This window comes from Musca autumnalis, unplaced genomic scaffold (genome assembly GCF_047663935.1).
Source record: "Musca autumnalis isolate F117 unplaced genomic scaffold, ASM4766393v1 scaffold_3, whole genome shotgun sequence".
NCBI classification, from domain to species: domain Eukaryota; kingdom Metazoa; phylum Arthropoda; class Insecta; order Diptera; family Muscidae; genus Musca; species Musca autumnalis.
This window is the reverse complement of record NW_027411866.1, coordinates 237191489-237261411: the sequence shown is the minus strand read 5'-3', so window position 1 is coordinate 237261411 and position 69923 is coordinate 237191489. Positions and strand designations below refer to the sequence as shown.

The 69923-nt window shown below is 34.0% G+C and overlaps 2 protein-coding genes across 3 annotated transcripts; both read left to right on the top strand.

Moving 5' to 3' along the window:
- The first annotated feature begins 10015 nt into the window (after nucleotides 1-10015).
- LOC141397248 (uncharacterized) lies at nucleotides 10016-33444 on the top strand. 2 transcript variants are annotated; one of them, XM_073973347.1, is made up of 4 exons: nucleotides 10016-10235; nucleotides 30344-30922; nucleotides 31003-31269; nucleotides 32948-33444. In XM_073973347.1, the coding sequence occupies exons 2-4, from the start codon at nucleotides 30373-30375 to the stop codon at nucleotides 33442-33444; spliced, it is 1314 nt and encodes a 437-aa protein (XP_073829448.1). In that variant the 5' UTR covers nucleotides 10016-10235; nucleotides 30344-30372. The 2 variants fall into 2 exon arrangements, with proteins under 2 accessions (XP_073829448.1, XP_073829449.1); XM_073973348.1 differs by lacking the exon at nucleotides 10016-10235 and adding an exon at nucleotides 11083-11185.
- Nucleotides 33445-33509: 65 nt separating this feature from the next.
- LOC141398465 (uncharacterized) lies at nucleotides 33510-40015 on the top strand. Its single transcript, XM_073975750.1, has 5 exons — nucleotides 33510-33529; nucleotides 37457-37469; nucleotides 37517-38012; nucleotides 38093-38359; nucleotides 39519-40015. Exons 1-5 carry the CDS (start codon nucleotides 33510-33512, stop codon nucleotides 40013-40015), a joined length of 1293 nt encoding a protein of 430 aa, XP_073831851.1.
- Nucleotides 40016-69923: the final 29908 nt, after the last annotated feature.

Here is a 69923-nt window from a genome sequence, read left to right as displayed (position 1 = left end):
CGTTGAACTTATATTCGCTGATTACACTGGCAACTCAAAATGTCCGAAAATGTTCGGAAAATTTTTGCGTACGATAACTCTTGAAGGGAGTAACCGATTTGGTCCATACTTTGCACATTATAAAATTTCTACCAGACTTAGATGAGGTTCCAATATGGACTTAATCGGCCCACTGCTTCGGGTACCTCACACACAAATTTTCGGAAAAGTTCACTTTAGGACCTGCTCTCGAATCGCCTTGGTTTTTATTGTAACATCTTGTATTCACTATCCCCTATAGGAAGGTACAAGTTTCCTCAGGGGCAAGTCCATACTTTCTGAAAAAATAGCCCGAAAGTTGAAAAACAAACCCTCTTAAAACAATTTTAAATGGAAGGTGCTTACACCTTGAAAGTTTTTGCGGATTCTGAAACTACAATGTTCATAGATGAGAAAAATCCAAAAACAAAAAAAAATCGCCGGAGCGCTTTTTAAATAAATCGCGATTTAAGTTAACATTTTTAAGGGTTGTTTAGGTTTTCACGATTTTATTTAGAAACCGCAAGTCCTATCAAAATGGTACTAAAGAAAATATTGTAACTATGAAAATTCTCTACAAGATCGACCTTTATGGTATTTTCGTAGTTTTTACCATTTTTTGAGTTATAGAAGTTCAAATTGGGACAATGCACTGACTGTATCGCCCCCTTACAAAACAATGTCATGAAGGGTGCGCCTTAACTAACTTTTGATGAAAACCGCTTACACAGGGAAAGTTTTTGTGAATTCTAAAACAGCAATGTTCATAGATGAGAAAAATCCAAAAACAAGAAAAAATCGCTGTAGGGATTTTTTAATAAATCGCGGTCAAAATTCGCATTTTTAGGTGGTTTTTTGGTTTTCACGATTTTGCTTGGAAACCGCAGGTCCAATCGAAATGGAGCTAAAGAAAATGTTGTAGCTGTGAAAATTCTCTATAGGATTGACGTTTATCATTTGTTCCCAGCCTGTACCATTTTTGAGATAATGAAGCTCAGTTTACATTTTTAGGTTTTTTTGTTAGGGTTTCGCGATTTTGCTTGAATACGGTAAGTCTTATCGATATGGGATCTGAGAAAATCTTAAAGCTGTGAAAATTCTCTACAAGACTGGCTTAAGTAACTTATCCTAAGTTGTAACATGTTTTTAGATATATAAGTTTACGTTGGGAATTTGCAGTCATGACATTGTTTTATAAGGGGACGATACAGAATTTAATTGAATTTGAATTGTCCCAATTTGAACTACTATATCTCAAATACGGTAAAACCGTCGAGAATACCATAAAGGTCAATCTTGTAGAGAATTTTTATAGCTACAACATTTTCTTTAGTCCCCTTTTGATAGAACTTGCGGTTTCTAAGCAAAATCATGAAAACCTAAACAACCCCTAAAAATGTCAACTTAAATAGCGATTTATTTAAAAAGCGCTCCGGCGATTTTTTTTGTTTTTTGATTTTTCTCATCTATAAACATTGTAGTTTCAGAATCCGCAAAAACTTCCGAGGTGTAAGCACCTTCCATTTAAAATTGTTTCAAGAGCGCCGTGCACCATGTTTATGGGTGGAAGCGCTAGATAATTCTCGAACGGAAATGCCGATTCCTGTCAATATTTGGCCTTCGTAATATTGTTTCCAAACTTAGTTTAAGTTCGTAGATAAGCCATATCGGTCCACTCCTTCAGGTACCTACCCCACAAAAGTTGAAAAATATTCGGAAAAATTGTGCGCACGATAACTCTTGATGGGAGTGACCGATTTGGTCCATACTTTACACATTCTCATAATATCTACCAGATATAGATCAGGTTCGAATATGGACTGTATTTGGCCACTCCATCCCGTACCTCCCACACAAAATTTTGGATAAGTGTATTTTAAGACCTGCTATTGAATCACTTTGATTTTTGTTGAAGCAACTTACATTCGCTGCCTCAATTACAATGTTAAAGTTGTTTCAGGGGCAAGTCCATACTTCTTGAGAAAACAGCCCGAAGGGTGTAAAAACCCCCTATGGCACCCCCATAGTCTATGTCGTTCCATTCCTTTAAGTACCTTTTCCGCAAAAAAGTGTTTCAATTTGCACATGCTGAGGGTATATCTCTGTCGGCAAAGCCGACTGATACTTTTTTACTTGTTTCTCTGTCAATTTGAAATGACTGATCAAAAATGCAGCGAAGTTGCGTCTAAAAATAAATGACAAATAGGCCAAGCTATTGAGAGTAATGGGTCTATCTTGTATTGTCACTAAGCTTGAGTTGCGTTGTCAGTTGTCTGCGCGACTGAGACGAAATGTTGTACCATTAATGTCAACTCAACTGGGTGGTCGATAAATATGTTATTGATCAGTGTTTTTTCAAACATGAGACCTCTATTCGCCAAAAAAAAAAAAAACATTTTAAAAATAATTGCGCTTTGGATAACTCTTTTGTGTATTCTGGACAATATTTTGGCAGAGTTTTCGAGCAAATTTGGAAAATAACCCAAGATTGGAATCGTTGCTGTCCTAAAAAATGATGAGTTCGGTGGAATTATTTTTTGATGATGAAGAAAATGTACAGGACATTGCATCTATTAGAAGAAATTTGAGGGACAAGTCGAATCCATTGGAATTGCCATCTGCCCTGCAAGCTGATGATCATGTTTAAGGCGTATTTTCGATTGCCAAAGGATGCCGTAGTTTACGTTGTGGAAACGTTAAAGGATGGCTTCTAAGTAAGTTTCAGATTAACAGCAATACCCCCAATTTTAAAAGTGTGCGCAGCGTTGCGATTCTTTGAGGACGGAAGTTTCCAAAAGTCCCATGGCAATGATTTCAACAATTGCATGGCTCAATCTACATTGTCGAGAGTATTGAAGGAAGTTGTCCCCTTGTTAGAGGACAAATTGTGTGTTTCGAAGTTGACAGAGCAGGAAAAAAAGGCAAAATAAAAACCATTTTTATTCAAAAACGAAATTCCCTGGTGTAGTTGGCTATATAGATGGAGCACATGCGCACATTATGGGGGTCCAATGGAGCATGTTCGTCATTTGTACTTAAACTGAACCTACTGTATTTCTCACCAAATTCATTTGGAAAAGATTTGCTGCTGTCCGCTCCAAAGGCGATAAATTCACTTATTGTGATGGACCACCACCAGTGTCGTTGCAGTTTATTTTATTTTGAGGCATTTTCTTTTTCAACTTTGCTTTAAAGTGAATCCAGACTCTGCCACTCTTCAGGTGTTCGTGTTGGAGGTTCATGGCTGTTTAAACTGTCCGAAATGGACCTCCACGCTTCATCCGCTGTGGCTTTGATTTCACCTAGACTCCCGAACTCCTCGGGCTAAGTTTGGATTTTCACTCAGTTTATCAATTAATATTTCGAACTGTTGCTTTGTCGTTATTTTCAATAAGAAAGAATCAATAATTGTTAACAAAATGTTTATTTTTCCTTCTATTTTACTTCTTGTTTCTTCGAAAATGTTCACTGCAACTGAAAATTGGTGGTTGCTGGAAAACAGCCGCTTCGTCAACTGAGATTCGCAACTTCAGTTGAGAGTTGCCATACGTGGATCAATTTTGACAACTGGCAACGCCACTCAACGATAATTGTTATCGATGATCGACCCCTAAGACCAATTATTTCCGTCCTCTTTTGTTATTATTTTCAATCTAACTTCGCCGTCAATGACTAGACCAGACAATTGGCATATGTATGAATGTATTGTTATAGAAGTTTGTATCATTGCTATTAGGTCTGTACGATGTAACCCAAAAATGTTTACAAATTCGTACAAATTTTTACTGAATGCTGTTCGATAACAAAATTATGCAGCAAAAGAGATCGAGTTGAGAGAGATTTTTTGACAGTTCTGTGACTGACAACTTGCAAATTTTTGCAGAGAAAATTTGTCCAGCAAAAATTTGAAAGTCTGATCAGCTGACTTTTAATCAGCTGCTCAATGTACACAACTAGAAATGTTAAACTTTTTGGCCAAGAAAATTTCACAATTTTAAGATTCTAAGGCGTTGTGGACATGATACAATAAGAAGGTAGCATCAACTGCCGTTTTTGGTAACATAAAATGTCAAAAATTGACATAAATTCAATGCAATTGACACATTAGCTTCGTTCCAGTACTTTTTTAATGGTAAAATGTTCTAAAGAGAAAACTATCAAAAATGAGTTCAACGCACACATTTTTTCGGAAGGCGGCAAACATGTTGCACATTTTTGCTCGCTCAAATTTGTCGTGTAAAAAGTTTCTAAAGAGAAAGCTATTCAGCGCCATTTTTGTTCAAAGAGAAGTGAACATTTTGCAACTTTTTTGGTGTACGGGAACGCATTTCGAGTAAAAATGTGCAAAATGTGTAAAAACTTTTTAGTTCTGGAACGAAGCTATTATGTTACCATCAGCTGGGCTTTAGCTGTTCTGATAATGCTACCTTCTTATTGTATCATGCTTGTGGATAGGCATGGTACAAATACACAGGTAGCCGCATCGGCAATTGTTGGCAACATAAGATGTCAAAATTTGACATCAATTCAATGCAATTGACACTATAGCTCTGTTCCAGAACTAAAAAGTTTTTACAATTTTTACCACTTTTCCACATTTTGCGTTCCCGTACACAAAATTTATATGAAAATCGTTTACGACTTTTACAACTTTTACGACTTTTACTACTTTATAAAGTACGGGAACAGGCCAATTATGTTACCATCAGCTGGCATGATAATGCTACCTGTATTATTGTACCATGTGGATAGGCATTCTGTAAGTCCCAATTTACATTAGGCGAGTTTACTTGCGGCAATTGTCAGTTTGTAGGTGAGAGAGGGTGCTGAGAGGCAAAGGGTTACCATATGCCTCACCTCTCTCTCATACAAAATGACAATTGCCGCAAGTAAACTCGCCCAATGTAAATTGGGACTAAACAACTTTTGACAACAAACATAAAAGATTTTACATTATTGTGATTTGAGTTTCTTTGTATTTTAAATCACAATAATGTTTTTGACAACAAACATAATAATCAGGTGGGCTTATTGGCCGACGTTGTATAGACCTTGGGATTATCGCTTTAAATAAGTAAAATGTAATTTTAAAATTTGTGTTTTTGTTCCATTTGGTTTAAAGTATAAAAAGAAACAAATGGCCTGTTCCCGTACTTTATAATGTGGTAATAATTGTAAAAGTCGTAAACGATTTTCATGTGTAAAAGTGGTAAAAATTGTAAAAACTTTTTAGTTCTGGAACAGACCTAAAAACAATGTTCATTTTCGGAAACAGCTGACTTTCTTGCAAGTTCTCTTGTGCCAGACACTGAAAATAATACATGAAAATATTTTAGCTTTTAGGAGAGAGCGGAGGTGAAGAAGCTCCCTTTCTCCCTTCTTACCCATAAACTCAAAATATTTTCATAGTCTGGCCCAAGACGTTCTTACAAAACGTTGTTCGATAACTTTCTGCAATTTTTTTTTGCTTGAGAGAGTTTGAGAGAGTAAAATTCATTGAGAGAGATTGCTGGAACTTGCTGAGTAACTGTTGCTGCGAAAGTTATCCTACACATCTATTGTCAGCTCGAAATTAGTTGTGTCTTTTTACTTTTTCAGTAATAATTATTCCGTAACTTCTTTTCTGAGAGTAAGAGAGATTTTACTCTTTGATACGAAAATAGAGAATAAAGTAAAAAGACAGCATTTAGTAAACTTTAGCAAGATAACAGTTGATAACCGAAGCAAAATCATTGGCGCCAATGCATGAACGAAAAAATTACTCCAAAGCAATGAAAAAGTTCTTCAATTTTAAGCAAAATAAATAAAAAATAATTAATATATTCATAAAATAATCAATAAATAAACCTAAATCGTAATATTTGTAGTGTTTTTCCACAAAAATAAGATAAACATTGAGCATCTGACCATTCGCAGATGATTAAAAAACAGCTGATCGAACTTGCTAAATGTTGCTGGGAAAAATTCTTTCAGCAACTTTTAGCAATTTCTCAGCAAACATCTGTCAAAATTGTTCTCTCACTTCGCTCTCTTTTACTGAACTTTTGTGTAAAAAGACAGCATTTAGTAACATTTCGTAATAATTATTACAAATTATCACGTAAAAAGACACACCTAATTTCTTTTTGTAAACGCCTGGTTATGATGCTACTTATACTTTAAAAAATGCGATATTTTTAATCGACTTGGTGTCGAGATACAATCATTCCGCCAGTTAGTATTACGACAATGAATGGTGATGCCTTCGCTAAAAAGATATATGGACTTGCTGTGGTTCACACAGAATGCGAACACCAAACCTCAGTTTGAAAAACCAGTTGGAAGATAGATGTACCAGAAGCCTTTAGCTGTGAGGTGAGTATTATCTTTTTTAGACGAGGGATATTTTTGTTAAAAAGGGATCTATGTTTAATATACTGTCTACCGAAATACATGCGATGAGCAGACATTCATCTTGTAATACTATGTTTACATTTACGAAATCCACTCGATTTCATCTGTCAATTCCTTTGTGTATACGTCAAATGAAAACTCATCTGAAATCGATTGGATTCCATTTGACGTTTGAGCAATGGAATTGACAGTTGAAATCGAGTGGATTTCGTAAATGTAAACATAGTATAAGCCGTTACAAAAAAATGCGATAAGATTGTCGATTGTCACAAGTTGTAAGTCTGAGTTAGTTTACGGCGGCAGACTGATAAGAATGTGCATTTAAATTCCCATATCGTACTTTTTTCTATTCACTTGCATAAAATACAATTCTTTATTTCCTATTTGAAGAAATTTCTATTACACGCACTACAATCTCCATAGTAACCACAACTACATTAATGGTACTTGGTCAGAAAGAACCCATTATCACGTAATCTGCTGCCTCCGTTGTTTTCTTCTCTTTCTTATGTTGCGCGCATAGCAGCGACATAATTGAAATGCAACAACATGGTGGTTGGTAGTCCAGTTCATTGGCATCGATAACAAACGACATAATTTACAAAGAAGTTTCTTGGCACTTTTTAAGGTAAACTGAACTCATTACCCATTAACTTTCGTTGCTCCTCTTTTAAACGCATAAGGCAGACAAAGTCGTTGCCGTTCGAGTAAAACTTTGTTTTAATGGTCCATGAAGAAAATTTCCCATTTTAAATTGTTTTTGGTCATTTCGCGTAATAAATCAAGAACTAAAGAATGCTACGTTTGGTCAAATCAGCCATAAGGAATAGAATAAAATTAAGGAGAGGGAGGTGGCAGAAAAATAACTTGTTTTATAACGTTAGAAAAGGTGAAAATGAACAAGGATATTTTAAAAGGACGAGTGGTCGTCAATCGCCACCGATTTTAGTTCTCTCAATAACAGAGGTTGTTCTTTGTCATAACGTAGGACAAAGTCAAGATCCTAGCCCGCGTAGCCTAATGTCGTGCAGATCGCTTTAGATAACCTGCGTCTTCTTTTTGACGAGGAGCCTCATTAAAGAATCCTACGTTTTATGGAAAGGGATTGAATACCCTAATATTGATCACCTGTATCAGCTGATTAACATCTGTAGTTTTAAGGATTGTTATTGTTTTGATTTAGAATATATTAAGTAAACAAAATCTAGGATTAAGTACCGTTATGTTTTATATTTGTAGGGGATATGATTATGCAGCTTTATTTGCGCTCATGCTCCCACTGAAGGCAAGGACGAACAGACCAAAGATATATTTTACGAGCGCTTAGAAGACCGTTGCCTTGCCCATGACACTACAATTATTCTAGGCGATTTTAATGCCAAAATTGGAAAGGAGAATATCTTGGGCCCAACAGTTGGGAAATTCAGTCTCCACAGTGGAACATCTGACAATGGTATGATGCTGATAGACTTTGCAGCTGCAAGGTATGTGGTAGTTAGCAGTACCAGAATTAAGCATCTCGATATTCATAAGGGCACCTGGCTGTCGCAAGATCAAAGCCAGATCAAAGAACAAGACATCAAAGTGATCACGCTGTGATAGATAAACGTAGCAAACAAAGTGCGAACAGACACAACACGGAAGTTGGACATCGGTAAGCTGCAAACACAACAGATAGCCACAGCATATTCCACTTAACTAGCCCACTTGCTTAATGAAAGCCCTCATCGTCCCTCTAACATATCAGCACAATGGCAAAACATTGCTCACTCCATGGAAAAAGCCGCAAAATCAGTACTTGGATACCAGAGACCTCCACCAAGGAATCCATGGCATGGCAAGGAGTGTCGTGCTGCTACCGGAGAGAAAAATGCGGCATATAGGGCTACTATACAATAAGTAGCAACGCGTAGCGCACGAGAGAGGTATCGGGAGAAAAGGAGAGAAGAGAAACGACTTTCCGCAGGAAAAAGAGAGAGATGGAAAAGCGGGAGTGTGAACAAATCGAGATGTACAGGAGACAGAATGAAGTCCGAAAATTCTACCAAAGAGTGAAACATCAAACTGATGGCTTTGGAACTGGCACATCCTTCTGTAGAGACCAGCAAGGTAATCTGGTAACTGATACAGATAGTGTGCTCAGGATATGGAAAGAGCATTTTTTAAACTGTTGGTATCCAATAGTAGCGAAGTCGACGAAGATACCACAGATCAATCCCAGAAGATGGTATTGAATGTATACCACCCGGCCAAGATGAGGTAAAGACAGCAATAAACCGGCTGAAGAATAATAAGGCAGCAGGAGCTGATGGCCTACCAGCCGAGCTGTTTAAAACCGGAGGCGACACGCTGATAAGGTGTATGCATCAGCTAGTTAGCTCCATCTGGCAGGAAGAACGCGTACCCGACGATTGGAACCTGAGCATCCTGTGTCCCGTCCATAAGAAAGGAGATAAGACTTTATGCTCCAACTATAGGGGTATAAGTGCCAGGGATATTGCGCGAACGACTAAAACCCATGGTCAACGAAATAATTGGACCATACCAATGCGGCTTTAGACCTGGCAAGTAAACCATTGACCAGAGATATGCAGATCGACACCTACCACCTTTTTGTCGATTATAAAGCAGCCTTCGGCAGCCCGTTACGTTAAAAGGTATTCCAAGCCATGTCTGAATTTGGTTTCCCCGCAAAGCTCATTCGCCTTTGTAAAATGACTCTAACTGACACAAGATCTTCAGTTAAAATAGGAAAGAACCTCTCCGAAGAGTTTTGTGCCAAAAGAGGTTTCAGGCAAGGAAACAGCCTTTCGTGTGATCTTTTCAACATCCTGCTAGAAAAGGTTATACGAGAGGCAAACGTCAAAAGAAGTGGCACAATCTGCACCAATAGCCACATTTTACTTGCTTATGCTGATGATATAGACATCATTGGACGATCAGTAAAGGAAGTAACCGATACCGTTATGAAGGTCGAAGGAGAATCTGCTAAAGTGGGTCTGGCGGTAAACGGCGAGAAGACCAAGCTGATGGTGTCGACGCGCAATGCGTCCATTGAGATCGGACCAACTGTTGAAGTTGGTTCCCATAACTTTGAGGTAGAAAAAGACTTCGTATACCTCGGCCCCGCCGTAAACGCAACAAACGACATCAGTTGTGAAATAAAAAGAATTGTGTTGGCCAACAGATCCTACTTTTGCTTAAGTAATCACTTTAAAAACAAAGCCGTGCTGATGTATGGTTCCGAAGCCTGGGTACTTTTGCAAGCAGATAAGGCAGTGCTTGGCGTGTTTGAGAGAAAAATTCTTCGAAAGGTCTACGGACCAATCTGCGTTGACGGTGAATATCGACGTCGTATGAACCACGAGCTGTATCTGCTATACAACGAAATCAATATAAGCTTTGTTCCAGAACTAAAAAGTTTTTACAACTTTTACGACTTTTACCCGAATAAACGTTCCCGTATACGAAAAAGTTGTAAAATATTCACTTCTCTTTAAACAAAAATGGCGTTCTCTTTTTTACGAATTTTACTATTAAAAGTACGGGAACGAAGCTATAGTTAAACGTGTCGAGATGCAGCGATTGCGTTGGCTAGGCCATATAATAAGAATGAGCGATGATGTACCCGCTAAAAAAGCATATATATACGAGCCACATGGCGGTGCACGCAGAATTGGCAGGCCAAAGAATAGATGGCGCAAACAAGTGGATGAGGAGATGACAAGGCGCGGTATTCCAGAAAGCGAAGCACTAAACAGAGAGAATTGGAGATATTTTCTTAGTTCGGTCTATGGAATAAATGTTCTGTAATGGGCCAGTAAGTAAGTATTGTATTGATTGTTGACAACACTTGCTTCTATCTGTTAATTATTGTACCATGCATTGACTCCATCAAACCACCTTGCCATGGATTCCTATTTCGGGTAGAAAATATTTCAATGGAATCTGGCAACTCTTTAAGTACCATTTAACGTCCGCATGTTCCGTTTACAAATTGTTATGCGACTTTAATGGAGTTATGCATTGAATATGTATTGTCTTTTGTGCGCACCTTTGTTTGCTTGCTCATCGGCTTCTGGCATAGCCTCCGCATGCATAGCAGGTAAGACGGTCAAGTTCCAAATTAAAGACTGATGAGGCATAGACGCACCACCTGTTGGAACGTGCCTATACGACAACCGTTACTGGGGAATGTTAATGTTGGTCTAATCTGCAGGGTAGCTATGACTAAAACAAAAAAGAAAGAAAAGAAATTCAACATCAAGCTAGCTGTCAAACATGTTGGCAGAGAAAACTTGCTATAGAGATCAAGGTAATTCCCATTGCGCATGTGTGACCATAGTGAAATACACTTTTGGTTGGTTTGATGGTAGGGTATTGTATGTTGCGTTTGTCTTACAACTTGCGGTGGCTTCTGCTTCTTCTTGTCAGGTGGAAACCTCTGCAACCGCAACCACTTCTTTTTGGCCCACAAAATGTCTTTGACCATCAATATCAGCATTTGATCGCCACAATTCGATTTAGTTTTAATTCTTGACGCGAAGCGTCTTAACGTGTCTTCGCTCACTCGCTCGCCTGCAAATTGAACGCCAAATACAAGAAATCCAATTCCAAAAGTGACTAATAAAGCTAACAAGCTACAAAAAAAGTGAAATTCCCATTTCAAAGTCAACGGTTATTTAGTTCATATAACGCTGATCTTTGGCTTTTTTTAACAAAGGCTAAGCGAGCCGTGTGTGTGTTCGTTTGTACGTACGTGCGTGTGTTTTAGGTAAAGAAAATTAACAAATCTTAAATCTCAAAATGAAAAAAAAAAACAAATAAAAAGAAAAGATGACTCTATGAATGGATAAATGAAAAACAATAACAACAAATAACTTACATAATAGCTGACTTTCTTTTACCACAAAAAAAAAAAAAAACAAAGATCTTGTAAAACCAATTTTGAAGACTGCATTTACACGAGATACGTGATGTGGGTATCATCTCACTTATCTCATATCAACGGATCATCCTGATGTTCACTTGAAATGTTCACAAATGCCAATTGTTGTATGGAATGATGATGACAAGTTCCGGTTTCTAAGAAAATTTTATTGTTACATAAAAAGAATGTGGGTCGTCTCTATGTTAAGTGAAGACCTTCTCAAGTTTGTCTTGATTGTATCCATCCACTTGGTCCAGTCATGATAACCGGTTGCGATTAAGTGAAAATTTTTGTTTTGTTTGCATTTCATTTTTTTGTGGAATTATTGTGGTTAGATGGATGACCAGTTAGTTGGTCATTGACTGAAGGCCACCACTTTGTTATGAGTGTGTAATATTTTTTTTTTTTTGTGAAATTGTGTCACTTTGTTTGGAAACATTTGAGAAACTTCGAGACCTTCATGGCATGAACCTTTTTTGGAGGTAGCGAAATAATGAAAGTTTTAGTTTCTACATTAAAGAAAATAGCTTTGAAGGTGATATTCTTTTTTTATGATTGTGGTATTTGTCATAAAGAAAAACAAGACCGGATACAGATTGACTATGGAAATGAAAATATTTCAGAGAGCAGCAATATATACCTTTAAACAGGATCTCTGAGTTCTGTTCAGAAAATCAAGTCGCTATTTCCATATGAAACCTACAGAGCCTCTTTAGATCGTTAAGAGTTATTTGGATAATAGTTGTGGTAATTTGAAGGAGGATACACAAAGGTTGGCGGGAGGAGAATAAGGAATTGGCTAGTCAAAATTCGAATTGGATTTCTCACTGCCTTATATTCTTTCATGAGAAGGGACTTGAGTAAGAATGCTGTGTGGCTTATGTATCTCCGCCTTAAAAGCCTCGGTATATACACAGCAAAATAGTGAACGATTGTCTTTTACCAGAAATAATTTAAGGGATTTTTGGCAAAAGAATAAAGATTTTCCCTGCTCAAGTCGAACTCGATTGTCTTTCTTCTTTTAGTTTTTTACCATGTAAAAACGCCAATTGTGGGTATTTTCACAAGTAATGAAGAGCGGTTGGTTTCTTGCTACCAGCCTCGAAATATTTCAATAGTGGGAATATTTCCCTCAAGATTCATCCACAAGGAATAATGGAATGGAAGAAGAGGAAAGAAAATGCGATGTATTAGAGGTTTGCTTACCAAGGACAAGCGTATTGGTTGATGCTCAGTTAATAAGTGTTTATTAAAAGAAAAGGTATAATGTAACGGAGAGAGAATGAGAGCATACAAAACACAATTCTGAGCAGAATTAGGGATGCCCAATGCAAATATTTCGGAACATAGAAAAATATAAATAGGGCTGCCAGTTGGGGAAATCCGGCTTGAACACAGTGAAAGACTTATTAGGGCGAAACCTATAACTTTGCGTGTTGCGTGTGCGTTCAAAAATACAAAAGCAAAATACATGTATTTTAAATTTAAATACAAGCATTAAATTTAGTCGTTTATGTACCCAAGTCTATATAGCTTGACAACTAAAAATTTTAAGGCCTGGCTTAAGTTATTTCTGGCAAAATAATAAAGAACGGCCGAGACAAATTCGAACTTGTTTGCCGTTTTCCATTTAGTCTTCTTCCAGAATTAACGTAAGCAAGATAGCCACCCGCTTATGTACCTAGGCCATTATTGTCATAGGATTTTCAATAAAAACTCCTGGTGAAGTTGGAAAAACCCCCGAAACGTTGAGTAAAAAAATAAATAAATTAGTTATTACACCCTCAGCATTTAAGGCCTGGGTACAAAAGTTACCTCGCCTGATTGCCTTGCTTGCTGCTGATAAAAGAATAAAAAGGAAAAAGGCAACCCAGTTCGAAATTTGTTCGGCCTTCTTTATTCTTTTATTTTTATTATATCAGAAATGAAGCATGAAAGCAAGGCAATCAGGCGAGGCAGCTTATGTACCCAGGCCTTTATGCTAACGAGGGTATATACACTTTCATACGGGCAAAATGTGCTTCATCGAAATAATGGTTTTAGACCCCAAGTATGTTTGGACGAAATGTGTTTCAGACAATTTGGAGTTGATTTAGCTCCTTCCTTCCGTCCGTTCGTCTGTCTGGCTGGCTGGAGCACACGATAACACTCGAACGGACTAACCGATTAGGACCAATATTTGGTTTTCGTTCTATTTTGTCCAAACTTAGTTTAAGTTCGAAGATGGGTTATATCGGTCCACTCCTTCGGATTCCCCCCCCCACTCCCCATTCGAAAATGTTCGGAAAATTTGTACGCACTATAACTCTTGAAGGGAGTAACCGGTTTGGTCCTTTGCACATAGTGAAATTTATACCAGACTTAGATGAGGTTCCAATATGGACTCAATCGGTCCATTCCATCGGGTACCTTCCAAACAAAATTTCGGAAAAGTTCAGTTTAGGACTTGTTCTTGAATCGCTTTGATTTTTGTTGTAAAAACTTGTCTTCACTGCCCCCTTAAAAATTAAAAAAATTAAAAATATAATTTTCACATTGAGAGTTAATGACTTGAAGCTCCTCCTTGAAATTCAATCATCACTTTTAACTTTAAGTTAACCGGAACGCTATAAATCTGTTCGGTAAATCCAAACTATAACACAAATTTTCTACAAAAGTGGTGTCTTAGACATGCCGTTCGAACTCGGCGATAAACTGTAGGTCACATATCATTGAGCTAATATGAATCGGGGTGCACTCATTGATATGAGAGAAGTCTCCCTTCTCCCTTATGGGATGTTTGTGGAACAATTATATATACATCAGGTTCAAATATGGACTATATTTGTCCACTGCTTCGGGTACCTATTACACACAATTTCGAATAAGTTTACTTTAAGACCTGCTCTCGAATCACTTTGGTTTTTGTTGAAGCAACATGCATTCGCTGCCTTTCAGGGGCAAGTCTAACTTCTTGAGAAACACCCCGAAAGGTGTAAAAAACCCCTATGGCACCATATGTAGTGGCTGGAGAGCACGATAAGTCTCGAACTGATTTGGTTCAAAATTTGGCCTTCGTCATCTTTTGTCTAAACTTAGTTTCAATTCGAAGATGGGAAATACCGGTCCACAACTTTCGGTACTTCCCCGACCGCCCCTCCCCCAATATTTAAAAAAAGTCACATAATTGGTATGTACGATATCTCTAGAACGGGGCAATCAATTTGGTCCAAACTTTGGATCTCCTAATATTTTGTCCAAATTTCGTTTAAATTCTAAAATGACCCATATCGGTCCTCTCCTTAGGATACTTCCCCCACAAAAGTTCAACATTTGTGTCCAAGTGCATTTTAGGGTCTGTTCGAAAATCCTTTGAAAATGCATACCGATGCGATACAGCAATATTATGTTTTCCGTGGACAAGTCCATGATTCCTGGCATACGGGTCCAAAAGTTATACGATGATCCACTGAAATGACTAGTGGGCGCAATATCTATCGAAAACATATGACTTCCAAAATAACATCCAATTCGATAATGGACTATGTCGGTCATTCCTTTAAGTACCTCCTCCGCAACACTTTTGAACTTTTATCCTAATCTACATTTTTGTCGGCAAGTTCAAATGTAAAAAAAGTGTTTTTATTCACATGGGCTGAGGATATATCTCTTTTTATATGTTAAATGACCTTCAAGTTGTCTTATGTACGTAGACATGTTAAGGGCCTTCTTTGTATTTTATAACTTCGCTTGTCTACAGAAAACCTGGACAATATCCTTTATCGAAAGAAGACCTCGAAAATGTCTATTATTGACATAAAAGGTATTACTTGGTATTTACACAAGATAGACTGTCTGTAAATACAACTCTGATTTACTAATACATACAAACATTTGGCTAGTTGCCTCGACACTGTCTGGTAATATTCGTAGACAGTAAACATGGACATTTTTTAATAAATGAAACCAAAACTATTTTAAATATAAAAAAAAACAAAAAAAAAAAACAACAACAACAGGACTGGGATAAAACAAAACAAAAAAAAAAAATATGTAATCGGAAAACAAATAGAAATCGATGATTTTCATTCATAATTTTACAACTGTTTTTACAGTTGTCGGGACGCCTACGTCACACAGGCAAGTTTGGGGTTTTTGATAACCAATACATGAAGTCAACTGCCCTGTCATGTGTAAACGTGGGTTCGGCTCTAGCAAATTGGCAGATCCTATTTTCTTTTACCCTCGACAGCTCGACATATGTTGGATCCATCATCGTATGACAGCAGTAGACTAGGATATCATGGTTGCAACGAGTAACTGGGAATCAAGGTTCGATTTCGCAAAAGAAGCCTGTTAATCGAGTTACTTCCTAAGCAAAATTCTTGTTTATAGATACCTATAAGAAAATAGGATTAGCTCAGTACCTTTTAAATTGTCTTCAGGTTATGTAAGATCTTGAGAAGGTCTTTTGTCTTTGGGTTTCCTTCCTTTCCGTGGTTTGTTGCTTTCAGAAAACATTGGAAAGGATTGCTTTGTAAGATTAACCTTCAAAAGATATTTTATAGGAGAAAGTTTCATTAGTCTAAAACCAAATTATATTTGAGCGTTAATATGATTATACTCCAGATATGACTAAGCCCTTGATCACATACAGATCCTATAGTCTTTTATCTACGACAGATCTTTCTCATGCCAGTAGTGCGATTCTCTGACTCTTTTTGAGTTCCGAAAAATCGGGTACTTTTTATTGGTCGCTAACTTACCGAATAATATCGTTAAGTACCGAAATGATTAGCCTTTTTATTTTACCGATTTTTGTCGGTAACTCAAAAAATGTGCTAGAGAATCGCACTACAGACCTGTCAACGTTTGATAGTAGTACCTAGGGTACCATGGTTGCAACGAGTAACTGCGAATCAAGATTCGATTTCGCAAAAGAAGCCCGAAAAGTGACTTCTGTCCCAAGCAGGATTCTTGTTTATACGTACCTATGAAAATAAGCCAATAGATTCAGCAGATCACCTTTAAAATATCTTAAGTCTATGTAAGACCTTGATAAAGTCTATATGTCTCCTTTTTTGCTTATAGAAAACATTCTAAATGGCGTCTTTCTGAGGATAACCTTACTTGTTGGTGAGAGAGGGTGTTGAAAGGCAAAGGGTTACCATATGCCTCACCTCTCTTACCATCAAACTGACAATTGCTGCAAGGAAAATTGCCTAATGTAAATATGGACAAAGGGGATGTGGATACCATTGCATCACGGTGGCAATTGTGTTAAAACCAATCTATATTTGATCGTTTATATTATTGTACTCTAGATAACTTGCAGTTCGTATGTGTCTTGTATGAACTGACTGTAGCAGTATTTAGGACATCAGGGTTGCAGCGCAAAAGGGTCTTCCGTCTTCAAAGGTCGTCTGTGTATAGAAGACCTTTAAGAGGTCTTCTGTGTATAGATGATCTTCAATAGGTCTTCTTTCTATAGCAGACCTTCAAAATGTCATTTGTCTATAGAACCCTTTAAAAGGTCTTTTGGAACGTCTTCTCTACAAAGAAAACCTTTGGAAGGTCTTCTGCCCGTAAAAAGACCTTTAAAAGGTGTTCTGTATATAGAAGGAAAGGAAACAGTCCTCTATGGACAGAACACATTTTAAAGGTATAATGTGTTATAATCATCTCTTCGATAGTCGTGCTACTATGACACATACAACCTTAAAAATGTCTTATGTGCATAGAGGACTATTTGAAAGTGGTCTGTGTATATAAGGCTCCTAAGAGGTCTTCTGTCCAAAGGAGACCTTGGGAACATAGAACACCTTTAAAAAGTTATCTATCTACAGAAGATCTTTAAATGGTATTTTGTCTATAGAAGGCCTTTTAAAAGGTCTACCGTCTATAACAGACTTTCAAAAGGTCTTCTGACCATATAACAGCGTTGGAAGGCCATCTGCCTATAGAAGACCTTTAAAAAGTCATCGGTCTATAGTTTATAGTAGACCTTCAAAAGGCCTTCAAAACGACTTCTAACAATAGAAGACCTTGTGAGGTTTGTCTATAGGAGCCCTTTACGAGGTCTTCTTTCTATAGGAGACCTGTAAAAGGTCATCTGTCTGTAGAAGGCATTTAAAGGGTCATCTGTCTATAGAAGGCCTTTAAAAGGTCTTCTGTCTATAGAAGAAGGTACTCTGTCCATAGAAAACCGTTATAAAGTGACTGTCTATAGAAGACCTTTAATAGGTCTTTTGTTTATGGAAGACCTTCAATGCGACTTCTATCTATAAAAGACCTTGTAAGCGCTCCCGTCCAAAAAATACATAGAACTTCGACGGTTTGTTATTTCCCTCATAGAACGATATCGTCGGATTTTCGGCATTTTCTAAACGTAAGAAGCACTTCGATTTGATATTTAGGTTCCGTTTTGGGTATAAAACATTACTGGAAAGAAGAATTGTGGGTATAGGTCCACGTTTTCTTATAGCCCCCCTATAGAAAGGTTCCTACCGATTTTGGGAATTTTGAAGGTGTTAGCCAAATCACTCACTCCACGACTTTATATAGCCCCCATAGAACTTACCTACAGATTTTCGGTGTTTTTACGGTTGTGGCCTCAATATTTTCCAGAAATGGCAGGAATGGTACCTCCTGATTTTCGGTATTTTAAAGGTTGTGACCTAAATATCCCACCGAAATGACTGAAATTTGGTAGTTAGTTTCCGTTGAGGGTATACAACTTTCCACCTGAAGTTTGTCGGTATAGGTCCACGCCCTAGGACGATATCTTCCAATATACGGTGTTTTCGGAATTCACTTCAATATAGTTCGCGGTGGAGGGTATAAAAAGTTCATGCTTTTCCTACTTGTTTAAGTTTCAGCCACCTCATCCCACCGAAATGTTTGAAATATTTTATGGTAGAGGGTATAAAAAGTTCGGTCGAACTTAACTCTTTTATTTGTTATTTATTGCTTTTACTCTAAATCGTGGCTTCATAATGCCAAGCTTTTGGTCTACAGAAGATCTGAAAAATGTCTTCGGTCTAAAGATAACCATGAGTCCTTAAACTTCTTCCTTTTAAATTACCTTCAGATGATCCTCCCTTTATAGAAGAACTTTAAATGATGTTCTGCCAACTCCCGTCAAGTATTTTTCTAGCCCGCTTTCACCGGTATCCTTTTTATGTAGGCTGTATTTTTTGGGACAGGAGTGGTTTTGTTTTTGAACTGGTTTCCCAATCTAAAACTAAGGACGTACCAATTTGGTTCAAAGTTTTCACTTTGTTAGAGTTTTTCCAAATTTACAGCGAAGGTGGAGGGGTAGAGTTCAAATATTTCTCAAATATTTCCACCAGCTTGGAAAATCACGTTACTGAAAAATATTTTTTTTTAAATCCACGTTCTTGAACATTATTTTTTTAAAATCCACGTTGTTGAACATTATTTTTTTTAAATCAACGTTCTTGAACATTATTTTTTTAAAATCCACGTTGTTGAACACTATTTTTTTAAAATCCACGTTCTCAAAAAATATTTTTTTAAAATCCACGTTTTTGAAAAATATTTTTTAAAATCCACGTTTTTGAAAAATATTTTTTTTTTAAAAATCCATGTTCTTGAAAAATGTTTTTTTAAAATCAACGTTTTTGAAAAATATTTTTTTTTTTAAAAATCCAGGTTCTTGAAAAATGTTTTTTTAAAAATCCACGTTCTTGAAAAATATGTTTTAAAAAATCCACGTGCTTAAAAAATATTTGTTAAAAATCCATGCGCTTAAAAATAGTTCTTAAAAAATGCACGTGTCTGAATTTGTTTTAAATGCACAAACTTGAAAAATATGTTTTAAAAAATCCACGTGCTTGAAAAATATTTTTTTAAAAATGCAAGGGCTTGAAAAATATGTTTAAAAAATACAAAGCTTGAAAAATATTTTTTTTTTTTTAAATGCAAGGTCTTGAAAATATTTTTCAAAAAAATACAAAGGCTTTACAAATATTTTTGTAAAAATCCACGTGATTTTCCAAATTTACAGCGAAGGTGGAGGGGTCGATATCACTCCAACGTGAGTTCAAATATTTTGGAATATCTAAGTTTAGATCTCCTCACGGATAAAATTTTATGAATAACTGTTTCTTGTGGGTCTTATCAAAAATTGGCATAGGTCAATATTTGTGGTATAGTCCCGGTACAATTTATTTAGCCGTGTCCGTTCGTCTGTCTGTCCGGCTGGCTGGAGGGCACTATAACGGAAAAACCTATTTGGTCCATAAATTGGATCTGGTAATATTTGTCTAAACTTAGTTTAAGTTCGAAGATGGACCATATCAGTCCATTTCTTCTAGTACCTCCCTCACAATAGTTCAAAATTTTTCGCCAAAATTATGGTCACGTCAACTCTCGAACGCAGTAACCGATTGGATCTAAATTTTGCATGTCGTAATATTTTCTCTCTCTTCTAATTTTTGTCTACTCCTTCTACTGTACATTTTTTTTTTGCGGACAAGTCCATATTTCCTGAGATAATGCCCCATGAGCTCTAATTAATTCTGCCGGAACACAATGGTTCAGGAATCGATTTTCCTGGCCAAAAATCACAATTTTTTTTGTCAAAGATATTTAATTTCTACATGGGATTCGATAGTTCCCCATTTTTGGGAAATACGTAATTTTTGCAAATTTCTGGAGAAAGACGTAGCTATTTCTCGGAAACTATAGCAGATGGCTGAAATTTGTTATTAAGTCTTCTTTCAGTAGCGGACAGGCGTGTATTACATAATATTTAGCAACTAATTTAAAAGGAATTCCATTTTTACCCTGGGCATAATATCACATAATCGAAATGATTATTGATGACAAACATTCAATATCATATTTCAATATTTCACATAATGCCTTAGGTTATCATAATTACAGCAGCATGTTTGCCTTAGGATTAAATTCCACACTTATGTAACAAACTAACAAAATGACATAATTTATACAAAGTTATGAATGTGTATGTGTGTGGGATTGTTACAAATGATGTTGAAAATGTGCTGCAGATAATCTTGAAAACGAAACAATAATTAAGAGTTAAAACATTTATCATTTCATCTTTGAAATCAATTTAAAAAAATACCGGTAAATTTAAATAATTTATTACGGAAATATGCATGAACTTCGTACACAATTAATTGTTACAACGCAATTTAAAATATTTCATTTGGTTTTGGAATTTCTTAGTTTTGTCATCCAACCCCCAATCTCATTTACCGGCATCAGCATCACTCGCCGCCATGGCCATCACCACGTGAATGAAAGAAACACTTTCTATTTTCTTTAACTATTATTTATTAATGAATGCTAATTTTTGTGAAATCGTTATAACAATTTTAACAATATCGGAAATATGCATTTGTTTAAATAATATTCACACATAATAAAAAAAATATTTTGTTTAATAAAACCGACCGACAATCTGTTTCGTAATAATCTCTCGTGGGCCATAATGAATGCTAAATAGAAGGAGAGATTTATGTTTTGTTTATTTTTGTTTTGAAATATTTTTTTATTTTTAAATTCGTTATTTAACCATTTTTAAAAAGGTGATTTATTTGACTGTTATTAATTAATTTTAGGGGGAAATATTGAATAAAATAAATTGCTTAATTTTTGATTTAATTTTAAATTTATTTTTAACATGAATTTTATCATTTTTAATTTATAACTAAAAATGATAAAATTGATGTTAAAAATAAATTTAAAATTAAATCAAAAATTAAGTAATTATTTTCTTCAATATTTTTCCAAAAATTAATTAATAATTTATTTTGAGCTGCACCAATTTTGAAAGTTAATTTTTTTAGGACAAATTACAAAAAAAAAAGCTTTGAGAAAAATGGCTTTACATTTTTGTATTACTTAAAAAATAAAAAATCCATAAGCAGCATAGACTCCACCAATCATGAGAACGATAAACTCTTATCTTAGGTCTGGACTCTTTAATATTAGGGACGTTCCTGCCGTTTGTTCTTTTAGCGATTTTTTGTGGAGAATTTCTTATTTATCCAATTTTTAAACACATAACTTTTGACACCTGTAACATGCTTCTCAATATGACCCAATTTTCTTTTAAATTGTATTTTCTTTTTGTCGCTTTAACACCTATTAATGTAGACGTTTTTTGTCCTATGAATTTCATGAAAACTCTTCCCACCCATTTTTTTCTAACAAAATATGATAGCAATATTCATTTTTATTGCCTTTTAGCAAATCAACAAATAACAAGAACAACAAAAAGGTAAACTCAAACCAGTCAATAACATTTAAATTGTCTTCTTTATGTTGCTACCAGCTGTCATCAATCGCCTTTAATGTTTGTTTGCCTAAGAGGCATATCTGTCTGTCAATTATTGCTTTTTTTTGTATGGAGCCCAGAAAACACAGTTACAAAGAAAAAAGAACATGACAATGGCAGCACACTGTGGTAATAGAAACTGTATCCATACAGTAAAATTGAAATAAATGCACCAAATAAAAAAGTCTGTTATGCCAAAGACAAAACCTCAGCCTGTGACGTAAAGCATAGAAACAACCAGATTTTTTAGTCCTGGCGTGTAAAAAATTTATAGAATTTAAATGAAGGATTTCTGATAATACCATGATTTCTATATTCTTCAGAAAAAATAAACGTTTAAAAAATCCATGTTATTAGCACTTGAGATGCTTGAAAAAATATTCTTTAATGGTTCTTGTTAGAGTTGTGCCAATGAACTATATTGAACGGCCTAGTTCACTATCTAATTCAATGGACACTGGTCGTTTGTATGAACAAACTTCGTGTACTTAATATCACACGTTAGTTTGTATGACGTTACTCATACGTTTTTGAACTAGGACAGTGATCTAGGTCGTTGAATTGCCCAACTCCAGTTCTTCTGCTTGCAAAGTATTCTTTTAAAATCCCGGTTTATGCTCTGGGGTTCTTAAAAAATCCACGATTATGGATCTTAGGCTGCTTGAAAAATATTTTTTAAAAAATCCACGGGCTTGAAAAATATTTTTTTAAAAAAATCCAGGGGCTTGAAAAATATTTAAAAAAAATCCACGGGCTTGAAAAATATTTTTTAAAAAATCCACGCTTATGGATCTTGGGGTGCTTGAAAAATATTTTTTAAAAAATCCATGCTTATGGATCCTGGGGTGCTTGAAAAATATTTTTTAAAAAATCCACGCTTATGGATCTTGGGGTGCTTGAAAAATATTTTTTAAAAAATCCACGCTTATGGATCTTGGGGTGCTTGAAAAATATTTTTTTAAAAAATCCACGCTTATGGATCTTGGGGTGCTTGAAAAATATTTTTTAAAAAATCCACGCTTATGGATCTTGGGGTGCTTGAAAAATATTTTTTAAAAAATCCACGCTTATGGATCTTGGGGTGCTTGAAAAATATTTTTTAAAAAATCCACGCTTATGGATCTTGGGGTGCTTGAAAAATATTTTTTAAAAAATCCACGCTTATGGATCTTGGGGTGCTTGAAAAATATTTTTTTAAAAATCCACGTTTATGGATCTTGGGGTGCTTGAAAAATATTTTTTAAAAAATCCAGGTTTATGGATCTTGGGGTGCTTAAAAAATATTTTTTAAAAAATCCACGTTTATGGATCTTGGGGTGCTTGAAAAATATTTTTTAAAAAATCCACGTTTATGAATCTTGGGGTGCTTGAAAAACATTTTTTAAAAAATCCACGTTTATGGATCTTGGGGTGCTTGAAAAATATTTTTTAAAAAATCCACGTTTATGAATCTTGGGGTGCTTGAAAAATATTTTTTAAAAAATCCACGCTTATGGATCTTGGGGTGCTTGAAAAACATTTTTTAAAAAATCCACGCTTATGGATCTTGGGGTGCTTGAAAAACATTTTTTAAAAAATCCACGTTTATGGATCTTGGGGTGCTTGAAAAATATTTTTTAAAAAATCCACGTTTATGAATCTTGGGGTGCTTGAAAAATATTTTTTAAAAAATCCACGCTTATGGATCTTGGGGTGCTTGAAAAATATTTTTTAAAAAATCCACGCTTATGGATCTTGGGGTGCTTGAAAAATATTTTTTAAAAAATCCACGCTTATGGATCTTGGGGTGCTTGAAAAATATTTTTTTAAAAATCCACGTTTATGGATCTTGGGGTGCTTGAAAAATATTTTTTAAAAAATCCAGGTTTATGGATCTTGGGGTGCTTAAAAAATATTTTTTAAAAAATCCACGTTTATGGATCTTGGGGTGCTTGAAAAATATTTTTTAAAAAATCCACGTTTATGAATCTTGGGGTGCTTGAAAAATATTTTTTAAAAAATCCACGTTTATGGATCTTGGGGTGCTTGAAAAATATTTTTTAAAAATTCCACGTTTATGGATCTTGGGGTGCTTGAAAAATATTTTTTAAAAAATCCACGTTTATGGATCTTGGGGTGCTTGAAAAACATTTTTTAAAAAATCCACGTTTATGGATCTTGGAGTGCTTAAAAAATATTTTTTTAAAAAATCAACGTTTATGGATCTTGGGCTTGATCCACGGGCTTGAAAAATATTTTTTAAAAAACCCACGGGGTTGAAAAATATTTTTTAAAAAATCCACGGGCTTGAAAAATATGTTTTAAAAAATCCACGGGCTTGAAAAATATTTTTTAAAAATGCAAGTGCTATAAAAATACTTTTTAAAAAATCCACGCGTTTAAAAAATATGTTTTAAAAATGTACGTGCTTGAAATATAATTTTTAAAAAATCCACGTTGTTGAAAAATATTTTTTAAAAAATCCACGTTGTTGAAAAATATTTTTTAAGAAATCCATTGCTTGAAAAATATTTTTTAAAAATTGTATTTGCTTGAAAAATGTTTTTTAAAAAATGTATGTGAATGAAAATTTTTTTTCTAAAAAATCCAAGTACACTAAAAATTTTTTGAAAAATATTTTTAAAAAAATCTACGGGCTTGAAAAATATTTTTTAAGAAATCCAAGGGCTTCTAAAATATTTTTTTAAAAAAATCCACGTGCTTGAAAAATATTTTTTAAAAAATCCACTTGCTTGAAAATATTTTTTTAAAAAATCCACGTGCTTGAAAAATATTTTTTAAAAAATCCACGTGCTTGAAAAATATTTTTTAAAAAACCCAAGAGCTCGAAAAATTATTTTTTAAAAAAATCCACGTGCTGGAAAAATATTTTTAAAAAAATCCACGTGCTGGAAAAATATTTTTTAAAAAACCCACGAGCTCGAAAAATTATTTTTTAAAAAATCCACTTGCTTGAAAAATATTTTTTTTAAAAAATCCACGTGCTTGAAAAATATTTTTTAAAAAATCCACGTGCGCGAAAATTTTTTTTTAAAAAATCCACGTGCTTGAAAAATATTTTTTAAAAAATCCACGTGTTTGAAAAATATTTTTTAAAAAAACACACGTGCTGGAAAAATATTTTTTAAAAAACCCACGAGCTCGAAAAATTATTTTTTAAAAAATCAACGTGCTTGAAAAATATTTTTTAAAAAATCCACGTGCTTGAAAACTATTTTTTAAAAAATCCAAGTACTTCAAAAATATTTTTTAAAAAATCCACGTGCTTGAAAAATATTTTTTAAAAAAATCCCAAGTGTAGAAAAATATTTTTTTTAAAAATCCACCTGCTTGAAAAAATGTTTTTTTTTAAAAAAACCATGCTCTTGAAAAATATTTTTTAAAAAATTCACGCGATTGAAAAATATTTTTTTTAAAAAATCCACGGGCTTGAAAAATATTTTTTAAAAAATCGACGAGCTTGAAAAATATTTTTTTAAAAGATACACTAGCTTGGAAAATATTTTTTAAAAGGTCCACGAGCTTGGAAAATATTTTTTTTAAAAAATCCACGAGCTTGGAAAATATTTTTTAAAAAATCCACGTGCTTGAAAAATATTTTTTAAAAAATCGACGTGCTTGAAAAATATTTTTTAAAAAATCCACGTGCTTGAAAAATATTTTTTAAAAAATCCACGTGCTTGAAAAATATTTTTTAAAAAATCCACGTGCTTGAAAAATATTTTTTAAAAATCCACTTGCTTGAAAAATATTTTTTAAAAAATCCACGTGCTTGAAAAATATTTTTTAAAAAATCCACGTGCTTGAAAAATGTTTTTTTTAATCCACGTGCTTGACAAATATTTTTTAAAAAATCCACGTGAAAAATATTTTTTAAAAACTGCACATGTTAATTTTTTAATTCTTACGTGATAGAGAATACATTGTGGAATTTTAAGCAACATTACACCTGAGACATCATAGATTTAAACAATACTTATTTATTATCACTTTCCTGTACGAATTGCTTTTATCCAATCCATTCCTAATTTTTCCTGCATTATGACATTATTTTATTTGTCTAGTCTTAGACAATAACGTTTGCCATACAAATTTTGTAATTGCACCCAACCTAGGTCTAGAAATTATTTATTATGCCATCGGCATACATAACCATGACCCACTGTAATAAGCCGACAAAAATAATAAAGTTGTGAAAATAATGGAACTCCAAACATGTTCGTCGTTCGCATGTCAACGTTTTTTGCTGTTGTTGTACCCCAACATTGTTGGGTGTCTGTTAACGTAATAACCGACTTACTTCTTTTTCGTTTCTTTGTGGGTTATAGACTTTCTTCCGTTAGTGCTGAAAGCAAAAGCCATGGGTGAAGTGGGAGGAGGGGTTGTGAATGAATGAGGTGCGAAGTATCACCAAAACAAACAAAAGTTAAATTTCACCAACAAAAATGTGTTTTTTTTTTCTTTTTTCGTTTAAAACCAAACATAAAAAACTTACGCATTCTTTGCTTAAACAAGTTTTGTTTTGGTGTGAAGAGATGAAGAGAGAAAAAGATAGGTCACATAGTAAAGGGTAGAGGCTTAGATACTGTCTTGTTGATAGTTGAAGTTTTCAACAAGTTCGGTAGAACATTTTTTGTTCAAGATTTGGGGATTGCATTGAAATGGGAGCTTAAAAAGTGAGTGAAAAAGTTCTGATGGAAAAACTGTTTCCCACCACATATCTTACTTCTTTGGTAACAACTTGGGTCCCCTTCCCCTTCATTTTTTCTGTTTGACGACTAACATGAATATTTAAAACTTTTTTAATGTACTCTAAATTAGGTAACACAAAAATTTGCTTAAGACCTTTTAAAAAAATGTTACGACCGACGTGACAACCATCCATTAGTGATGAGTGGGGGGGCTTCTTCCACATTCTTTCTGGCTCTGTAAATAATTTCACTATCGTTTTGATTTCGAATTTCCATATTTCACATATTTGATTACTTTGAATATGTAAATATTTATTTATTAAGTTATGGATATTGGATTGTTGGTTATTTTTGGATGTTGCTGTTTTTGTTGTTGTCGTAGTCTTTGGTATGTTGAAAAGGTGAAATTTAATATTGAGGTTTCCGTCAGCCAACTTAAATTGATAAAATGCCTGTCAAACCTAATTTGGAACCTTTACGGTATTGACACATTGTTGATTCTTTATTTGGCATAATTTTTGAAGTCAACATTTGGTATTTGATTTTTTTTTGAGGAAGTGATAAAAGTGAAATTTTTTCGGTTTCGGTCAAACTTTGGCAATGGGATTTGGATGGAATGTTGCAAAAGACCTGTTAGGAAGTTGAAAACTTTTTAGCAGAAAATCGAAAAAAACCCGCTTGGAAACTATCTTTAAAAAAATGCAAGGGTTTGTAAAATATTTTTTAAAAAATTCACGGGCTTGGAAAATATTTTTAAAAAATCTGCGAGGTTAGAAAATATTTTTTAAAAAATCCACTAGCTTGGAAAATATTTGTAAAAAAATCCAATAGCTTGGAAAATATTTTTTAAAAAATACACGAGCTGGAAAATATTTTTTAAAAAAATCCACGAGCTTGGAAAATATTTTTTAAGAAATCCAAGAGCTTGAAAAATATTTTTTAAAAAATCTACGAGGTTTGAAAATATTTTTTAAAAAATCCATGTGCTTGGAAAATATTTTTTAAGAAATCCACGAGCTTTGAAAATATTTTTTAAAATATCCACAAGCTTGGAAAATATTTTTTAAAAAATCCACGAGCTTGGAAAATATTTTTTAAAAAATCAACGAGCTTGGAAAATATTTTTTAAAAAATCCACGAGCTTGGAAAATATTTTTTAAAAAATCCACAAGCTTGGAAAATATTTTTTAAAAAATCCACAAGCTTGGAAAATATTTTTTAAAAAATCCACAAGCTTGGAAAATATTTTTTAAAAAATCCATGAGCTTGGAAAATTTTTTAAAACAATCCACGAGTTTGGAAAATATTTGTTAAAAAATCCACGAGCTTGGAAAATATTTGTTAAAAAATCCACGAGCTTGGAAAATATTTTTTAAAAAATCCACGAGCTTGGAAAATATTTTTTAAAAAATCCACGAGCTTGGAAAATATTTTTTAAAAAATCCACAAGCTTGGAAAATATTTTTTAAAAAATCCACGAGCTTGGAAAATATTTTTTAAAAAATCCACGAGCTTGGAAAATATTTTTTAAAAAATCCACGAGCTTGGAAAATATTTTTTAAAAAATCCACGAGCTTGGAAAATATTTTTTAAAAAATCCACGAGCTTGGAAAATATTTTTTTAAAAATATCCACGAGCTTGGAAAATATTTTTTAAAAAATCCACAAGCTTGGAAATTTTTTTTTAAAAAATCCACGAGCTTAGAAAATATTTTTTAAAAAATCCACGAGCTTGGAAAATAATTTTTAAAAAATCCACGAGCTTGGAAAATATTTTTTAAAAAATCCACGGGCTTGGAAAATATTTTTCAAACAATCCACGAGCCTGCAAACTATTTTTTAAAAAATCCACAAGCTTGGAAAATGTTTTTTAAAAAATCCACGAGCCTGGAAAATAATTTTTAAAAAATCCACGAGCTTGGAAAATATTTTTTAAAAAATCCACGGGCTTGGAAAATATTTTTCAAACAATCCACGAGCTTGGAAACTATTTTTTAAAAAATCCACGAGCTTGGAAAATATTTTTTAAAAAAATCCACGAGCTTGGAAAATATTTTTTAAAAAATCCACGAGCTTGGAAAATACTTTTTAAAAAATCCACGAGCTTGGAAAATATTTGTTAAAAAATCCACGAGCTTGGAATATATTTTTTAAAAAATCCACGAGCTTGGAAAATATTTTTTGAAAAATCCACGAGCTTGGAAAATATTTGTTAAAAAGTCCACGAGCTTGGAAAATATTTTTCAAACAATCCACGAGCCTGCAAACTATTTTTTAAAAAATCCACAAGCTTGGAAAATGTTTTTTAAAAAATCCACGAGCCTGGAAAATAATTTTTAAAAAATCCACGAGCTTGGAAAATATTTTTTAAAAAATCCACGGGCTTGGAAAATATTTTTCAAACAATCCACGAGCTTGGAAACTATTTTTTAAAAAATCCACGAGCTTGGAAAATATTTTTTAAAAAAATCCACGAGCTTGGAAAATATTTTTTAAAAAATCCACGAGCTTGGAAAATACTTTTTAAAAAATCCACGAGCTTGGAAAATATTTGTTAAAAAATCCACGAGCTTGGAATATATTTTTTAAAAAATCCACGAGCTTGGAAAATATTTTTTGAAAAATCCACGAGCTTGGAAAATATTTGTTAAAAAGTCCACGAGCTTGGAAAATATTTGTTAATAAATCCACGAGCGTGGAAGATATTTGTTAAAAAATCCACGAGCTCGGAAAATATTTTTTTAAAAAAAATCCACGAGCTGGTAAAATATTTTTTAAAAAATCCGAGCTTGGAAAATATTTTTCTAAAAAATCCACTAGCTTGGAAAATATTTTTTAAAAAATCCACGAGCTTGGAAAATATTTTTCAAAAAATCCACGAGCTTGGAAAATATTTTTCTAAAAAATCCACGAGCTTGGAAAATATTTTTCTAAAAAATCCACTAGCTTGGAAAATATTTTTTAAAAAATCCACGAGCTTGGAAAATATTTTTTAAAAAATCCACGAGCTTGGAAAATATTTTTTAAAAAATCCACGAGCTTGGAAAATATATTTTTTAAAAAATCCACGAGCTTGGAAAATATTTTTTAAAAAATCCACGAGCTTGGAAAATATTTTTTAAGAAATCCATGAGCTTGGAAAATATTTTTTAAGAAATCCACGAGCTTGGAAAATATTTTTTAAGAAATCCACGAGCTTGGAAAATATTTTTTAAAAAATCCACGAGCTTGGAAAATATTATTTAAAAAATCCACGCGCTTGGAAAATATTTTTTAAAAAATACACGAGCTTGGAAAATATTTCTTGAAAATCCTCGAGCTTGGCAAATATTTTTTAAAAAAATCCTCGAGCTTGGAAAATATTTTTTAAAAAAATCCTCGAGCTTGGAAAATATTTTTTAAAAAATCCACGATCTTGGAAAATATTTTTTAAAAAATCCACGAGCTTGGAAAATATTTTTTAAAAAATCCACGAGCTTGGAAAATATTTTTTAAAAAATCCACGAGCTTGGAAAATATTTTTTAAAAAATCCACGAGCTTGAAAAATATTTTTTAAAAAATCCACGAGCTTGGAAAATATTTTTTAAGAAATCCACGAGCTTGGAAAATATTTTTTAAAAAATCCACGAGCTTGGAAAATTTTTTTTAAAAAATCCACGAGCTTGGAAAATATTTTTTAAGAAATCCACGAGCTTGGAAACTATTGTTTAAAAAATCCACGAGCTTGGATTTTTTTTTAATTCCACGAGCTTCGAATTTTTTTTTTAAATTCCACGAGCTTGGAATTTTTTTTTTAAATTCCACGAGCTTGGAAAATATTTTTTAAAAAATCCACGAGCTTGAAAAATATTTTTTTAAAAAATTCATGTGCTTGAAAAATATTTTTTAAAAAAACCACGTACTGGAAAAAATTAAAAAAAATAATTTTAATTAAAATATTCAAAAAAATATGTTTTAAAAATCCTTCTAACCATTTTCCGTTTTCTTTTTTCTTTCAGTTTAAGTTTACCTGCAAGCCGACTACAAAATGAAAACCTCCTTCATCCTCCTGTGCCTAGCGGCTGCGTGCCTGGTTGGCAGCACACAAGCTGCCTCCTACAAACGTGGTGATAAAATCTCTGAACATTTTAAACAATTGGATTTGGCGCCGGAAGAAATTGATCCCGATGTAGCCCCCTTGGATAGTGAAAATGAAGTGATTTTCGATAGTGAAGTGGTGGATCAGGCCGAAGAAGAAGAGGAAGCTGCAGTTGCCGCAGCTGCAGCAATTACCGAAAATACACCTGTTGAAGAAGCCGCCCAATCTGTGGCTACAACAGCTGCTCCTGCTGTAACCACTGCCCCCGTGACTGCTGCCGCCACTGAAGCTCCTGTCAAGGGTGAAGAAGAAAACTCCAATGTTTTGGCCAAATACTGCAAATGTAGTGGCAACCATTGTGATTGCTGTCGTAACTTCAATTTACCCTTCATTCCCATCAAGGGACCCGGTTGTGCCCGCATGAGCTATTTGGGTAATGAAAAAATGGCTGTCAGTTTGAAATATGGCGATTTGACTTTGATTACCAGAACTGTGTCGAGTAAGTTTTGAACAGGGGGACGGACTGCTTTTAAATGAGGGGTACTGATTTTGTTATCTTTTTGTTGTTGTCTTTTTCAGGCAGACGTGCCCGTCCAATTTGTGTTGGATTGCCTGGTGGTTATTCTCAATTCTGTGGCCGCATTTATGGTCTCTCCAAGGCTAGTGAAAACTTCAAGGCCTGTTTAGGTTTTGAATTGCGTGCTGATGATGAAGTTGAGGCTGCTCTCCGTGTGTCCTGCTTCAAATTTGGCTCTGACGGTTTGAAGGTGACCGAAGCCGAACCCTTGCCCAGTGAAGCTGTTAAACAGGAGGAAGATGATGACGATGATATTTTCGGTTTTGGAGGTAAGTAGAGGGGGCAAGTTTTCCTATAAAGATGTCATAAAAAATTTTAATGATGAAATTTTTCTTATGAAAATTTCGTGATAAAATGTTTCCTATAAAAATTTCACGATGACAGTTTTCCTATAAACATTTAATGATGAGATTTTTCCTATAAAAAGTTCATTATGATTTTTTTTCTATAAAAATTACGTTTCATCACGAAATTTTTTCAATAACAATTTCATGATGAAATTTTTTCTATAAAAATTTCATGATGAAATTTTTTCTATAAAAATTTCATGATGAAATTTTTTCTATAAAAATTTCATGATGAAATTTTTTCTATAAAAATTTCATGATGAAATTTTTTCTATAAAAATTTCATGATGAAATTTTTTCTATAAAAGTTTCATTATGAAATTTTTTCTATAGAAATTTCAATTTTTTCTATAGAAATTTCATGATGAAATTTTTTCTATAAAAATTTCATGATGAAATTTTTTCTATAAAAATTTCATGATGAAATTATTTCTATAAAAATTTCATGATGAAATTATTTCTATTAAAATTTCATGATGACATTTTTTCTATTAAAATTTCATGATGACATTTTTTCTATTAAAATTTCATGATGACATTTTTTCTATTAAAATTTCAAGATGAAATTTTTTCTATAAAAATTTCATGATGAAATTTTTTCTATAAAAGTTTCATTATGAAATTTTTTCTATAGAAATTTCAATTTTTTCTATAGAAATTTCATGATGAAATTTTTTCTATAAAAATTTCATGATGAAATTTTTTCTATAAAAATTTCATGATGAAATTTTTTCTATAAAAATTTCATGATGAAATTTTTTCTATAAAAATTTCATGATGAAATTTTTTCTATAAAAATTTCATGATGAAATTTTTTCTATAAAAATTTCATGATGAAATTTTTTCTATAAAAATTTCATCATGAAATTTTTTCTATAAAAATTTCATGATGAAATTTTTTCTATAAAAATTTCATGATGAAATTTTTTCTATAAAAATTTCATGATGAAATTTTTTCTGTAAAAAGTTCATGATGAAATTTTTTCTATAAAAATTTCATGATGAAATTTTTTCTATAAAAATTTCATGATGAAATTTTTTGTATAAAAATTTCATGATGAAATTTTTTCTATAAAAATTTCATGATGAAATTTTTTTTTATAAAAATTTCATAAATAAAAATTTCATGATAAAATTTTTTCTATAAAAATTTCATGATAAAAAATTTTCTATAAAAATTTCATTATGAAAATTTTCCTATAAAAATTTCATGTTGAATTTTTTTCTATAAAAATTTCATGTTGAATTTTTTTCTATAAAAATTTCATGATGAAATTTCTCCTATAAAAATTTCACGATACAATTTATAGGAAAAATTAAAATTTTCTTGATGATATTTTCCTAAAAAATTTTATGATGAAATATTTCCTATAAAAATTCCATGATGAAATTTTTCTCATAAAAATTTCATGATGAAAAATTTCCTATAAAAATTTCATGATGAAATTTCTCCTATAAAATTTTTTCTCTGAAAATTTCTTGGTGAAATTTTTCCTAAAAAATCCATAATGAAATTGTTCCTATAAAAATTTAATAATGTAATTTTTCCTATAAATATTAAAAAATATTCACGAATTATTTTACCATATTTTTTTTGCAGCTGGTGACGATGACGAAGATGATTACGACGATGACACCGAAGATGCCGAAGACGAAGAAGCCGATGATGATGAGGATACTGATGCTGATTATGCCGATGATGATGATACCGAAGCCCCAGCTGATGCCGATTATGGTGGCTTCAGTTTAGCTGGCCTTTTGGATGAATTGGCCGATGACGATGATGAAGATGAGGTCAAACCTGTAGCTCCTGCCACAGCCGCTCCTGTTGATGCCACACGTACCGCTGATGCTGCCCAAAGTAAAGATGAAAAGGGTACCGAAGCCGCTGCTGCTCCAGCAACTGAAATGATGGATGAGGCAGCAGCTGCTGCCACATTGGCTGATACTTTGGCTCCAGCCACAGAGAGCACAACTGCCGCAAAAACGAAAAAAGCCAAGAAAGCTAAGAAGAACAAGAAAAAGAAGGCTGCCGATACTGAAGGTGGTGACTTTGCCTATGAACTTTTGAATGGCCTTTTGGATTTTTTCAACTAAGCCTGCAACCTGAGGTTGCAGGCATGTTAGGGAATAGTGTAAATACAGTCTTTTGATTAAGAAAAATGCTTACCGAAACTCCTGGGTGCAAAGTTATTAGAAAACAAAGCAACAAATTTAGTTTTAAAATTAATTTATAAAAAGAAAAACAATTAATTTATTTATGTAAAATAATTTATTTATTTAATAAAAATAGGAACAATTTATAGAAATTGGAGATTATTTATTTGCATGGTCTTTAAAAGATCCACGTTTAGTTGAAAAATATTCTTTAAAAAATCCACGTTTAATGTTGTTGGGATAGTTGAAAAATATTCTTTAAAAAATCCACGTTTAATGTTGTTGGGATAGTTGAAAAATATTCTTTAAAAAATCCACGTTTATGGTTGTTGGGATAGTTGAAAAATACTCTTTAAAAAATCCACGTTTATGGTTGTTGGGATAGTTGAAAAATATTCTTTAACAAATCCACGTTTAATGTTGTTGGGATAGTTGAAAAATATTCTTTAAAAAATCCACGTTTATGGTTGTTGGGGGGTAGTTGAAAAATATTCTTTAAAAAATCCACGTTTATGGTTGTTGGGGGGTAGTTGAAAAATATTCTTTAAAAAATCCACGTTTATGGTTGTTGGGATAGTTGAAAAATACTCTTTAAAAAATCCACGTTTATGGTTGTTGGGATAGTTGAAAAATATTCTTTAACAAATCCACGTTTAATGTTGTTGGGATAGTTGAAAAATATTCTTTAAAAAATCCACGTTTATGGTTGTTGGGGGGTAGTTGAAAAATATTCTTTAAAAAATCCACGTTTATGGTTGTTGGGGGGTAGTTGAAAAATATTCTTTAAAAAATCCACGTTTATGGTTGTTGGGGGGTAGTTGAAAAATATTCTTTAAAAAATCCACGTTTAGGGTTGTTGGGTTAGTTGAAAAATATTCTATAAAAAATCCACGTTTAGAGTTGTTGGGTTAGTTGAAAAATATTCTATAAAAAATCCACGTTTATGGTTGTTGAAAAATATTCTTTAAACAATCCGTTTATGGTTGTTGAGATAGTTGAAAAATATTCTTTAAAAAATCCACGTTTATGGTTGTTGAGATAGTTGAAAAATATTCTTTAAAAAATCCACGTTTATGGTTGTTGAGATAGTTAAAAAATATTCTTTAAAAAATCCACGTTTATGGTTGTTGGGATAGTTGAAAAATATTCTTTAAAAAATCCACGTTTATGGTTGTTGGGATAGTTGAAAAATATTCTTTAAAAAATCCACGTTTATGGTTGTTGGGATAGTTGAAAAATATTCTTTAAAAAATCCACGTTTATGGTTGTTGGGATAGTTGTAAAATATTTTTTAAAAAATCCACGAGCTTGTAAAATATTTTTTAAAAAATCCACGAGCTTGTAAAATATTTTTTAAAAAATCCACGAGCTTGGAAAATATTTGTTAAAAAATCCACGAGCTTGTAAAATATTTTTTAAAAAATCCGCGAGCTTTGAAAATATTTTTTAAAAAATCCACGAGCTTGGAAAATATTTTTTAAAAAATCCACGAGCTTGGAAAATATTTTTTAAAAAATCCACGAGCTTGGAAAATATTTTTTAAAAAATCCACGAGCTTGGAAAATATTTTTTAAAAAATCCACGAGCTTGGAAAATATTTTTTAAAAAATCCACGAGCTTGGAAAATATTTCTTAAAAAATCCACGAGCTTGGAAAATATTTTTTAAAAAAATTCACGAGCTTGGAAAATATTTTTTAAAAAATCCACGAGCTTGGAAAATATTTTTTAAAAAAATCCAAGGGCGTGGAAAATATTTAAAAAAAAAATTCAAGGGCTTGGAAAATATTTTTTTAAATATCCACGAGCTTGTAAAATATTTTTTAAAAAATCCACGAGCTTGGAAAATATTTTTTAAAAAATCCACGAGCTTGGAAAATATTTTTTAAAAAATCCACGAGCTTGGAAAATATTTTTTAAAAAATCCACGAGCTTGGAAAATATTTTTTAAAAAATCCACGAGCTTGGAAAATATTTTTTAAAAAATCCACGAGCTTGGAAAATATTTTTTTAAAAAATCCACGAGCTCGGAAAATATTTTTTAAAAAATCCACGAGCTTGGAAAATATTTTTTAAAAAATCCACGAGCTTGGAAAATATTTTTTAAAAAAAATCCACGAGCTGGTAAAATATTTTTTAAAAAATCCACGTGCTTGGAAAATATTTTTCTAAAAAATCCACTAGCTTGGAAAATATTTTTTAAAAAATCCACGAGCTTGGAAAATATTTTTCAAAAAATCCACGAGCTTGGAAAATATTTTTTAAAAAAATCCACGAGCTTGGAAAATATTTTTCTAAAAAATCCACTAGCTTGGAAAATATTTTTTAAAAAATCCACGAGCTTGGAAAATATTTTTTAAAAAATCCACGAGCTTGGAAAATATTTTTTAAAAAATCCACGAGCTTGGAAAATATTTTTTTAAAAAATCCACGAGCTTGGAAAATATTTTTTTAAAAAATCCACGAGCTTGGAAAATATTTTTTAAAAAATCCACGAGCTTGGGAAATATTTTTTAAAAAATCCACGAGCTTGGAAAATATTTTTTAAAAAATCCACGAGCTTGAAATTATTATTTAAAAAATCCACGAGCTTGGAAAATATTTTTTAAAAAATCTACGAGCTTGGAAAATATTTTTTAAAAAATCCACGCGCTTGGAAAATATTTTTTAAAAAATACACGAGCTTGGAAAATATTTCTTGAAAATCCTCGAGCTTGGCAAATATTTTTTAAAAAAATCCTCGAGCTTGGAAAATATTTTTTAAAAAATCCACGATCTTGGAAAATATTTTTTAAAAAATCCACGAGCTTGGAAAATATTTTTTAAAAAATCCACGAGCTTGGAAAATATTTTTTAAAAAATCCACGAGCTTGGAAAATATTTTTTAAAAAATCCACGAGCTTGAAAAATATTTTTTAAAAAATCCACGAGCTTGGAAAATATTTTTTAAGAAATCCACGAGCTTGGAAAATATTTTTTAAAAAATCCACGAGCTTGGAAAATTTTTTTTAAAAAATCCACGAGCTTGGAAAATATTTTTTAAGAAATCCACGAGCTTGGAAACTATTGTTTAAAAAATCCACGAGCTTGGATTTTTTTTTAATGCCACGAGCTTCGAATTTTTTTTTAAATTCCACGAGCTTGGAATTTTTTTTTTAAATTCCACGAGCTTGGAAAATATTTTTTAAAAAATCCACGAGCTTGAAAAATATTTTTTTAAAAAATTCATGTGCTTGAAAAATATTTTTTAAAAAAACCACGTACTGGAAAAAATTAAAAAAAAATAATTTTAATTAAAATATTCAAAAAACAAGTAAGAACAGACTATAGTCGGACGGGGCCGACCATGTGATACCCTATACCACTAAACGCGTCTTCTTGGGATAAAGTTATAAGATGTGCATTAGAAATTTTACCAATTTTCACACAAAAGTTTTGATCAATTTAACCCGCTAAATATTATCCGATCATACCGTTGACTTGCACGCTACTTCTTCATCTCAAACCAAAACTACGTTTAAAATTTCGCGCCGATCGGACTATTATTGCGACCTACAGAGCGGCTACAAAATCGAGCAAAAATTTTGTTTTTGGTCCATTTCATCCCTTTAACATTTCACGATCATCGCCAAAAACTAATCAGTTCTATTCTGGTCCAAACCCGACCTCCATACTAAATTTCGTGACAATCGGTCCATAATTGCGGCCTCTAGCTTGATTACAATTTTTAATGGACGGACGGACGGACGGACGGACACACATCGCTAAATCGCTTTATCTCGTCGAGATATGAAGTTTGGTATACCACATGAGGGGTCTACGACGAATATTTCGCGGCGTTACATGAATTTTTGGGAAAACAAACTTATTATACCCTTTTCCACATTGTGGTATAGGGTATAAATATGTTTTAAAAATCCTTCTAACCATTTTCCGTTTTCTTTTTTCTTTCAGTTTAAGTTTACCTGCAAGCCGACTACAAAATGAAAACCTCCTTCATCCTCCTGTGCCTAGCGGCTGCGTGCCTCCTACAAACGTGGTGATAAAATCTCTGAACATTTTAAACAATTGGATTTGGCGCCGGAAGAAATTGATCCCGATGTAGCCCCCTTGGATAGTGAAAATGAAGTGATTTTCGATAGTGAAGTGGTGGATCAGGCCGAAGAAGAAGAGGAAGCTGCAGTTGCCGCAGCTGCAGCAATTACCGAAAATACACCTGTTGAAGAAGCCGCCCAATCTGTGGCTACAACAGCTGCTCCTGCTGTAACCACTGCCCCCGTGACTGCTGCCGCCACTGAAGCTCCTGTCAAGGGTGAAGAAGAAAACTCCAATGTTTTGGCCAAATACTGCAAATGTAGTGGCAACCATTGTGATTGCTGTCGTAACTTCAATTTACCCATCATTCCCATCAAGGGACCCGGTTGTGCCCGCATGAGCTATTTGGGTAATGAAAAAATGGCTGTCAGTTTGAAATATGGCGATTTGACTTTGATTACCAGAACTGTGTCGAGTAAGTTTTGAACAGGGGGACGGACTGCTTTTAAATGAGGGGTACTGATTTTGTTATCTTTTTGTTGTTGTCTTTTTCAGGCAGACGTGCCCGTCCAATTTGTGTTGGATTGCCTGGTGGTTATTCTCAATTCTGTGGCCGCATTTATGGTCTCTCCAAGGCTAGTGAAAACTTCAAGGCCTGTTTAGGTTTTGAATTGCGTGCTGATGATGAAGTTGAGGCTGCTCTCCGTGTGTCCTGCTTCAAATTTGGCTCTGACGGTTTGAAGGTGACCGAAGCCGAACCCTTGCCCAGTGAAGCTGTTAAACAGGAGGAAGATGATGACGATGATATTTTCGGTTTTGGAGGTAAGTAGAGGGGGCAAGTTTTCCTATAAAGATGTCATAAAAAATTTTAATGATGAAATTTTTCTTATGAAAATTTCGTGATAAAATGTTTCCTATAAAAATTTCACGATGACAGTTTTCCTATAAACATTTAATGATGAGATTTTTCCTATAAAAAGTTCATTATGATTTTTTTTCTATAGAAATTACGTTTCATCACGAAATTTTTTCAATAACAATTTCATGATGAAATTTTTTCTATAAAAATTTCATGATGAAATTATTTCTATAAAAAATTCATGATGACATTTTTTCTATTAAAATTTCATGATGAAATTTTTTCTATTAAAATTTCATGATGAAATTTTTTCTATAAAAATTTCATGATGAAATTTTTTCTATAAAAGTTTCATTATGAAATTTTTTCTATAGAAATTTCATGATGAAATTTTTTCTATAAAAATTTGATGATGAAATTTTTTCTACAAAAATTTCATGATGAAATTTTTTCTATAAAAATTTCATGATGAAATTTTTTCTATAAAAATTTCATGATGAAATTTTTTCTATAAAAATTTCATGATGAAATTTTTTCTATAAAAATTTCATGATGAAATTTTTTCTATAAAAATTTCATGATGAAATTTTTTCTATAAAAATTTCATGATGAAATTTTTTTTATAAAAATTTCATAAATAAAAATTTCATGATAAAATTTTTTCTATAAAAATTTCATGATAAAAAATTTTCTATAAAAATTTCATTATGAAAATTTTCCTATAAAAATTTCATGTTGAATTTTTTTCTATAAAAATTTCATGTTGAATTTTTTTCTATAAAAATTTCATGATGAAATTTCTCCTATAAAAATTTCACGATACAATTTATAGGAAAAATTAAAATTTTCTTGATGATATTTTCCTAAAAAATTTTATGATGAAATATTTCCTATAAAAATTCCATGATGAAATTTTTCTCATAAAAATTTCATGATGAAAAATTTCCTATAAAAATTTCATGATGAAATTTCTCCTATAAAATTTTTTCTCTGAAAATTTCTTGGTGAAATTTTTCCTAAAAAATCCATAATGAAATTGTTCCTATAAAAATTTAATAATGTAATTTTTCCTATAAATATTAAAAAATATTCACGAATTATTTTACCATATTTTTTTTGCAGCTGGTGACGATGACGAAGATGATTACGACGATGACACCGAAGATGCCGAAGACGAAGAAGCCGATGATGATGAGGATACTGATGCTGATTATGCCGATGATGATGATACCGAAGCCCCAGCTGATGCCGATTATGGTGGCTTCAGTTTAGCTGGACTTTTGGACGAATTGGCCGATGACGATGATGAAGATGAGGTCAAGCCTGTAGCTCCTGCCACAGCCGCTCCTGTAGATGCCACACGTACCGCTGATGCTGCCCAAAGTAAAGATGAAAAGGGTACCGAAGCTGCTGCTGCTCCAGCAACTGAAATGATGGATGAGGCAGCAGCTGCTGCCACATTGGCCGACACTTTGGCCCCCGCCACAGAGAGCACCACTGCCACAAAAACGAAAAAAGCCAAGAAATCTAAGAAGAACAAGAAAAAGAAGGCTGCCGATACTGAAGGTGGTGACTTTGCCTATGAACTTTTGAATGGCCTATTGGATTTTTTCAACTAAGCCTGCAACCTGAGGTTGCAGGCATGTTAGGGAATAGTGTAAATACAGTCTTTTGATTAAGAAACATGCTTACCGAAACTCCTGGGTGCAAAGTTATTAGAGAACAAAGCAACAAATTTAGTTTTAAAATTAATTTATAAAAACAAGGAAAACAATTAATTTATTTTAATTTATTTATGTAAAATAATTTATTTATTTAATAATAAAAATAGGAACAATTTATAGAAATTGGAGATTATTTATTTTTATGTTCGTTAAAAAATCCACGTTTATGGTTGTTGGGGGGTAGTTGAAAAATATTCTTTAAAAATCCATGTCTATTGCTCTTGGGTTACTTTAACATCCCAGAATTAGTTCCGCAAGCTTCTGTTTCATATTTCCATTTAAGCACGTACATGTGTATGTGAATTTTTTGGGGGTGTGATGACAGCACAAACCCACAAAATATGTTAACAAGTTTAACACACATTTAAAAAGGCGTGAATAGTGATAAAATTGCCAGAGGAGCAGCCATCACCCTTACACTTAAAAGGGGGCTGGATACTTGGCACAAAACATAATTTGAAGTTCTTTGAAAGTTAAGGTTTGGTGTGTTTGTGTATGTATTTTTAAGAGAACACTTTTTACGATTGTGTGCACCCCCAAAAATAAAAATGAAATCTGACCCACTTCCGTCTGAATAACTTTGGGAAATGGGTGAAAACGAGGCGAATTAAAAATGCCTAAACAGCATGAAGAAAATGAATTCATTTAAACTAAAGCATACTTTTAGGTGTTGACTATGCCAATGCCAGTCATGCAACCAACCTTTTCCCCTCCATCAAAAACCAACCAGCCTTATGCTGGCTTTATTTGGAAAATTGAAAGTTATTTGAACTTTTGCGGAAAAAACAAAACATGGTAACCTAATTGCCCCAACTACTGCGATACGGCAAACAAATAACGGTATTTGTTTGCCACAAAACTTTTTCAATTGGAATAATCCATTTTTGTGAAGTAGTTTTATGGTCGTTAAAAGTTTTTCATTTTCATGGTTTTTCGATATCCAAGTGTAAATAAATTACATCAATAACATGGGAAGTATAATCGACAAAATTCGGAACCGCAAATATCCAACCGCACTTGTTTGGGTGATACAAACAGGTTGAATTGTTGAAAACTGTTTTCAAAATAATTTGGCACATTGTTTTAAAGGGGAGGATGAGGATGAGGTGTGAGCGCAAATTTGGCAACATGTTAGAGAAGAGTGGGAAGGAATTCAACGTGAGAGGCCAAGGGATCATCAATATATTTACTAATAAAGAACATGTTCAAGCACGAGGATTTTTAAAGAATATTTTTCAACTATCCCAACAACCATAAACGTGGATTTTTTAAAGAATATTTTTCAACTAACCCAACAACCCTAAACGTGGATTTTTTAAAGAATATTTTTCAACTATCCCAACAACCATAAACGTGGATTTTTTAAAGAATATTTTTCAACTATCCCAACAACCATAAACGTGGATTTTTTAAAGAATATTTTTCAACTATCCCAACAACCATAAACGTGGATTTTTTAAAGAATATTTTTCAAACAGCCCAATAACCATAAACGTGGATTTTTTAAAGAATATTTTTCAAGCAGCCCAATAACCATAAACGTGGATTTTTTAAGAATATTTTTCAACTACCCCAACACCCATAAACGTGGATTTTTTAAAGAATATTTTTCAACTACCCCAACACCCATAAACGTGGATTTTTTAAAGAATATTTTTCAACTACCCCAACACCCATAAACGTGGATTTTTTAAAGAATATTTTTCAACTACCCCAACACCCATAAACGTGGATTTTTTAAAGAATATTTTTCAACTACCCCAACACCCATAAACGTGGATTTTTTAAAGAATATTTTTCAACTACCCCAACACCCATAAACGTGGATTTTTTAAAGAATATTTTTCAACTACCCCAACACCCATAAACGTGGATTTTTTAAAGAATATTTTTCAACTACCCCAACACCCATAAACGTGGATTTTTTAAAGAATATTTTTCAACTACCCCAACACCCATAAACGTGGATTTTTTAAAGAATATTTTTCAACTACCCCAACACCCATAAACGTGGATTTTTTAAAGAATATTTTTCAACTACCCCAACACCCATAAACGTGGATTTTTTAAAGAATATTTTTCAACAACCATAAACGTGGATTTTTTAAAGAATATTTTTCAACAACCATAAACGTGGATTTTTTAAAGAATATTTTTCAACAACCATAAACGTGGATTTTTTAAAGAATATTTTTCAACAACCATAAACGTGGATTTTTTAAAGAATATTTTTCAACAACCATAAACGTGGATTTTTTAAAGAATATTTTTCAACAACCATAAACGTGGATTTTTTAAAGAATATTTTTCAACAACCATAAACGTGGATTTTTTAAAGAATATTTTTCAACAACCATAAACGTGGATTTTTTAAAGAATATTTTTCAACAACCATAAACGTGGATTTTTTAAAGAATATTTTTCAACAACCATAAACGTGGATTTTTTAAAGAATATTTTTCAACAACCATAAACGTGGATTTTTTAAAGAATATTTTTCAACAACCATAAACGTGGATTTTTTAAAGAATATTTTTCAACAACCATAAACGTGGATTTTTTAAAGAATATTTTTCAACAACCATAAACGTGGATTTTTTAAAGAATATTTTTCAACAACCATAAACGTGGATTTTTTAAAGAATATTTTTCAACAACCATAAACGTGGATTTTTTAAAGAATATTTTTCAACAACCATAAACGTGGATTTTTTAAAGAATATTTTTCAACAACCATAAACGTGGATTTTTTAAAGAATATTTTTCAACAACCATAAACGTGGATTTTTTAAAGAATATTTTTCAACAACCATAAACGTGGATTTTTTAAAGAATATTTTTCAACAACCATAAACGTGGATTTTTTAAAGAATATTTTTCAACAACCATAAACGTGGATTTTTTAAAGAATATTTTTCAACAACCATAAACGTGGATTTTTTAAAGAATATTTTTCAACAACCATAAACGTGGATTTTTTAAAGAATATTTTTCAACAACCATAAACGTGGATTTTTTAAAGAATATTTTTCAACTACCCCAACACCCATAAACGTGGATTTTTTAAAGAATATTTTTCAACTACCCCAACACCCATAAACGTGGATTTTTTAAAGAATATTTTTCAACAACCATAAACGTGGATTTTTTAAAGAATATTTTTCAACAACCATAAACGTGGATTTTTTAAAGAATATTTTTCAACAACCATAAACGTGGATTTTTTAAAGAATATTTTTCAACAACCATAAACGTGGATTTTTTAAAGAATATTTTTCAACAACCATAAACGTGGATTTTTTAAAGAATATTTTTCAACAACCATAAACGTGGATTTTTTAAAGAATATTTTTCAACAACCATAAACGTGGATTTTTTAAAGAATATTTTTCAACAACCATAAACGTGGATTTTTTAAAGAATATTTTTCAACAACCATAAACGTGGATTTTTTAAAGAATATTTTTCAACAACCATAAACGTGGATTTTTTAAAGAATATTTTTCAACAACCATAAACGTGGATTTTTTAAAGAATATTTTTCAACTACCCCAACACCCATAAACGTGGATTTTTTAAAGAATATTTTTCAACTACCCCAACACCCATAAACGTGGATTTTTTAAAGAATATTTTTCAACTACCCCAACACCCATAAACGTGGATTTTTTAAAGAATATTTTTCAACTACCCCAACACCCATAAACGTGGATTTTTTAAAGAATATTTTTCAACTACCCCAACACCCATAAACGTGGATTTTTTAAAGAATATTTTTCAACAACCATAAACGTGGATTTTTTAAAGAATATTTTTCAACAACCATAAACGTGGATTTTTTAAAGAATATTTTTCAACAACCATAAACGTGGATTTTTTAAAGAATATTTTTCAACAACCATAAACGTGGATTTTTTAAAGAATATTTTTCAACAACCATAAACGTGGATTTTTTAAAGAATATTTTTCAACAACCATAAACGTGGATTTTTTAAAGAATATTTTTCAACAACCATAAACGTGGATTTTTTAAAGAATATTTTTCAACAACCATAAACGTGGATTTTTTAAAGAATATTTTTCAACAACCATAAACGTGGATTTTTTAAAGAATATTTTTCAACAACCATAAACGTGGATTTTTTAAAGAATATTTTTCAACAACCATAAACGTGGATTTTTTAAAGAATATTTTTCAACAACCATAAACGTGGATTTTTTAAAGAATATTTTTCAACTACCCCAACACCCATAAACGTGGATTTTTTAAAGAATATTTTTCAACTACCCCAACACCCATAAACGTGGATTTTTTAAAGAATATTTTTCAACTACCCCAACACCCATAAACGTGGATTTTTTAAAGAATATTTTTCAACTACCCCAACACCCATAAACGTGGATTTTTTAAAGAATATTTTCAACAACCATAAACGTGGATTTTTTAAAGAATATTTTTCAACAACCATAAACGTGGATTTTTTAAAGAATATTTTTCAACAACCATAAACGTGGATTTTTTAAAGAATATTTTTCAACAACCATAAACGTGGATTTTTTAAAGAATATTTTTCAACAACCATAAACGTGGATTTTTTAAAGAATATTTTTCAACAACCATAAACGTGGATTTTTTAAAGAATATTTTTCAACAACCATAAACGTGGATTTTTTAAAGAATATTTTTCAACAACCATAAACGTGGATTTTTTAAAGAATATTTTTCAACAACCATAAACGTGGATTTTTTAAAGAATATTTTTCAACAACCATAAACGTGGATTTTTTAAAGAATATTTTTCAACAACCATAAACGTGGATTTTTTAAAGAATATTTTTCAACAACCATAAACGTGGATTTTTTAAAGAATATTTTTCAACAACCATAAACGTGGATTTTTTAAAGAATATTTTTCAACTACCCCAACACCCATAAACGTGGATTTTTTAAAGAATATTTTTCAACTACCCCAACACCCATAAACGTGGATTTTTTAAAGAATATTTTTCAACTACCCCAACACCCATAAACGTGGATTTTTTAAAGAATATTTTTCAACAACCATAAACGTGGATTTTTTAAAGAATATTTTTCAACAACCATAAACGTGGATTTTTTAAAGAATATTTTTCAACAACCATAAACGTGGATTTTTTAAAGAATATTTTTCAACAACCATAAACGTGGATTTTTTAAAGAATATTTTTCAACAACCATAAACGTGGATTTTTTAAAGAATATTTTTCAACAACCATAAACGTGGATTTTTTAAAGAATATTTTTCAACAACCATAAACGTGGATTTTTTAAAGAATATTTTTCAACAACCATAAACGTGGATTTTTTAAAGAATATTTTTCAACTACCCCAACACCCATAAACGTGGATTTTTTAAAGAATATTTTTCAACTACCCCAACACCCATAAACGTGGATTTTTTAAAGAATATTTTTCAACAACCATAAACGTGGATTTTTTAAAGAATATTTTTCAACAACCATAAACGTGGATTTTTTAAAGAATATTTTTCAACAACCATAAACGTGGATTTTTTAAAGAATATTTTTCAACAACCATAAACGTGGATTTTTTAAAGAATATTTTTCAACAACCATAAACGTGGATTTTTTAAAGAATATTTTTCAACAACCATAAACGTGGATTTTTTAAAGAATATTTTTCAACAACCATAAACGTGGATTTTTTAAAGAATATTTTTCAACAACCATAAACGTGGATTTTTTAAAGAATATTTTTCAACAACCATAAACGTGGATTTTTTAAAGAATATTTTTCAACAACCATAAACGTGGATTTTTTAAAGAATATTTTTCAACAACCATAAACGTGGATTTTTTAAAGAATATTTTTCAACAACCATAAACGTGGATTTTTTAAAGAATATTTTTCAACAACCATAAACGTGGATTTTTTAAAGAATATTTTTCAACAACCATAAACGTGGATTTTTTAAAGAATATTTTTCAACAACCATAAACGTGGATTTTTTAAAGAATATTTTTCAACAACCATAAACGTGGATTTTTTAAAGAATATTTTTCAACAACCATAAACGTGGATTTTTTAAAGAATATTTTTCAACAACCATAAACGTGGATTTTTTAAAGAATATTTTCCAACAACCATAAACGTGGATTTTTTAAAGAATATTTTCCAACAACCATAAACGTGGATTTTTTAAAGAATATTTTCCAACAACCATAAACGTGGATTTTTTAAAGAATATTTTTCAACAACCATAAACGTGGATTTTTTAAAGAATATTTTTCAACAACCATAAACGTGGATTTTTTAAAGAATATTTTTCAACAACCATAAACGTGGATTTTTTAAAGAATATTTTTCAACAACCATAAACGTGGATTTTTTAAAGAATATTTTTCAACAACCATAAACGTGGATTTTTTAAAAAATATTTTTCAACAACCATAAACGTGGATTTTTTAAAAAATATTTTTCAACAACCATAAACGTGGATTTTTAAAAAAATATTTTTCAACAACCATAAACGTGGATTTTTTAAAAAATATTTTTCAACAACCATAAACGTGGATTTTTTAAAAAATATTTTTCAACAACCATAAACGTGGATTTTTTAAAAAATATTTTTCAACAACCATAAACGTGGATTTTTTAAAAAATATTTTTCAACAACCATAAACGTGGATTTTTTAAAAAATATTTTTCAACAACCATAAACGTGGATTTTTTAAAAAATATTTTTCAACAACCATAAACGTGGATTTTTTAAAAAATATTTTTCAACAACCATAAACGTGGATTTTTTAAAAAAATATTTTTCAACAACCATAAACGTGGATTTTTTAAAAAATATTTTTCAACAACCATAAACGTGGATTTTTTAAAGAATATTTTTCAAGTTCCTCATTAACCAGAAATGTGGATTTTTTAAAGAATATTTTTCAAGTTCCTCATTAACCAGAAATGTGGATTTTTTAAAGAATATTTTTCAAGTTCCTCATTAACCAGAAATATGGATTTTTTAAAGAATATTTCTCAAGTTCCTCAAAGATTTGTTAAAGAATATTTTTTAAGCCATAAACGTTCATTAGCCCTTTAGTATGGTGACATACCTTTCCTTGTAGTGTAGGTGTATCCTTGGATAACTGCATGTAGGAGAAATTGTAACTCTGTGTGTGTGCGAACGTTGTTAACAATAACCGTTAAGGTAAACAGCTTTGCAAAATGTGAGCACATAGTCAAATGTCGTGTTTTTATCGCTGTTGATGTTTACAATGAGATAACAACAAGAATAGCTTTTGGCACACACACACATGTAAACACATTTGCTGGAATTGATGCCGTTGTTTATCGTTATCGTCATCACTTTATCGCAGTGCACATCAAATGATTTTTAACGCATTCATTCGTCTATTATTGCGGCATAAAGTGATTCCTTTTTTTTGCTGTTGTTTTTGGACTTTTGTTAGCTTTTGGTAGGTGGTGTTTATGATTGTCAGTACGGTAAGAATATATTAGCCATGAATATTAGGGTCTTCTCCAAGTGGGTTCTATAAAAAGGCTTAGTGGTCTTCCATAGGAAGACGTTCTCGCTGACCTACAGGTATTCTATTGGAGGACCAACTGGGCCCTACTTTTCTACAAGTCTTCTGCAGGAAAAACTAAATAAGGCCTACGGGTCTTCTATAAAACCCTAGGTACATAAGATGCCTTGCCTACTTGCCTTGCTTGCTTTTGATAACAGAATAAAAAAGAAAAGGGCAACCCAGTTCGAAATTTGCTCGCCTTCTTTATTCTTTTATTTGTATTATGTCAGAAATGAAGCAGGAAAGCAAGGCAATCAGGCGAGGCAGCTTATGTACCCAGGCCTTAAGAACTCTTCTGGTATTATTTACCAAAGTAATATTGAGGACCTTTTCTTGGTTTTTATTAATTGTTTAATTAAATTGAAATTCCTTAATTTATTTAATGAAGGTCACACCCAAATAAACATTTAATAATAATATTAGAAACGCATAACATAAGCCATTTAAATGAATTGCTGTCTCATCTAATATTCAGCCTTTGTTTACATTTTTTCACTTTCCTGACGTGGAAGAGTCCAATGTTGTCGATTTTTGTTTAGTTTTTGGTGGGAGATCAAACTTGTGTTTTTATTTAATAGGGGGACAAGAGGAAAAATTATATTGCGAAATTCAGTCGAGCGTATTTTCCATCTGGTTTATTATCGTTACACTAGTTATGTCACGTGCCAACATTAGGGGGGGTTAACGATGAACCAAATCCTGCTTCTGTTTTTCTCTTAAAAATAACTGCCAGGTGATAAGGGAATCCAATTTAGTTTTTAGGAGAAAGGTTTACTTTTGGGCACTGGAAAAATAACATTCAATTTATGGTAATTGGTAAACCACCTTATTGCCAGTTACATTGTTGGCGCCTTGTCATTCTTTGTTTTTGTGTTTCCATTTATTTTTTTTGATAATGTGTGAAACATGATGTTTACCAACGCCCCTATGAAAATGTTTTCGTAAACGCAAAAAAAAAGAAAACGAAAGAGGTTGAAACGAAACGTTTTTATAACGCTTTAACGTGTGAACGTGAGAAATATTCAAAATAGAACCAAGCAATGATGCGAAGGGCAAAAATTGAATAATAAATATTAAAAACATAATTCATTAAATATCAAAGTTTGCTAACTAGGCAAAATAATGTTATGACAAAGCAGGAGAATTGTGTGAACGGGAGTTCTTTGATAAATCTCAAAAGGTATTTTCAATAATCAATTTAATATTCTTAAAACGAAGTATAATAGAAGAAGAGGAAATCTGAAATATTGATGGGAAGTAGAGGTGTCAGTTAGATAAACGCAGAATGGCGAGGTTCTTCGAGGTCTAATTGGGTACGGCTTGGGTAAAATAACGATTTTATTTTCACATTCAGAGTTCCCGATGGCGTATGGTCAATGATACCCATATAGTGCAATATTATTCATACGCTACATGTGACATTATTTTCATAAACATTTTTTGGATATACATACATATCGTCGGTGTCATGCGTAAGTGTTCCACACGCCATTTTTGACTTTTTGAGACACAGGGTGACGTACACACAGAGAAGAGATATTGTTGGAACAATCATATTCTAAGAGCAAAATAGTGTATTTTAAAAATCTGAAAATATATATTGTTGTTTTAATCATATATTTTTTTTATTAGAAAACATGATCACACAAAATATATTGTTGCGCCAACAATACATATTTTAAGAATTTTAAAATACACTATTTTGCTCTTAGAATATGATTGTTCCAACAATATTTTTTCTCTGCGTGTAGGGGATGGAAGATACCAAGCAACGGTCCTGTCCGGCTTTAACATGGCAAAGCCCAGGATTTATCTTGGTCCCTCTTTCATCTCAAGTGGACACTGACCTCCCCGTGGTGTCACCTGGGGAACTGCCTTTAACACCCGTTAAAGATAGTGAACTAACATGTGCCGCGCGTTCACCCATACGAACGGTAAAAACTTGGGTTTGGGCGTCGGTTTAGTAACCCTCCCCTAGAAAAACAGCCTGCTATGAAAAATCGAAAGAAAAGAAAAACAAATCCCTCAAAAGTTGGCGACTCCCGCAAACGTTTTAAGGACCATGATCTGCGAATCTGCACCTGGAATGTTCGTACTCTTTACAGAGAAGGTGCAGTTTACGCATTGGCAGATGTACTTGAAAAGTACAAGGCCGACATTACTACCACACAGGAATTGCGATGGATTGGGAAAGGCGTCACAACAACACCTAAAGGTGACACACTGTATTATAGCTGCCATTACACAAAGCATGAGTTTGGTTGCGGATTTGTAGTTGGTTGGAGGTTAAAACATCTGGTATCCAGCTTCACCTCAGTGAATGAAAGACTTGCTGCAATTCGATTAAAAGCAAAATTCTTCAACATCAGTTTTATTTGCGCTCATGCTCCCTCTGAAGACAAGGACGAACAGACCCAAGATATATTTTACGAGCGCTTAGAAGAAACTTATGACCGTTGCCCTGCCCATGACATTAAAATTATTCTAGGCGATGTTAATGCCGAAATTGGAAAGGAGAATATCTTTGGCCCAACAGTCGGGAAATTCAGTCTCCACAGTGAAACATCTTACAATGGTATGAGGCTGATAGACTTTGCAGCTGCAAAACACATGGTAGTTAGCAGTACCAGATTTAAGCATCTCGATATTCATAAGGGCACCTGAAGATCAAAGAACAAGAAATCAAATTGATCACGTTGTGATACATGGAAGACATGCATCAAGCGTGTTGGTTGCACGATCGTTCCGAGCCGCAAACATGGATTCGGACCACTACATTGTTGCAGCAAAGGTACGCACCCGCTTAAACGTAGCAAACACAGTACGAACAGACACAACACGAAATCTAGACATCGGTAAGCTGCAATCACAATAGATAGCCACAGCATATTCCACTCAACTAGCCCAATTGCTTAATCAAAGCACTCCTCATACCTATAAAATATCAGCGCAATGGCAAATCATTGCCCACTCCATGCAAACAGCCGAAAAATCCATACTTGGATGCCAGAGACCTCCACCAAGGAATCCATGGTATGATCAATAGTGTCGTGCTGTCACCGAAGAGAAAAATGCGGCATATAGGGCCACTTTACAATCCGTAGCAACGCGTAGCGCACGAGAGAGATACAGGGAGAAAAGGGTTGAGGAGAAACGTATTTTCCTCAGGGAAAAGAGAGAGATGGAAAAGCTTGAGCGTGAACAAATCGAGATGTACAGAAGACAGAATGCAGTTCGAAAATTCTACCAAAGAGTGAAAAATCAAACTGATGGCTTTGGAACTGGCACATCCTCCTGTAGAGACCAGCAAGGTGATCTGGTAACTGATACTGATTGTGTGCTAAGGATATGGAAAGAGCATTTTTCCAAACTGCTAATATCCAATAGTAGGGAAGTCGACGAAGATACGACAGATCCAATCCCAGAAGATGGTATTGAATGTATACCACCCGGCGAAGATGAGGTAAAGACAGCAATAAAGCGGCTGAAAAGCTGTTTAAAAGCGGAGGCGACACACTGATAAGGTGTATGCATCAGCTAGTTAGCTCCATCTGGCAGGTAGAACGCGTACCTGACGATTGGAACCTGAGCATCCTGTGTCCCGTCCATAAGAAAGGAGATAATACTTTATGCTCCAACTATAGGGGCATAAGTCTTCTCCCTATCGCCTACAAGATAGTGTCAGGGATAACGAACGAAATAATTGGACCACACCAACGCGGCTTTAGACCTGCCGCAAATCCTGGAGAAAACCCAAGAGAAGCAGATCGACACCTACCACCTTTTTGTCGATTATAAATCAGCCTTCGACAACCCATTACGTTCAAAGGTATTCTAAGCCATGTCTGAATTTGGTATCCCCGCAAAGCTCATTCAGCTTTGTAGAATGACACTAACTGACACAAGCTCTTCAGTTAAAATAGAAAAGAACCTCTCCGAAGAGTTTTTTTGCCAAAAGAGGTTTCAGACAAGGAGACAGCCTTTCGTGTGATCTCTTCAACATTCTGCTTGAAAAGGTTATACGTGAGGCAAACGTCAAAAGAAGTGGCACAATCTACACCAATAGCCACATGTTACTTGCTTATGCTGATGATATAGACATCATGGGACGATCAGTAAAAGAAGTAACCGATACATTTATGAAGGTCGAAGGAGAATCTGCTAAAGTGGGTCTGGCGGTAAACGGCGAGAAGACCAAGTTGATGGTGTCGACGCGCAATGCGTCCATTGAGATCGGACCAACTGTTGAAGTTGGTTCCTGTAATTTTAAGGTAGTAAAAGACTTCGTCTACCTCGGCACCGTCGTAAACGCAACAAACGACATCAGTTGTAAAATAAAAAGAAGAATTGTGTTGGCCAACAGATGCTACTTTGGCTTAAGTAAGCACTTTAAAAACAAAGCCACAACTCGTTAAACAAAAATAACGCTTTACAAAACACTGATACTACCCGTGCTGATGTATGGTTCCGAAGCCTGGGTACTTGCGCAAGCAGATAAGGCAGTGCTTGGTGTGTTTGAGAGAAAAATTCTTCGAAAGATCTATGAACCAATCAGCGTTGACGGTGAATATCGACGTCGTATGAACCACGAGCTGTATCTGCTATACAACGACATCAGTATAGATAAACGTATCGATATGCAACGATTGCGTTGGCTAGGACATATCATAAGAATGAACGATGATGAACCCAAAGAATAGATGCCGCAAACATGTGGATGAAGAGATGACAATGCGCGGTGTTCCAGAAAGCGAAGCGCTAAACAGAGAGAGTTGGAGGTCTTTTTTTAGTTCGGCTTATGGAACAAATGATCTGTAATGGACCAGCTAAGTAAGTAAGCATTGTGTTTATCTGCGTTATTTATTTGGTTTTTGTATTAGTAAAGAATTTGTTAAGAGTATTACTCGTTTTTTGTGCTATTATATATTTGTTTTTGTCTTACAAATTCGATATTTTAAATCTTTCGGATATCTCCGGTACATAGACTATTGATTTGTAAGAGACAGCCTTTCGTGTGATCTTTTCAACATCTTGCTAGAAAAGGTTATACGAGAGGCAAACGTCAAAAAAGTGACACAATTTACACCAATAGCCACATGTTACTTGCTTATGCTGATGATATAGACATCATGGGACGATCAGTAAATGAAGTAACCGATACCTTTATGAAGGTCGAAGGAGAATCTGCTAAAGTGGGTCTGGCGGTAAACGGCGAGAAGACCAAGCTGATGTTTTCGACGCGCAGTGCGTCCATTGAGATCGGACCAACTGTTGAAGTTGGTTCCTATAATTTTGTGGTAGTAAAATGCTTCGTCTACCTCGGCACCGTCGTAAACGCAACAAACGACATCAGTTGTAAAATAAAAAGAAGAATTGTGTTGGCCAACAGATGCTACTTTGGCTTAAGTAAGCACTTTAAAAACAAAGCCACAACTCGTCAAACAAAAATAAAGCTTTATAAAACACTGATACTACTCGTGCTGATTTATGGTTCCAAAGCCTGGGTACTTGCGCAATCAGATAAGGCAGTGCTTGGCGTGTTTGAGAAAAAAATTCTTCTAAAGATCTACGGACCAATCTGCGTTGACGGTGAATATCGACGTCGTATGAACCGCGAGCTGTATCTGCAATACAACGACATCAATATAGTTAAACGTAACGATATTCAGCGATTGTGTTGGCTAGGCCATATAATAAGAATGAGCGATGATGAACCCGCTAAAAAGGCGTATAAATTCGAACCACATGGCGTTCCACGCAGAATTGGTAGGCCAAAGCATAGATGGCGCAAGCAAGTGGATGACAAGGCGCAGTATTCCAGAAAGCAAATCACTAAACAGAGAGAATTGGAGATGATTTCTTCGTTCGGTCTATGGAACAAATGATCTGTAATGGGCCAGCTAAGTAAGTAAGTAAGAACAAATTACTGAAAAAAAGAATCAAAACGATGCGAGAGGAGCTTTTAAACTTCACTTTTTCCGAATTTTGTGTGGCAGGTACACGAAGGAGTGGACCCATGGTAGTCCATATACGAACCTGATAAATGACTGGATGAAATAATACATTGTGGGGCAGAATGTCCCCAGGTGATGGATAGAGGGATGCTCTGCAGATATGTAAGGTAGGTTAGGAAATAAAATACCACTCGAGGACCAAAACACACATCTAAATCCATGTAAAGCTTAACTCGAAATGAGTGGCGTCTGTTTCTCTACTAGAGCCCGCCTTATATGAGGAAAGCAAGCCTGAATGCTCATCTAGCAGCCCTAGCGTCGGGATCGGGTGCTGAAGACCAATCATCTAGACGCTTTAAATTATATATGATTTCCAAAACCACAACAAAAAATGTAAAAACTAACGACTGCATAAAATAAGCAAAGGATTTCCGGAAGGAGGGCGCATATAAGCACCATCTTCTAATTTCATCCAAAGTTTGGACCAAATCGGTTGCTCCGTTATTAAGATATTGTGCTTACCGTTTTAGTGAATGTTTTCGAACTTTTGTGGGGAGGCACCGGCAGGAGTGGACCTATAAGCACCATCTTCGAATTTCATCTAATATTCGAAGAAATATTACGATATGCAAAATATGTATTTAATTCCCTTTTCGCATGCGAAGAAGTGGGCACTTTTTTAGTAGATAATAAATATAATTTGTTAAAATTGCGTAAGTCTATCCCGTCATGTTTATTTACCTTAAATCCCTCTTATCCAAAAAATCCAAATTGTTCACTCAACAAAATTTACTTCTTAGATGTCATATGCAAAATATACATATTTTAAAATCAAACTATACCCCCTCTTCCCTTAACAAAATATGCTCCCACAATATTCCACAGAAGACACACCAAAGCATCTAAAACAGCCTAAAGCCTTTTTATGTCCCCCTACCTCCCTCATAAATATATTTAACTTCAATTACTGTCAATGTAACTGTAATTGTGAGTAGTTATGAATGTTATCGTTTTTGTTGTTGTTGTTGTTTCTGCTTCTGTTGTAGTTGTTGCAACTATGCCTTGTCTTACATGTAGGCATAACTTTACATTCCCAGACATAGCCTGAACTACTGTTTGCTTTTTATTTTTTTTTTTTTGCATTTTACTTTATGCCTTTGTTGTTATAAATTCCTTCTATCAACAAATACCAGTGGGGGTTGAGTAGTGAAATATCAGAAGCAGGAATAGCAACAGCAGTAGCAGCGGTAGTGGAAAGCAGTTTTCTTTCCATCGTTGTTTTCATAAAATACAATGTCAACAATGATAAAATGTAACGTTTGGTTTTTGTCGTTGTAGATTTAAAACGTTTTGATAGAGAATGGGCCTGGGCACCAGGTAGTGGGTGTGTGTGTGTGTGTGGAACATGAGTGTGTGTGATTCACATGATTTAAAATATACAAAATTAAATGCTCGAAAGTGCACTTAGTTTTGCATGACAAAAAAAAAAAAAACAACAACATTTAGCTTTTATAAGGAACTAGCTGAACCCGGTGCGCTTTGCTACTCTGACTAAAAATAAAATATAATGGAATGCTATAATTACATTAACTTTTTTAATATTTTAACGTATAAATATAGGAGATATGAAGGTGTTCTCTACCCATTCACGGTTGTTATGGAGCTACTAATATATTTTTGTATGTTTCAGGAGATAACACTCCTCCTAAAGCCTTTTCGACTACATTATCAATTTACCCTATTAATTTCTCTTTATTTCTACTGATTGGATTTGGTGTAAATTAAACTAAAAATAGAACCTGGTTTGATAACCTTAAGTATGAGGATAGTACTTACTTACTTAGCTGGCCCATTACAGAACATTTGTTCCATAGACCGAACTAAGAAAAGATCTCCAATTCTCTATGATTCGTGCTTCGCTGTTTGGAATACCGCGCCTTGTCATTTCTTCATCCACTTGATGGATGATGGCGCATCTATTCTTTGGCCTGCCAATTCTGCGTGCACCGCCATGTGGCTCGAATTTATACGCCTTTTAGCGGGTTCATCTTCGCCCATTGTTATGATATGGCCTAGCCAACGCAATCGCTGCATCTCGATACGTTTAACAATATTGATGTCGTTGTACAGCAGATACAGCTCGTGGTTCATGCGACGTCGATATTCACCGTCAACGCAGATTGGTCCGTAGATCTTTCGAAGAATTTTTCTCTCAAACACACCAAGCACTGCCATGTCTGCTTGCGCAAGCACGGGTAGTATCAGTGTTTTGTAAAGCGTTATTTTTGTTTGACGAGTTGTGGCTTTGTTTTTAAAGTGCTTACTTAAGCCAAAGTAGCATCTGTTGGCCAATACAATTCTTCTTTTTATTTCACAACTGATGTCGTTTGTTGTGTTTACGGCGGTGCCGAGGTATACGAAGTCTCTTACTACCTTAAAATTACAGGAACCGACTTCAACAGTTGGTCCGATCTAAATGGACGCATTGCGCGTCGACACCATCAGCTTGGTCTTCTCGCCGTTTACAGCCAGACCCACTTTAGCAGATTCTCCTTCGACCTTCATAAAGGTATCGGTTACTTCTTTTACTGATCGTCCCATGATGTCCATATCATCAGCATAAGCAAGTAACATGTGGCTATTGGTGTAGATTGTGTCACTTCTTTTGACGTTTGCCTCTTGTATAACCTTTTATAGCAGGATGTTGAAAGGATCACACGAAAGGTTGTCTCCTTGCTGAAACCTCTTTTGGCACAAAACTCTTCGGAGAGGTTCTTTCCTATTTTAACTGAAGATCTGGTGTCAGTTAGAGTCATTTTACAAAGCCGAATGAGCTATGCGGGGATACCAAATTCAGACATGGCTTAGAATACCTTTGAACGTAGCAGGCTGTCGAAGGCTGCTTTATAATCGACAAAAAGGTGGTAGGTGGTCTCTTTTGGTACAAAACTCTTCGGAAAGGTTCTTTCCTATTTTAACTGAAGATCTTGTGTCAGTTAGAGTCATTTTACAAAGCCGAATGAGCTTTGCAGGGAAAGCAAATTCAGACAAGGCTTGGAATACCTTCGAACGTAGCGAGCTGTCGAGGGCTGCTTTATAATCGACAAAAAGGTGGTAGGTGTCGATCTGCATGTTTTGGGTTTTCTCCTGGATTTGCGGCAAGGTAAATATCTGGTCAATGGTGGACTTGCCAGGTCTAAAGCCGCATTGGTATTTCGTTACCATGGGCTTCAGTCGTTCGCACAATATCCCTGGCACTATCTTGTAGGTGATAGGGAGAAGACTTATGCCCCTGTAGTTGGAGCCTAAAGTCTTATCTCCTTTCTTATGGACGGGACACAGGATGCTCAGGTTGCAATCATCGGGTACGCGTTCTTCCTGCCAGATAGAGCTAACTAGCTGATGCATATACCTTATCAGCGTGTCGCCTCCGGTTTTAAACAGCTCGTCTGGTAGGCCATTAGCTCCTGCTGCCTTATTATTCTTCAGCCGGTTTTTTGCTGTCTTTACCTCATCTTGGCCGGGTGGTATACATTCAATACCATCTTCTGGGATTTTATCTGTGGTATCTTCGTCGACTTCGCTGCTATTGGACACCAACAGTTTGGAAAAATGCTCTTTCCATATCCTTAGCACACTATCTGTATCAGTTACCAGATTACCTTGCTGGTCTCTACAGGAGGATGTGCCTGTACCAAAGCCATATGTTTGATGTTTCACTCTTTGGACTTCATTCAGGAGACGTACATCTCGATTTTTTTCACACTCCCGCTTTTCCATCTCTCTCTCTTTTTCCTGCGGAAAAGACGTTTCTCCTCTCTCCTTTTCTCCCGATACCTCTCTTATGCGCTACGCGTTGCTACTGATTGTGGAGTAGCCCTATAAGCCGAATTTTTCTCTTCGGTAGCAGCACGACACTCCTGGTCATACCATGGATTCCTTGGTGGAAGTCTCTGGTATCCAAGTACAGATTTTGCGTATGTTTGCATGGAGTGGACAATGTTTTGCCATTGTCCTGATATGTTATCGGGACGAAAAGTGTTTTGATTAAGCAATTGGGCTAGTTGGGTGGAATATGCTATGACTCTATGTTTTGTTTGCAGTCTATCGATGTCCAACTTCCGCGTTGTGTCTGTTCGTGCTTTATTTGCAACGTTTAGACGTGTACGTACCTTTGCTGCAACAAGGTAGTTGTCCGAATTAATGTTTGCGCCTCGGAACGATCGTACAACAAACACGCTCGATTAATGTTTTCCATCTATCACAAAATGGTCAATTTGATTACTCGTTCTTTGATCTGGAGACAGCCAGGTACCCTTATCAATATCGAGATGCTTAAATCTGGTACTGCTAACTACCATGTTTCTTGCAGCTGCAAAGTCTATCAGCTTCATACCATTGTCAGATGTTTCACTGTGAAGACTGAATTTCCCGACTGTTGGGCCAAAGATATTCTCCTTTCCAATTTTGGCATTAAAATCGCCTAGTATAATTTTAATGTCATGGGCAGGGCAACTGTCATAAGTTTCTTCTAAGCGCTCGTAAAATATATCTTTGGTCAGTTCGTCCTTGTTTTCAGTGGGAGCATGAGCGCAAATAAAGCTGATGTTGAAGAATTTTGCTTTTAATCGAATTGCAGCAAGTCTTTCATTCACTGGGGTGAAGCTGTATACCAGATGTTTTAGTCTCCGACTAACTATAAATCCGCAACCAAACTCATGCTTTACGTCATGGCAGATATAATGCAGTGCGTCACCTTTAGGTGTTGTTGTGACGCCTTTCCCAATCCATCTTATTTCCTGTATGGCAGTAATGTCGGCCTTGTACTTTTCAAGTACATATGCCAATGCGAAGACTTCACCTTCTCTATAAAGAGTGCGAACATTCCAGGTGCAGATTCGCAGATCATGGTCCTTAAAACGTTTGCGGGGTTCGTCAACTTTAGAGGGGTTTGTTTTTCTTTTCTTTCGTATTTTCATAGTAGGCTGTTTTTTTTCTAGGGGAGGGTTACGAACCCGATGCCCAAACCCAAGTTTTTAACGTTCTTATGGGTGAACGCGCGGCACATGTTAGCTCACTACCTTTAACGGGTTTTAAAGGCAGTTCCCCAGGTGACACCACGGGGAGGTCAGTGTCCGCTTGAGATGAAAGAGGGACCAAGCTAAATCGTGGGCTTTGCCATGTTAAAACCGGTCAGGACCGTTCCTTGGTATCTTCCATCCCCTACGTCACCCGTTTTTCGCAGGCTAGTGCGATAAAAAACCTATCTATCGATATCCCCGCAAATTTGTGAGCTTTAATCCTATTCATACTTTTGTCATTACATACGTCCAAAACTTTTAAAACCCCCTAAATGCATAAGTTTTTTTTGGGTAAAAAGTATTTCAATCCACACAGGCTGAGGGTTTATCTCTGTCGGTAAAGCCGACTGATACTTTTTTACTTGTCGAACTTAAACTAAGTTTGGACAAAATATTACGAAAGCCACATTTTGGACCGAATCGGTTGATCCGTTCGAGAGTTATCGTGCACTCTAGCCAGCCAGTCAGAGGGACAGACGGGCGAACATGGTAATCAACTCCAAATTGTCTGAAACTGATTTTGTCGAAACATACTTGGGGTCTAAAACCATTATTTCGATGAGGCACATTTTGCCCGTATGAAAGTGCATATATTTAGCCTCGTTGGCATACATTTTGAGGGTATTAAAACAGGTAATAAGGAAACAGTTGTTTTTGCCGACAGCTAAATACCCTTACCCTATTCAAAAAATAAAAACAGGCGCTTCATTTTAAAAAGATATTACATTTTTATAAGTTTCCAGTTTAAATTTTTAAGCGTTTCTGGGGTAGGTATCATATGTGTTGTATATGACCCATGTCCTGTCAAAACTTTTAAGTAATCCTTGATTCCCAGCAATTAAATACCGTCTTCCAAATATGATCGTTTGCTTCAACGTACTGTCGTTCCTGATTTTAGTTATTTCTGGACTATTCACTAGTACATTCCGTAATTTTTTTACAGTTTTATTTTAGACCTTGTTTTTGCTATCACCAATTCATTTTTATCAACATTTCTCATAAATAATACGCCACCATGTTTGATTTCATTCCGCATTGCAAAAGTTAATCAATTTCATTTAAACGTGCCAATCATTCTGCTTTTGTATCGGCTCAATAAATAAAAAAAATAATATAAAGCTTTTTTCTTTGCCTGTTTAGTTTTTTAAACGCCAACAACATAAAACAAGGACCAGAAAACACAATAAGCACGTGTTTTGCAAAAGTCACAACACAATGAATGAAAAGTACGATACACCAACAATAGCGATAACACAATCGCAACAACCACAACAATGGCAACAATTACTACAAAAAGCTTTTATTTGCTGTTCTCTGGCAAGAGGATATTTTGAGGCAATTGGCTAGGTTAAACATAACAGTAAATGCCTTAAAAAACAACAGCAAAAATAGCTGTAAATTATTTTGTGAAATGGAGAAAGAGAGCTATAGTTAATGTAGAAAGAGAAACATTATAAAATCAAATAATTTGTGTGTTAATTTCTCTTAAAAGTTTTGAAATTTTATGGTACATTCATATTAAATTGGTCGGGCTCTTTATGTCCCTTGATCTTTATTAAAAGAGCATGTATATAGAATTTGAGAAAGATTGGGAATTGGTTTTTATATGAACACATATGTTCCAACAAGTAGCCACAGAGAGATATGGCAGACTTCTTTTATATTAATGACTGCTCCCCTATATATGAATAGCTCACTGATGTGGAACTCTCTTTTTCACCTAGTCTTGAAGTTAGCCCTTGTGGTCCTGATTATACGATATATATATATATATATATATATATATATATATATATATATATATATATATATATATATATATATATATTTTCTTGATCAAGTCCACGCTTCCTGACATAATGACCCAAAAGCTCTACAAATTCTACGGTGACCAATTGACATTTGTCCAAACTGCGCATATCGTAATATGTTTCATAAAATTAAGCCGCGTTTGAAAATGAACAATATCGAGTGTGTCTCCCACAAAACTTTAAAAATTTCGCTTAAGTGCAGTTTCAGAGATGTTCGAAGCTCCTTGGGATTTTTTATCGATGCTAGTCATTGTGTTTCTTTTTACAATGAGATAATGTTTTTCGTGGTCAGGTCAATGCTTCCTGCCGAATTTCCCAGAAGGCATTGACAAACTAAAATGGCTGGTTGGCACGGAAACTATCAAAAGAAGCGACTCCCACATATGATTCAAGTTTCAAAGTGGACCATACTATAGCCAAAATGGCGTTTTTGATTTTTCGTTTTCTCATCCATTCAAATTTCAAAGGACAAAATTTTTAAAACAAATTTTTTAATACTTGTACTCATCCCACGGTGCTGGGGTCGGTGTCATATTAAAGAGGAGAGTATTGGCTTTATAAAATAATTATAAATTATTGAATTCAAGAATAACAAGGATATCAAAATTGTCCTTGAAAAACAAAAACCCTAGAAAAAATTATAAGGAAAATTTGACCTTGACGATTTTGACCTGAATATGATGTTTGGTGGATTTTATGTGTTCTTTGAGTCCGAGAGCAAATTAAAATTCTTAGCGATATAGAAGATATACGCTTGACAAAATGACACCCTGTGGCAACAAGGTCTCAAATCTTTGAGGGACCATAACCTAGTATGCTGCGGTGTCAGAATATTTTTAATTTTTTCGTGTTGCACAGTGATATAAAATTAACTTATGTTGAAACAGTTGTACTATACCATAACTTTTGAACGCATTTCATTAAAATAAAATGTTTTAGCCCGATAGGCCGATGAGTAATAATTTGAAATAATAATTTGAGCGGAAGCTGTGGTCGTGTTAATGTAAAAAAAAAACAAGTAAAAAAGTATCAGTCGGCTTTGCCGACAGAGATATACCCTCAGCCTGTGTATATTGAAACAATTTTTTTCCCAAAATACGTATGTATTTAGGGGGGTTTAAAAATGTTGGGCGTTTGAACCGACAAAAATGTTGATTAGGATTAAAGATCAAAAGTTTTGCGGAGGAGATACTAAAAGGAATGGATATGGAAGTGGATCTCCAACCACAACATATGGTGCCATAGGGGGTTTTTACACTCTTCGGGCTGTTTGCTCATGAAGTATGGACTCGCCCAAAAAAAACTTTTACCATCGTAATTGAGGCAGCGAATGAAAGTTGCTTCAACAAAAATCAAAGTGATTCGATATTAGTCTTAAAGTGAACTTATCCGAAATTTTGTGTGGGAGGTACCGGATGGAGTGGACAAATATAGTCCATATTTTAACTTGATCTATATCTGGTAGATATATTAGAATGTGTAAAGTATAGACCAATTCGGCCACTCCCTTCAAGAGTTACTGTACGAAAAATTTTTCCGAACATTTTTGAACTTTTGTGGGGGAGGTACCCGAAGGAGTGGACCGATATGGCTTCTCTTGAAACTTAAACTATGTTTGGACAAAATATTACTAGGGCCATATTTTGGACCGAATCGGCAGATCCGTACGAGAGTTATTTTGCGCTCCAACCACCTCACACGGTGTCATAGGGGTTTTTGCAACTTTCATGCTATTCTCTCAGGAAGTATGGACTTGCCCCCGATGAAACTTGTACCGTCGTATGGAGGGCAGTGAATACAAGCTGCTAAAACAAAAATCAAAGCGATTCGAGAGATGGCCCTAAACTGAACTTTTCCGAAATTTTGTGTGGGAGGTACCCGAAGGAGTGGACCTATTGAGACCATATTGTAACTTCATATTACTCTGGTAGAAAGTTTACGCTATACAAAGTATGGACCAAATCGGTCACTCCCTTCAAGAGTTATTGTGCGCACAAACTTTCCAAACATTTTCGAACTTTTGTGGGGGAGGTACCGGAAGGAATGGACCGATGTAGCTCATCTTCGAACTTAAACTAAGTTTGGACAAAATATTACGAAAGCCAAAATTTGAACCGAATCTGTTCATCCGTTCGAGAGTTATCGTGCGCTCCAGCCAGCAGGACAGACAGACAGACGGACGGACATGGCTAGATCGACTCCGAATTGTCTGAAACACATTTGGTCCAAACATACTTGGGGTCTAAAGCCATTATTTCGATGAGGCACATTTTCATCGTATCAAAGTGTATATACCCTCCTTAGCCTAAAGGCTGAGGGTACAAAAATAGGAAAAAAGCGTTGAAGGAAATGAGTTTTTTGTGTGTTAATTTCCAATTAGTGGCTTCACAACACAATGTAGAACTTAATGCTCAAAGAAGAAATTAAAGAATACACTTTAGAGATGAGGTTTCTAATGTATGTATATTTTCTTATATATACTGTATATACCTCAAAAGGATGCTGACTTGTTGAAGACTGAAAAATGGGGTTTTTTGAATTGTTGCTATAATCGGGACGCGCAGCCGGATTTATCTAAAAGCTTATTATGTGATTGTAGTACTCGCAATTTCGCATTTTTTAATGTATAACTTGGACGTTTAACCTTCAAAGGATGACGGCAATCTACGCTCAAAATCGACATTTTTGTGCGAAAATTTTTCTAAAAAACCTGTTTTTTGGATTCAAAAATTTCAAATGCCATTCGATTTTAGTGGAAAACCGCGTAAATTTATTTTTTCTACATTCTGAATCTAACAAGCCATTGCGCGTCTAAATCCACCCACTAGATCGGCGGATATGATACCCCTCAAATTTCGAAAATCTGTAAAAAATGTTTTTGAAAATATCGCGTATTTAGACGCGTTTTGGATATGTCATTCCTACTTAGGTAAATAGAGCGAAACGTCTGTTTAAAATGTGCGAAAGAAGATATTTAAACACGTTTGTGAATCCTGAGATATTATAGATTTTTTTTCAAAAAACTGAGTGCGATGCTACGTACACGGTTCTTAATGGATGGCATAGAATGATGTACATAATTTTTAATGCTGCTCATTGAAATCGGATGCGCCTAAAATGCAAATGTACTTGGTGGAAATTATAGGCATTTTACTGTTTTTGCGTGGTCGCCAAATCGAATTTCATAAAGTGTACCTATATCAAATAAAAGGGATCGATTCGCTGTTTTTGAAAATCGGATGCGCATCATGTCATTCATCTATGCGTTTCAACTGTTGTAATATTTACTTTAATTTTATTTTAATTGTATATCCCAGTTTGAAATCTTCTGATTTAATATAATGATCTAATAGGAAAACTATAAGTCAACATTTGGTTTCAACGGAATATCTTCATTATTGGGTGAAATTTTGACGAAAATACGAAGAACTCAAACATAAAAAATAAAATTATATTACACTGTGCAACACGGAAAATGCAAACAACTTCTATTGGGAATTTTCTGAAAAAACATATTGAGACTACAAAACCCCTAGTTGGGTTTCGTGTTTTTAGATCGGGTTTGGATTTTATGGCCTCATCTATACAAGGCTAAAACGACCCTTTTTTCCTGTTTATTCTCGTATTTGAAATTTCAATGTATTGTTGATATATTTTTCAAATTGTCGTTGAAAAATATGCTAGAAACAACGCGATAGAGGCATTTTACAACAATGATATGTTCTGAAGATTTGTTTATTACATTTCAGCGAATAGTTTCCCCAAATATAATATTAAGAACAATTTAACCGTTTTGGAGATACGCTGCGAAATATATATAAATTACGGAATTTTTAGATATATTATAAAATTTGAGGTAATAAATGAGGTTATTCGTGTTCATTATTTTTTCAAATTTCTTATTCTTGTTCTTACCTACAAGTTTGCTGCGGATGTCATGGAAAGATTCGTACTGGTTTTAAAGATATAGCCCAGATTTGCTTTAAAAAGTCAATATTTAACTATGTTTAGATAGGGCCATAAAATCCGAACCCGATCTAACAAAACAAATCCTAAAGGGGATTTTTGTCTATTGGGTCTGTGCTTTCATGAAATCCGCATTAGTAGTTGTTTGTACAAAATTACCTTGAAAATTTTGCACAGTGTTTTTCTAATTTTTATTTTTTTCTTCATATTCGTATTTCGCAAATAACATGAAGTTTAAAGCTGCGACCTGCACGAGTTAGGCATCATTTTATTTCTCACAGTGCACGATGGCGCCGATGACAGGTTTTTGAGGCAAAAAATCACAGGGGCAAGCTAGACCTTCAAAATCGTGCAGATGTTTATAATCGGCCTAGAAACTTATCTGCCAAAATTTGATTGATATCGGTTCATATATAATTATAGCTCTCATATATATGTTCGCCCGATTTCTAGTAATTGATGGACCAAACACGAAAATTCTGTCCAATTATGATGATATTTTGAATTCGAATGGAAATAAGGACTGGAAATAAGTTTTCCAAGTTATTTTTAAATCGGTTTAGATTTGGATATAGCTCCCATATATTCGATTTGAGGTATTTGGTGCAACAAACACGCAATTTCGGTCCAATTTCGATGAAATCTAAAATGTGTGACGGAATTAGGTCTAGAAAAAAGTATGCCAAATTATATCGAAATCGGTTCAGATTTGGATATAGCTCTCATATACATATATATTTTCACCCGATTTTAGGTATTTCGTGCAGTAATTACGCTATATATGTCCAATTGTGATGAAATTTAAAGAGTCTGGCGGAATTTGGTGTAGAAAACGTTATTGAGACATCATATTGAAATCGGTACAGATTTGGATATATCGTTCATAAATTTTCTCTGTCGAAGTTAGTTGTTTTCTCATTTTAGTTGGTTGATACCGAACTTCCTTGAGAACATAGTTTGTATATTTTTCTTTTGACAAATTGGCCGAAACAGAGGCGGCATGAGTCAAGAGCTTGGTATTGATACCGTGTTCATAGGAGACAAGTTTTATTCCTTCACTATAATCCACATTAGGGCTCCCTCTCTTCTTTAATATTACCTTGTTCTAGCGTAAATAGTGTGTCGCTAGCTAACCATAAACTTTCAAATTGTAATACACGATTTTTTGACCTCCAATATTTTATCCATTTTGGGATAAGGCGTGCAAAAATGTTATCAACTTGTTTTTTAACTCCCGTCACGAAGTTGTCTTTGACACCTCGATTAAATTTCGCAGAAATTCAGTCTATAACGTGTTTAGGTTTTCGCTGATTTTCCAACCAACAACTAACAAGAAAAAAGTATCAGTCAGCTTTGCTGACAGAGATATACCCTCAGCCTGTGTATATTGAAAAAAATGTTTCCCAAAAAACGTATGTATTTAGAGGGTTTTAAAAAATTTGGGCGTTTGAACCGACAGAAACGTTGATTAGGATTTAAGATCAAAAGTTTTGAGGAGGAGATACTAAAAGGAATGGGTCGACATTGACCATTATGGAAGTGGACCTCCAGCCACTACATATGCTGCCTATGGGGTTTTTACACCCTTCGGACTGTTTGCTCAAGAAGTATAGACTTGTCCCTGAAAAATACTTTTACCATCGTAATTGAGGCAGCGAATCCAAGTTGCTTCAACAAAAATCAAAGGGATTCGATATCAGGTCTTAACGTGAACTTATCCGAAATTTTGTGTGGGTGGTACCGGACGGAGTGGACAAATATAGTCCATATTTGAACCTGATCTATATCTGGTAGATATATTAGGATGTGTAAAGTATATACCAATTCGGACACTCCCTTCAAGAGTTACCGCACGAACAATTTTTCCGAACATTTTTGAACTTTTGTGGGGGAGGTACCTGAAAGAGTGGACCGATAACTCAAACTTAAACTATGTTTTGGAATATAACTAATGCCGCATTTTGGACCGAATCGGCAGATCCGTTCGAGAGTTATCTTGCGCTCCAACCACCTCACACGGTGTCATAGGGGTTTTTTGCACCTTTAAGGATATTTTTTCAAGAAGTATGGACTTGCCCCTGATGAAACTTATATCGTCGTACGGAGGGCAGTGAATACAAGTTGCTAAGGCAAAAATCAAAGCGGTTCGAGAGATGGCCCTAAACTGAACTTTTCCGAAATTTTGTATGGGAGGTACCCGAAGGTGTGGACCTATTGAGACCATATTGTAACCTCATATTACTCTGGTAGAAAGTTTACGCTATACAAAGTATGGACCAAATCGGTCACTCCCTTCAAGAGTTATCGTGCGCACAAACTTTCCGAACATTTTCGAACTTTTGTGGGGGAGGTACCGGAAGGAGTGGACCGATGTAGCTCATCTTCGAACTTAAACTTAGTTTGGGCAAAATATTACGAAGGCCAAAATTTGAACCGAATCGGTTCATCCGTTCGAGAGTTATCGTGCGCTCCAGCCAGCAGGACAGACAGACAGACGGACGGACATGGCTAGATCGACTCCAAATTGTCTGAATCTTAAATTTCGTCCAAATATACTTTGGGTCTAAAACCATTATTTCGATGAGGCACATTTTCATCGTATCAAAGTGTATATACCCTCCTTAGCCTAAAGGCTGAGGATATAAAAATATCCAAATTTTTAAGTTGTTCGAAATCTGGAAATTCATAATTTTGTTATTCGTAAGTATACGCAAAATTTCTTTTCAAAATCTGTTAGCCGGCATTGTCACCTTTCACCAGATACACATTTTTACGAGAATACACACCGATACCGAAAGTTCTACTCCAAAGAACACATGGACGATACCACAGACTACATCAAAAACATCACTTACTGACACAACAAATTATTGACCACATCTGATCTTACATTTACGTTTTTAATAATAATCTTAATTTACATACCATTAGCCGTATTTTCCTCATGTGTATGAAAAGTATTACATGGTACTAAAATTGGTAAAATTTGAATTTTGGCGAACCGATACAGTTGGACTTCTGAAATTTGGAATTACTATTACTGTTCGAGTCTGGGTTCGAGATATGGAGGTAGTTTTGGAAATTCGTACATATGGGTACGAAAAGTACTAGATAGTACCAAATAAGGAACAATTTGGATTTGGGCGAACGGATAGAGCTGGAAGACTGAAATTTAGAATTACAATTACTATTGGAGTGTGGGATTGGAATACATTTGGAAATTAGTACTTATAGGTACGAAAAGTACTAAATGGTACCAAATTTGGTACAATTTGGATTTGAGTGATCGGATAAATCTGGATTCCTGAAATTTGGAATTAAGAGCATTGTTGGAATATATCATTGAGAAATTTTTAGAAATTCGTACTTGTGGGTACGAAAAGAACTGAAACTGAACTGAAGAACTGAATTTGGTACAATGTGGATTTGGGTGAACGGATGTAGCTGGAATCCTAAAATTGGCAATTAAGATTACCGTTGGAGTGTAGGATTGAGGTAAATTTGGAAACTCGTACTTATAGGTACAAAAAGTACTAACATGTTGTAAAATTTGGATGTGAGTAATCGGATAGGGCTGGAATAGTGAAATTTGAAATTAAGATTACTATTGGAGTGTGGGATATTCTTGGAAATTCGTGCTTATGGGTACGAATAGTACTAAATGTTACAAAATGTTGGTACATTTTGGATTTGTGTGATCGCATACATTTGGAATCCTGAAATTCAGAATTAAGATAACTGTTGGAGTGTTGTATAGAGGTAGGTTTGAAAATTCGTTCTTATGAGTACGAAAAGTAGTAGATGGTACCAAATTTGGTACAATTTTATTTCCGTGATAGGATACAGCTGTAATCCTGAAATTTGGTATTAACATTTATGTTGGAGTGTAGGTTTGAGGTAAATTTGGAAATTCGTTCTTATGGGTACAAAAAGTACTAAACGGTACCAAAACTGGTACAATTTGGATTTGAAGCTGGAATCGTGAAATTCGGAATTAAAATTACTTTGGAGTGTAGATTGGAATTAGTTTTGGAAATTCTTACTTATGGGTACGACTAATGTTAAATGGTACCAATTTTGGTACAATTTGGATTTCTGTGATCGGATACAGCTGTAATCCTAAAATTTGGTATTAACATTTTTGTTGGAGTTTAGGATTGAGGTAGTTTTGGAAATTCGTACTTATGGGTATGGTACCAAATCTGGTACAATTTGTATTTGGGTGAGCGAATGGAGCGGAAATCCTAAAATTTGGAATTAAGATTACTGTTAGAGTGTAGGATTGAGGTAGTTTTGGGAATTCGTTCTTATGGAACGATTCGGATCCAGCTGCTTCCAGTGACTTGTCGCCTCAAAACCCGGTCATTGGGCCCATAGTGCAATGGGATAATCTGAAGACGAGATGTGAGTTGCATAATGTGATGTGAGTTGCATAATTTCTAATATAATACAGTCCGTCATATATACGTTTCGTTGGCGATAATATTACTTATATTAATTTTGCGTACATCCGCCATTGCTTTATTTGATTCTTCCATGTCAAGACCCCCATTATTCCCAGTGTAGATTTTAAGAAAATTGTCCTATGATGAATTTAACAAAAATCAGTGGATTCAGCCCAAGCCTACGACGATTTAAGTTTCATCAGGGGCAAGTCCATACTTCCTGAGAAAATAGCCTGAAAGTTGCGAAAAACCCCTATGACGGTCGAAATATTTGGTCCAAACTTAGTTTATGTTCAAAGATAAGCCATTTCGGTCCACTCCTTCAGTAACCTCCCCCACAAAAGTTCAAAAATGTTCGGAAAAATTGTGCGTACGATAACTCTTGAATGGAGTGAGTGATTTGGTTCATACTTTACACATCCAAATATATTTACCAGATATAGATCAAGTTCGAATATGGACTATATTTGTCCACTCCTTCGAGTGCCTCCCACAGAAAATTTCGGATAAGTTTACTTTAAGACCTACTCTCGAATAGCTTTGATTTTTAATTAATTCTCTTTCGATTTGAGCTTATTATTTGATTTTTGTTGAAGCAACGTGCATTCCTTGCCTCAATTACGACGTTAACAGTTTTTTTCAAGGGCAGGTCCATACTTTCTACGTACACCGGTCAATACAATAGCGGTCCACAACACCCGGTACCTCCCCCTAAATATTTAAAAAATTTCATTCAAATGGTATGCACGATATCTCTTGAACGGGTCAACCAATTTGGTCCAAATTTTGGATCCCTAATATTTTGTCCAAATTTAGTTTAACTTCTAAAATGACCCATCCTCTTCTTTCGGTACCTCCCTACAAGAGTTCAACATTTGTTTCTAAGTGCAGTTTAGGGTCTGTTCGAGAATCTTTTGGAAATGTATAACGGGGCTATTCGTTGTGGTCCTTTTTCC

Coding starts and splice junctions, on each gene's coding strand:
- LOC141397248 (XM_073973347.1), top strand. CDS start 30,373: ATGAAAACCTCCTTCATCCTCCTGTGCCTAGCGGCTGCGTGCCTGGTT. Junction 30,923..31,002: donor GATTACCAGAACTGTGTCGA/GTAAGTTTTGAA, acceptor TGTCTTTTTCAG/GCAGACGTGCCCGTCCAATT. Junction 31,270..32,947: donor TGATATTTTCGGTTTTGGAG/GTAAGTAGAGGG, acceptor TTTTTTTTGCAG/CTGGTGACGATGACGAAGAT.
- LOC141398465 (XM_073975750.1), top strand. CDS start 33,510: ATGCTTACCGAAACTCCTGG. Junction 38,013..38,092: donor GATTACCAGAACTGTGTCGA/GTAAGTTTTGAA, acceptor TGTCTTTTTCAG/GCAGACGTGCCCGTCCAATT. Junction 38,360..39,518: donor TGATATTTTCGGTTTTGGAG/GTAAGTAGAGGG, acceptor TTTTTTTTGCAG/CTGGTGACGATGACGAAGAT.